At 41.9% G+C, this 72,089-nt stretch overlaps 2 protein-coding genes and 1 pseudogene across 2 annotated transcripts; 2 read left to right on the top strand and 1 right to left on the bottom strand.

Moving 5' to 3' along the window:
- Window positions 1-10,282: 10,282 nt before the first annotated feature.
- Window positions 10,283-11,351, bottom strand: LOC140525257 (farnesyl pyrophosphate synthase pseudogene; annotated as a pseudogene).
- Window positions 11,352-46,340: 34,989 nt separating this feature from the next.
- On the top strand, window positions 46,341-56,177 carry LOC140522630 (5-hydroxytryptamine receptor 3C-like). Its single transcript, XM_072637979.1, has 9 exons — window positions 46,341-46,368; window positions 46,711-46,895; window positions 47,640-47,684; window positions 48,585-48,694; window positions 49,215-49,384; window positions 49,966-50,126; window positions 53,858-54,062; window positions 54,255-54,467; window positions 55,659-56,177. Exons 1-9 carry the CDS (start codon window positions 46,341-46,343, stop codon window positions 55,886-55,888), a joined length of 1,347 nt encoding a protein of 448 aa, XP_072494080.1. The 3' UTR covers window positions 55,889-56,177.
- Window positions 56,178-63,054: 6,877 nt separating this feature from the next.
- Window positions 63,055-71,056, top strand: HTR3C (5-hydroxytryptamine receptor 3C). Its single transcript, XM_072638329.1, has 9 exons — window positions 63,055-63,125; window positions 66,740-66,902; window positions 67,333-67,377; window positions 68,065-68,174; window positions 68,453-68,622; window positions 69,283-69,443; window positions 69,976-70,180; window positions 70,371-70,583; window positions 70,719-71,056. The coding sequence occupies exons 1-9, from the start codon at window positions 63,055-63,057 to the stop codon at window positions 70,922-70,924; spliced, it is 1,344 nt and encodes a 447-aa protein (XP_072494430.1). The 3' UTR covers window positions 70,925-71,056.
- The last annotated feature ends 1,033 nt before the right edge of the window (window positions 71,057-72,089 follow it).

Genomic DNA, 72,089 nt, shown 5'->3' with positions numbered 1-72,089 from the left:
CCCGGACCAAGCTAACAAATCCCTGCTTCAGGTGATGAACTATGGGAAAAGAACCTGTAGAAGCCATCATATGGAGGATCAAACCAGTATCTTGCCCTTCAGTGTACTGTGAGTCATGGGGGTTGTGCAGGTCCAAGGGAGAAAGACTCAGCTCTCTAATGACCCAGAGTTCTTAACCTCAAGGTAGATGGTGAGCCCTAGGGTATTACAGTAGGTCTGAAGAGACTGTGTAGGCCCTTGGAGGAGGGGGGGACCTACCAAAGCTATGTATGACATTAGCAATCCTAAGTTTTTTCTCCTGCAAAAAGGACCTCAACCCCAGGGTAATAGTCAGTCAGAGCAACTGTTTCCAGGTGCCTGGAAGAAGTAGGACTGACAAAGGGAATGGTTTTCTTCACTCCCTGTGGAAGTACTTTTGACTTTTTTGTGTGTCACAGACACCTTTGACAGCTCTATCTGGTGAAGCTTCCATGGACCTCTACCCAGAATCATGTCTTTAAAAGCATAAAATAAAATACATAGGAATTCAATGAAAATAAAATATATTGAAGTACAATTATTGAATTTTTTTTTTAAAGTTCATGGACCTCACATTAAGAACCCCTGAGGCTCATGTACAAGTCCTTTCTGCATTTCTTGTTGCATTTGGCAAACTTTACTCCATGCCTTGGAAGACTAATATTTGTATGGGAGCTGAGAACATTTTGGCAAGAGCTAGAAGGAAGCCAAAGAGCAAAGTACTGATAAGATTTCAAGCGTAAACCTTTTCTGTATGAACTCAGAGCAATGACTTATGTTCACAAACATCCCAGATCTCTATCTCAATTAGACTTATAGTGGGGGGTGGAGCCAAGATGGCAGAGTAGAAAGACATAGATATGGAGGCTCTCCCCATACAGCCCATAAAAAACCTGGAGAAAGGGACTCTTAACAAATTGTGGAGCAGCAGAAGTGGAGAACAACAGAGTGGAGGAGATTTCTAGTCCAGGGTGACCTGAAAGGCCCACAGGAAAAGTCTGTTGCACGGAAGCGGAGCCGACCCCAGCCCAGCCTTGGCCCTGAGGTGAGGCTCACAAACAGCCGTTGGGGGCGGAATCTCCAGTCACAGAATCCCCAGTCCCAGTAGCAGCGGTTCCCAGACCCCTCAACCCACAGGTGCCAAAGGTCAGTGACCAGGTTTTTTCAGCTGGTCAGGAAGGGAGAAGGGTGTTCCCATAGCTCCGGCAGTAGGCAGCAGTCATAGAGGCTGCACAGCAGCCCCCTGTACAGACTGCTCCATTGGTGGAGCGTGAAAACACCTGAGGGCACTGAAGAGCTGAGTCTTACCTCAGCCCTGAATAGAGGCCCTGAGGCATCTGGTCTTTGTCTCATACTGAATGGCGGCCCTGCCCATCCAGCTTATCTGAAAATCAACCCCCAGTGCTGACTTGGTGGAACTGGAGGCCAGGTGGCTGTGGAGAGGTAACTGCTAAGATTTTGGGCACAAAAATCCCTCTCTCCATCCAGACCAGTACATGCTTGATTGTGCCACCTTGGAGGAACTGAGATCTTACAGATTCCCAGAGTATACCCTACTCTTGACAAAGGACCCAAAAGTCAAGTTGGGAAAAATGCCCAAAAAAGGGAAAAAAAATAAGACTACAGAAGGTTACTTTGTTGGTGAACAGATATCTTCTCCCATCCTTTCAGATGAGGAAGAACAATGCTTACCATCAGGGAAAGACATAAAAGTCAAGGATTCTGTATCCCAAACATCCAAAATGAATATTCAATGGGTTCAGGCCATGGAAGAGCTCAAAAAGGATTTTGAAAATCAAGTAAGAGAGGTGGAGGAAAGATTGGGAAGAGAAATGAGAGAGATGCAAGTAAAGCATGAAAAGCAGGTCAACACCTTGCTAAAGGAGACCCCAAAAAAATGTTGAAGAAAATAATACCTTTAAAAATAGGCTATCTCAATTGGCAAAAGAGGTTCAAAAAGCCAAGGAGGAGAAGAATGCTTTAAAAAGCAGAATTAGCCAAATGGAAAAGGAGGTTCAAAAGTTCACTGAAGAAAATAGTTCTTTCAAAATTAGAATGGAACAGATGGAGGCTAATGACTTTATGAGAAACCAAGAAATCATAAATTAGACTTATAGATTTGAGCTGGAAGGGACCTCCTCTCACACCCCCTCCATTTTCCAGCTAGCTAGCTCCAAATGGGCATCCTTTGCCACCTTCTCCAATGCTTAGATGCCTCTGCTCTCACAGACCCCAATGTTCAAATCCAGGAGGAAGAACTAGCAGACTTCCTGCTCCTCACATCCACTTCCAGACCCCCTCTCATGACATGATTGCGCAGAAATCTCTTCCCTTTGAGAATTTACACTGTGGCAGGAGTGCTATCTGCCATGTAGGCTAGGCTAGTTTTTCCTTAAATGGTATGGAAAACTTTGACTCAGGGAACTAGGCCTGGAGGCATTGATGTGACTTGCTGATAGTCTAGATAAATACAAAGCCAGCCTGAGGAGGCAGGAACCACTGTCCTTCAGACTTGGCTATTACATCAACTTGGCCAATCCAGAGGAAGAAGAGCTGTACTTGACTGAATCAATGCTATACCCTTGCTGGTTTTCTTTTCCATGCTATGGCTAAGTAAACCTCTTTTTGTTAACTGATTTTGTTCCAATTCTGAACCTGAAGCAGCAGACCAGCCTGAATTAGGCCTGTCCCACAAAAATTGTAGCTCAGACTGACCTCAGGAAGTTGAGGAGGTCTGGTGCAAAGGAAGGTGATTTGATGGCTGTGTTCTCTCATGGGAAGGACTTGTTCTCTTGGTCAAAATGAGAATAAATAAATGGGAGCATTTAAGGACCCAGTGTAGGCTTGATATCAGAAAAAATTTCCTAGCAATCAGAGAAGTCAGAAAGTGGAATGAGCTGCCTCTGAAGGTGATGGGCTCCCTCTCCTTGAGGGCTTCAAGCAGAGTTAAAGAACCCTTGCTGGGGATTCCTTCATGCCTGGGTCAGACCAGATGCTTCCTTCCAACGCCAGCTCAGTGATTCTCTGTTCCCAGGGTCCTCCATGTTTCTGTCAGTGTTGGTCAAATGCCTTAAGGCATCTCCCAAATTACCCTAGGGGAATTAGCAAATAAACTGTCTGGGGTATTTATTTTAACAGAAATATAAATGTGGTCTGCACTTAGTGTCCTGAAGGTAAAACATGGTATAAACTGGCATATGTTATGTTTAGCGATATTTGTTTTCTTGACCCATCTTTTGTGGTAGGCCTGGGCTCTCTCTACAGACCCCACCATAGTTTTGGAATTGTTGTTTTGTTTTCTTTCTTTCTTTCTTCCTTTCTTTCTTTCTCTCTTTCTTTCTTTCTTTCTTTCTCTCTTTCTTTCTTTCTTTTTTCTTTCTTTCTTTGTTTTTTCTTGCTTGCTTGCTTTTTTCTTTTTTTCTTTCTTTCTTTCTTATTAGTTTTCAACATTCATTTCCACAATATTTTGAGTTCCAAATTTGAGTTCCATCTCTCCCCTCCCCCCACCCCAAGACACCGTGCATTCTAATTACCCCTTCCCCCAGTCTGCCTTCCCTTCTATTACACCTCTCCCTTCCCTTATCCTCATCTCCTCTATTGTCTTGTAGGGCAAGATAGATTTCTATACCCCATTACCTGTATTTCTTATTTCCCAGTTGCATGTAAAAACAATACTTAACATTCGTTTTTAAAACTTTGAGTTCCAACTTCTCTCCCTTCCTCCCTCCCCACACATATCCATCAAAAAGGCAAGCAATTCAATACAGGCTATATATGTGTAGTTATGCAAAAGACTTCCATAAAAGTCATATTGTGAAAGACTGTATTTCCCTCTATCCTACCCTGTCCTCCATTAATTCTATTCTCTCTTTTGACCTTGTCCTTCCCCAAAAGTGTTTACTTCTAATTCCCTCCTCCTCCTCCCATTTGCCTTCCCTTCTATCATCCTTCCCACACCCTACTTATCCCCTCTCCCTTACTTTCATGTAATGTAAGATAGATTTTCATACCAAATTCAGTGTGCATGTTACTCCTTCCTTAAGCCAAATGTGATGAGAGTAAGCTTCACTTTTTCCCTCTCACCTCTCTCCTTTTCACCTCCATTGAAAAAGCTTTTTCTTGCTTCTTTTATGAGAGATAATTTGCCCCATTCCATTTCTTCCTTTCTCTTCCCAATATATTCTTCTCTCATCCCCTAATTTTATTTTTTTAGATATCATCCCTTCCTATTCAACTCACTCTGTGCCCTCTGGCTATATGTATATATATATATATATATATATATATATATATATATATGTGTGTGTGTGTGTGTGTGTGTGTGTGTGTGTGTGTGTGTATGTGTGTGTGTCTGTGTGTTTCTGTGTGTGTCTGTGTCTATGTCTGTGTATAATCCCTGCAACAACTTAAATATTGAGAAAAGTTTCAAGAGTTACAAATATTATCTTTCCATGTAGGAATGTAAATAGTTCAACTTTAGTAAGTCCCTTATGATTTCTCTTTCCTATTTACCTTTTCATACTCCTCTTGATTCTTGAGTTTGAAAGTCAAATTTTCTATTCAGTTCTGATCTTTTCATCAAGAATGCTTGAAAGTCCTCTATTTCATTGAATGACCATTTTTTCCCCTGAAGTGTTATACTCAGTTTTGCTGGGTAGGTGAATCATGGTTTTAATCCTAGTTCCTTTGACTTCTGGAATATCATATTTGAAGCCCTTCAATCCTTTAATGCCAGATCCTGTGTTATCTTGATTGTATTTCCACAATACTTGAATTGTTTCTTTCTAGCTGCTTGCAGTATTTTCTCCTTGACCTTGGAACTCTGGAATTTGGCTACAATGTTCCTAGGAGTTTTTCTTTTGGGAACTCTTTCAGGAATTGATCAGTGAATCCTTTCAATATTTATTTTACCTTCTGGTTCTAGAATATCAGGGCAGTTGTCCTTGATAATTTCATGAAAGATGATATCTAGGCTCTTTTTTTGATTATGGTTTTCAGGTAGTCTCATATTTTTAAAATTGTCTCTCCTGGATCTGTTTTCTAGATCAGTTGTTTTTCCAATGAGATATTTCACATTGTCTTCTATTTTTTCATTCTTTTGGTTTTGTTTTGTAATTTCTTGGTTTCTCATAAAGTCATTAGCTTCCATCTGATCCATTCTAATTTTTAAAGAACAATTTTCTTCATTGAGCTTTTGAACCTCCTTTTCCATTTGGCTAATTCTGCTTTTGAAAGCACTCTTCTCCTCATTGGCTTTTTGGGCCTCTTTTACCATTTGAGTTAGTCTATTTTTTAAAGTATTGTTTTCTTCAGCATTTTTGGGGTCTCCTTTTGCAAGGAGATGACTCACTTTTCATGATTTTCTTCCATCTCTCATTTCCCTTCCCAATTTTTGTTCTACTTCTCTAAATTGATTTTCAAAATCCTTTTTGAGCTCTTCCATGGCCTGAGACTAATTCATATTTTTCTTGGAGACTTTGGATGGAGGAGCTTTGACTTTTTTTTCTTCTGTTTGCATGCTTTGGTCTTCATTGTCACCAAAGTAAAATTTTATAATCTGATTCTTTTTCCAGTTTTTGCTCATTTCCCCAGCATTTTACTTGACTTTTGAGCTCTTTGTCAAGGTAGTTCTCTGCTTCCAGTGCAGGTGGGTGGGTGTACTGTCAGCCATTTGATCCCCTCACAATCTGTGGGCCTAGAGCTCCAGAAACAGTGGCTGCAGCTGCCCCTGTTGCTGCTGTGGCTGCTGTGGGTTCCTCCACCTCCTTCCCCCTCAGTTACCCTGGGTCTGGGGCCAGACCACTCCACTCTCCTGCACTGGTCACACAGGCTTTTTCCACTGACCTTCTAATTTATCTTCAGTCTTTTGGGGTCATGAAGTCTGGAAATCACCATAGGTGTGAGAGATCTAGTCCCCTCAAGATGTGCTCAGGTCCCCTCTGTGCACACCTGGCCCACACTGGACTGTGCTCTGCTTCCAGCTTGGCACAATAGATACTTCCCAGCAACCTTTCAGACTGTCTTTAGCTGGAAATTTGCTTCACTCTTTCATTCTGTGAGTTCTGCAGCTCTAGAAATTGTTTAGAGCCATTTTTTACAGGTATTTGACTGGGCTTGGTGGGAGCACTCTAGAAAGTCTATGCTGTTGCCCTGCCGTCTTAGTTCCTCCCCTCAGTTTTGGAATTTTCCAAGAGCCATGCTGAAGAAACTGCTTGGGGCTTTGTATATGGTATTTCAGTGGCTAGTGAGAATTATGTCACATGGACTTGGTTGGGAGGAGGCTTGACCCTCTCTAGAAGCTCTGAGATCTTTTTAGAATTAGAGAAAAGGACAAATGTGCTAAATGCACCTCAGTCATCTTGGGTAAGGTTGGGGTGGGGGGAGACAGCCCCAATTTAATAAACTTTAAAGGAGAAATAGCTTCCTCAATGACTCCTATAAACTATAACTCTCTTCTCTTGGACTCATGAAGAGTGGACAACTGGCCTTTCCAACTGGGCCCTAACTGGGAGAGAAGTGGCCCATGGCAGTACTCAGTTCAGCCTAGGGGGGAACATTGAGGCCACAGGACAGGGAGCATTGCTATGTCTGGTCACAGGAGAACAGCATGATGGCCCTTGGAGAACAGGGCAGTGGAATTGTCAGTGGTGCAGGTCCTAATCACAGAGAGGTTGTGGAATGGACCCTAGCAACAGCAGACAGTAGTTCAAGCCCCATGGGTATGGGCACCAGCATGGGCAATGGAAAAGACAAGCTCACCATAATAACTTTTGCTTTCTGTAATCCAGAAATGATTGACTCAGTCAAAGGGTTGGGGGTGGAAGGGGTAGGGAAAGATACTAGGTCATGCCCTAAGCAATTTGTATAAAAGGAAGAAGGTGCCTCAGAATTGAGCTTGTCTGTGTTTGAGAGGTTAGGGGGAGGCATGGAGCAAAGAGAAGGCAGAACTGTGACTGAGAAGGGGAATTTGGAAGCAGGCCATTGACTTGAAGGCTGTTCTCAGAGAGGAAAGTCTCCCCAGGCTGAGGGAAATCCTAAAAAAGGGGCACTTCTTTCCCCAACTTCCCCAGCTGATCCCTGTCCACAGATCCTATAATATATTCTGCTGGGGGTTTTTTTAAACTCAAATGTTTCCTGTAAACTGAATTTTGCCTCAGCCACCAAGAAATCAGCACTATCTAGAGAGAGATATTGATGTATGATTAGGAAGAGTACATGGAACCATTGGTTACAACAAATGGAGAAGTTTTGAATGCTGTCAATAAGGTCATTTACCTTGGTAGTGTACTACTTTCCAGGGATGTACACGTTGACAATGATGTTGATGCACACATTGCCAGAGCTAGCTCAGTGTTTGGGAAGCTTCAAAGAAAAGTTTGGGGGAGAAGAGGTATTAGACTGACTACCAAACTGAAGGTCTACAGAGCCATTGTGCTGACCTCATTGTTATATGCTTATGAAACATGGACAATATACCAGTGCCATGCCAGGAAACTGAATCACTTCCATTTGAACTTTCTTAGGAAGATTCTGAGGATCACCTGGCAGGATAAGGTACCAGACACTGAAGTCCTTGCTCGAGCTGAACTGCCAAGTATTCAGATTATACTTCAGAGAACACAACTCTGATGGACTGGCCACATTGTTCAAATGCAAAATGTACACTTGCCAAAAAGACTATTTCATGGAGAACTTGCATCGGGCAGGCGATCACATAGTGATCAGAAGAAGTGATACAAGGACACTCTTAAGGTCTCTCTCAAGAACTTTGGATTTGACTGTGCTACATGGGAGACACTGGCACAGGACTGATCAGTATGGTGTGCCCACATCAGAAAGGGTGCTTTGAGCAAAGTAGGATTGAAACAGCACAAAGGAAATGTAGGATGTGCAAATTTGAGATATCCACCTCAAATATTCACATGGACCATCTGTGCCCAACCTATGGTAGAGCATTCTGAGCTCGTATTGGTCTGATCAGCCACAGTTGGACACACTGAAATTCTACTTCATCATGGTGATGTGATTTTGGTCCTCTTTGAAGACGAAGGACAACAACCAACCAACCAACCAGCAGGTTTATTTAACTGGGAACTTAGATCAATGGGGTCTGAACCCAGAACTTTCTAGCTAAAGAAAACTCTCTCCAAAGCCAGAGAAGGGAACCAAGTGCATCTTAGGGACCATTCCATTGTTCCCAGAGGCCTAGAACAAACTCCTTATTACACAGAAGAACTTTTGTAGAAGCAGTTTTTGTAATATAAAAGAACTGGAATCCCATATACACACACACACACACACATATACATACACGCATTTGTATATATGTGCATATGTGTATGTATACGTAAATTTATGTGTGCACATACATATAGATACACAACAGGTGTGTGTGTATATATATATACACACACACATATATACTATTTCTAATTATTTTGATACTACAAAAACTGCTACTATAAAATTCTTCTGTTTCACTCTGTTACATATATGGGTCAGTGGGTAAATCACTGGATATAAAGTTAATATAAGCTTAATGGTGGGTGAGGGGAAGAGTTAAAGATCTTCCCCACCCATTAATAAGCCTCAGACACCTTTTGTTAATTTCTAATGAGACTGTGGGTCGTGAGGGTCATGCTCTTTAGCCTTGAAAAGAGTATAGATACTCTGAGGTGAGGTTTTGCTTTGGGGCTTATTTTTTGGACGAAGGTTGGTGTGCCAGATGAGACTCTGGGTAGCTGCTAAGGAGTCTCCTGACTTGGAAAACCCAAATGTTGGTGCTTCTCTCTCTGGTAATGATGTATGTATTGTCTCTGGTCAGATAGCAGGAAGCCCTGTCTGTTGGTCTTTCCTGTTTGTAATTTCTGTTTGTTTTTTTCTCTGAAGTTCAGGGTGCTGACTTTTTCCCCTGAACTAAGTGAATGATTTATGTGCTTGATTAAAGTTGACTGTTGACCCCCTCAAAAATGCTTTTCCTTTTAGAAAAGCAAATCTAAGAACCTGTACAGCAGGCCCTCCTATGTATGCCAGGATCCTTGCTGTTACGCTAGATCCAGAGTCAGGAAGACCTGAGTTCAGATCCAGCCTCAGATACTCACTAACTGTGTGATCCTGAGCAAGTCACTCAACTTCTGTTTGCCTTAATCCACTGAAGATGGAAATGGCAAAATATTCTAGTATCTTTACCAAGGAAACCTCTTGGACAGCATTAGCATTCTATGGTCAACAGGGACAATGGACATAAATGAACGACTGAAAAACAGCATATATATGTGTATATTTTTTACATATATACATGTATTTATATATGTATGTATGTATGTAAATATATAGATAGATATCCATTCATTGGGGAATGCCTAAGCAAAGTTGTACCTGAATGTACTATTGTTATGCAATAAGAAACAAGGAATGTGATGAATACCAAGAAGCTTGGGAAGATTTATATGAGTGGATACAAAGCTAAGCCAACAGAGTCAGGAAAATAATATACAAAATGACTACAGTGTGTGTGGAAAGAACAAGAATAAAACAATCAAAACTAAACGCTGTGAAATTTTAATGACAACTTGGCCCAAAAGAAGACCACAGGGCCACAGATTTGTAACTGGAAGGGACCTCAGAGGCCCCGAATCCAACTCTTTTATTTTACAGAAAAGGAAATTGAGGCCCAAAGAAATAAAATACTAATAGGTAGTAGAGGCAGAAACACTATTTGACCACAGCTCCTCTGATTCCAGAGCTGGCACTTTCATTATGTCACCTACCTCCACTTTATTGGATGATCAAATATTTGCTGACTGAAGAGGTTTTTCAGTTTTTTAGGTCTCATTGTTTTATATGAGTTAAACTCGTCTAAGAAATGATGAAAATCAGAAGCAATGTCTTTGCTTTCATTCATTTCCTATTTTTCAGGGGCAATAATTTTTATAAACAGTCTAGGTTGTAGCTGTCAATTGAATCCCAATCCTCTTGATGAAATTACAAAATGTAATTCTTATATGATGCTTACAGGTAACCCTGGCAATAAGCCCTAAGGACTCAACCTTTCCCACCTTTGAAACAAACCTGGTAAAAGCATTTAGTTTGAGAGAATGAGTGGTTCATTTGGAGCAGACCTTGCTACTTACTAATAGTTAAGCTGGAGAGTTGAGATAGCCAGCTCTTCTTTTTTTAAGAGCCATAATTTATCAAGAATACATCTTCTCCCAACTCCACATATGGTGTCCTGCCCTCCCAGCCCTCATGCGCATCTCATTGGTCACTTCTGGAGTTTGTAGATCTTCTTTGCCATTTCCAAGAAGATAGATGGAGTGAGAGGAGATGACTGCTTCTCAATAAGCCCCATCAGTCTACCATAACTTTCCTCTTCAAACTTGGTGAAATGAGCAGGCAATTCAAGTTTCTCATACAGTTCCTTCACTTTAGCAAACTTCTCTGGGTCTTTCTGTCCATAATTTTTCTTCAACGTCTTTTTTTGCTCAGATAATGCCAGCTGGAGGCATTTCACTACCACCTTGCTACATTTGTGGTCCTGGATGTTGGTACTGATCTTACCAGTCACACTGCGGTCACCAAAAAGGTCAATTTAACCATCCTGAATTTTAAAAAAATTCCCTCATCTCCAAAAGGATGCTCTTGGCATTGGTGTGTTTTTTCTCCCCATCTATACCTGCCATGAACATAGCTCTTAAATTATGGCTCTTAAAAAACATGAACATAGCAGTGGCAAATGGTAAGTAGTAAGACTAGAAAGATCTCTGCTTAGTGAATCTGGTAAATTCAACCTTGCCCTGAGGGACTGTGATAAAATAAGGGTTTGGCCAATCTCAGCACTAACTATAGTAAGTGCTCTGTGGGAAGAGTTCGATGTGGTTCAGGTAACAGGGCTGCCCATGGCAGTAATGTTTCAGCAGGCAGTAGATATAGGCTTTCAACAACATGGCATCATTGATGGCATCCAAGCCCATGCCAGGCTTCTTAGACCAGCATGCTGTCGCCTGAGGGTAAGAGAAGCATCCATGATGTCATCTGTTACTAGGAAGAAAGCCTGGAGCAGTTCCACACACCAACCCACTGCTAATGCTCTCTGCAGACTGTCAGCATCCTGCTTTCGGGGTTCTACCAGTTCCTGGAATACCATGAGCACAGACAAGCCTCGGTTGTATTTTCCTCCAAGGGTACTGTACACTAGGACCTCCTTGAGCCTGGCTATGGCGTCTTCCACCTCAGGATGTCCCATCTCATCTTTGGTCAGGATCTGTCCAATCTGGGAGAAATGCTTCTCTTGGGCAAAAACTGATTTCTGATCTCCATTCATTCTGGTACCTGGATGCAACCACAACCTTCTCTGGGGGGATGGGGAGATAGCTCACTTTTTAATCAATCAAAAAGTATTAATTAAGCCTCTACTGTGCGTCAGACACTAGAATGGGGCCTGGAGGTTGTGTTTGTCCTTCGTTCTCGAAGAGGGACATGACATCAAGATAATGACATGACTTGCAGTTGACTTTGATTTGAGTGAGGCAAGGCTATGCAAGATCTCCAGCCTCACTTTCTCCATCAGAGCCATCTGGGTCCAGTGACCTGATATTCATCAGGAGTACTGGAGATAGCCCAGGGTGCAATGTTTTCCTAGTCATTTTAGGCTAACATCTTATCACATTCTCATTTTGAGTGAGATACATCCATTCAATAAATTGGCCTCTTTAAGTATGTGTTCATCCTTCATTGCTGAAGAAGACCATGCCATCAGAGAAATGGTGACATGACTTGCACTTGACTTTGTTTTGAGTGAGGGAGGGCTGTGCAGGTCACCAGCCTCACCTCTCCCCCAGAACCATCTGAATCCAGTGACCAAATATTCATCAGGATGACTGGAGATGACCCAGGATGAGGCAATTGGGGTTAAGTGACTTGCCCAAGGTCACCCAGCTAGTGAGTGTCAAGTGTCTGAAGTGAGATTTGAACTCAGGTCCTCCTGACTCCTGCACTGGTGCTCTATCCATTGCACCACCTAGCTTCCCTGGCCTCTAAGTAGTTCCTTAAAGGATGGCCCCTTAAAAAAGAAATCAAACTGGGAGGGGAAGACCCTCAGGGTTCCTGGGTAAAACAGAAACAGTTACTATTTAGTATTTACTTTCACTCTGTGCTAGGTGGGTGGGGACCAGCTGTCCAGTCTATGAACTCTAGAGTGAATTGGTTTTAAGACTTGGTCTTTGAGCAAGAAATCTAGTCCGTAAATCCAAAGGAAAAAAGGCAGTTTTTGGCCATGGAAGTGTACCTTCCCCAGTGGAGGGGGGGGAGGGAGGAGAAGGAGGGAAGGAGCTGCTACTGACTCACAGGTTTTGTTTGTCTTTCGTTCTTGAAGAGCACCATGACCTCAGGTTGATGACATGACTTGCAGTTGACTTTTATTTGCGTGAGGGAGAGCTGTGCAAGGTCACCAGCCTTGCTTTCTCCTCCAGAGCCAGACGGACCTAGAGACACAAATACAAAGAATGAAAAGAACCCCTCTCACAATGAGTATATTTCCTAAGGGAAGAAATTGCCCTAATGCCACATGATATCATTCAAGTCATGATCAATGGATCTTCCCTAATTTTCCCATTTGCATGCTGCTTTGTACTTTAAATGCTTTATTTATTCATTTTTTATATAATAAGTCATATGGGGTGTACCCAAAGCAATGCTCCCTGGCACATTTGTAGTGAAAAAAAATTTCAGTCATTTCTCTTGGCGAAGATACTGGAGTGGTTTGCCATTTCCTTCTGCAGCTTATTTGACAGATGAGGAAACTGAGGCAAATAGGGTTAAGTTACTTGACCAAGGTCACACATCCAGTAAGTGTTTGAGGTCAAATTTGAACTCAGGTCATCCTGCCTCCAAGCCCTGTGCTCTATCCACTTCATCACCTACCTGCCCCATATTTCTAGTACAGACCTCCTTTCCTGACCTGAGACAAAGAGAAAAAGAGTAAGTCAAGAAATGTAAACTCCTTGATGGGGATTGATCAATCCCCATCCCTTTAATTCAATGTCTTCTCATGTGTCCTAATTTTGTGTCTCTTTTGTTCTAATCATTCGCCACACAGACAGCTGATTCTGAAACAACTCTTATGTCAATACTGATTGTTCCCTGTGTGTTCATGCAGACTCACTTCAGGCTTTGGTGGAATCTTATAGAGATATATAGAGAATCTGATTTCTTCAGTCTGGGAACTCCCTATACAGATGCAGATACGATAGTTTATGAGCTATAATTTAGCAGATGAATGTCTTAAAACAGTGCCTGAGCTCCGAGAAGCAAAATCATCATGCAGCCAGCTGCTCTATTAAATGTTAGAAGGTGGATTCCAAACCACATGTTCCTGACCCCAGGTCCAGTAACCACATGCCTCTCTGTTGCAGTGACATTTGGACAGTACTTGTGATTTCATTTCTGTAGGAAACTCCCAGTGAGAAAATCTCTGCTTTCAAAGTCTAGAACCATAGTCCTATACCTTCCCAACACTCTAATCTAAAACCACAGTCATACCTTCCAGACTTTCCAGTTCTAGAACCACAGTCCTATATCTGCCAAACTTTTCAATGCTAGAACCATAGTTCTGTACCTTTTCAAATCCAGATGCCCCTCCCTAGTCATCATTCTCCTACATGAGTTGTTTCCCCCATTAAAATGTAAGCTCTTTGAGGACAGGGACTCTTTTTGCTTTTGTGTTTGTATCCCCAGTGCTTAGCACCATGTTTAACCCTGTCAGCATTTGATAAATACTTTTCATTGATTCATTCATTTCAGTTGACACCTGCTCTGCAGTCTCTGCACTTGGAGAGTTCCTTGGGGCCCAGGGAGGTGATATGTCTTGTCCAGAGTCACACAGCCAGTGTGACTTGAGCTCAGATCTTCCTTACTTAGAGACCTGCTCTCTATTCATTCTACCATGCTACTAATATTAAAAGCAAATAATGATAATGATATGATTTTAAAGGAAGTATAGATCTATATAGAAATTTTATAACAGTGTATTAAAAATGCCTATATTACAATAACAATAACAAATAACTGCTGTGATAAAAGTAGCATGTTACATCATCCTCCCATGGATCCGTGATGGTTTCAGTTTAGATATTGTGGAAGCAATCTCAGCATGCCCAGTCCATCCTGTGCACCTCACATTCTAGTCTTCCCATAAATTCATCACAAAGAGGCCACCGATGGTGGTATCAGAGGAATTTCTCACATTCTTTTTATAGTGAGAGGTACCACTGAAGTACTCTGACTATCCATAGGCCATTCATCACCTTCACCATATGACCAATTAATCCTTTTTCCCCCACTCATACATTTCAGGAGGTGTCATGAGCCAGGGAAGTCAAGCCACCACCACCACTGCTGCCACCACCTTTCTTCTCTCCCAACAGAGATAATCCAGGTCCTTGAACACAAGACCCTTTGGAATAGCAATACTCTTCACACCACCAGCCCTCTTTCTAGCCCAGTCCCAAAGTCATTACTGAGAGGAACAATCACTATAGAGAGAAGTCTGCTAGAGATAGCTCCAACCAGCTAGGGAGAGCAGATTGTTAAATGTTCAATGTGAGCCTTTACACCACGGAAATCAGCAAATACTACAAATCAGGGCTTGATTTATTGTTTTGTGTAGATCATCTAGAGTTAAGAAAGTGATGAAGAATATATTAATAATGCAGATTAAATTGTAATGTGTGTCCTTAATTTTTGAAGAACTGGTTGCTAAACATTTCCCAGCACTCCCTGGTCACACCTTGCTCACCAGCACTACCTGCCACAGATAGGCTAGGAAACACAAGAGTCCTGGAGCGGCAACATCTCCTAACCCCACCTCTTGTGCTCCCCTCCCCCGTTCGCCCAGTCCTGCTTCCAGTCCCTACAACCATCATTCCAGGAAGCATCTCTTCTGGACATGTGATCTGGCAAGACTTCTAAAGACCCTGAAAAGATAGTTCTATCTAAGAAAGTTATTAGCATCAGCCAGTGTATCAACATTAGAAAAGGATAGGATTTCCTGAGTGGAAATGGCATTAAAGAAGAGACCTTATTTCTTGTACAAACTGATTAATATGAAAATATTTTATAGAATTCTGCATGTATAACTTACATTTGATTGCTTTCAGGGATGGGGGAGGAGAGAGAGGGATGGATAGAATCTGGAATGTAAAACCTTAAATAAAAATTTTTTTTTAATTTAATTGCTAATGGACAAAAAGGAGAGATCAAAGGATTAACTAGATATACCAGATATATCACATGTATATAAAAGATTAATGTTCAATAAATCTATGAAAATTAAAAACAAAATTTAAAAGGTAGTAACAAAATTGCCCTGTTTGTCCCCCTTCTGAACTTCTTTTAATGAAATAGGCATAAATATGCATTTTTTAAAAATTAATTTATTTCTTTTTAGTTTTCAATATTCACATCCACACGATTTTGAGTTCCAAATTTTCTCCCCTTCTCTCCCCTCCACTTGCCCCAACACATCATGCATTCCAATTACCCCTTCCCCTAATCTGCCCTCCCTTCTATCACACCCCTCCCTTTTCTCATCCTCTTTCCCTCTAATAAATATGCATTTTTAATAAATTATGGTTAATATATTTTAAACTAAACTACTTTTCATCATCTGCATTTTTCTTTTAAATTTTTTAAAATTCTGACTTAACACTCAAAATAAACATTTCCACTTACAAAGTGAAACAGAAAAAGAAAAGTACATATTTGATATGAGGAAAAAGGAATAAGTGTTTATTAAGTACCTACTATGTGCTAAGCACTTTATAAATATTTTCTCATTTGATCCTCACAACATCCCTGTGGCAGCTAGGTGGAACAATTGGTAGACCACTGGACCTAGAGTTGGGAAGGCCTGAGTTCAAATTTGACCTGAGATGTGACCTTACTATTGGTGTGACCTTGGGCAAGTTACTTCCTCTCTGCTTGTCTCAGTTTCCTCCTCTGTAAGATGGGCATAATAATGCCTCTCAGGGTTGTTGTGAGATTAAAAACTCTTCATGTTTAAAATGTTGTATTGTTGCTTTTTTTCCCCTTTTGCATCTCTGTCACAACCCACTAACTCATTCCTCTCATCCTACCCCACCTCCATGTCAAGTGTCATCAAAACAAATCAACACCTTGATCCCATTTGAAAATATATGTCCTTTTCTGTTCCTCCAGTCCAGCAGGTTTTAAACTTTTTCTGTAATATGATCACTTTGGTGGTCTGGAGAATATGAATGGACCCCTCCTCAGAATCATATTTTTAGATGATTAAAATAAAATACAGTGATTGCCAAGGAAAGCAGTTATATTGAAATAGATGTAATTTTTTTTTGTCCCATCCAAGTACATGGAACTCAAGGTCGTTGGACCCCATGCAAAGAACCTACTCTAGTTCATCCCCTCTCTGACCAGAGGAAGGAGATATGCTTTAGAATCTTCAGTCTTCTCAGGTCATGACTAGTTGTGGTATAGACAGGATTCTGACATCTGACATGTTTTCCTTTACATTATTATGAACATTTGACAATTGTTCTCTTGTTCCCATTTGTTTCACTCTGCATCAGTTCATATAAATCTTCTGAATTTTCTCAGAATCTTTCACAGTTATAATTTCTTGTGGCATAAAAATATTCCATTATGTGCCTGCACCACAATTTGTTCAGTCATTCCCCAAGCAATGGGCACCCACTTTGCTTCCAGTTCTTTGCTACAGAAAAAAAGCAACAATTTTCTTTCTTAGCAACCATATAGCCCTAATGGTTTATACTGAGCCTGCAATTCTTGAAATGGCTCAGATCCAGGTCATTTTTCAGATGAATCCAGTGTGCTGTAGCCTCCCCATCTTGTACTTGTGAAGTTGAGCTTTTAAAGACTTGATGTTTGTCCATATTAAATTTAGTCTTTTTAAATTTGGCCCATTGTTCAAACTCAGAGGTTCTTAACCTGGGACTTTTTCAACATTTCAATAACTGTATTTCAGAATAATTTTCTTATTTCATCATCATGTGAATCTTATTATATGTATTCAACAATGTATTCTGAGAAGGGGCTCCCAAAGCCTCCTCCAACCACCCAGAGGATCTGTGTCACATTCATATGGGTAAACAAAGGATAAGGACCTCTGTTCTAACTTTACAAGATCTATTTGAGTCCTATCTTTCCATGTTTGCTATCTCTCTGAACTGAATGTCCATCATCTGCAGATTTTATCCTCATACCATCCATTTCTCTATCTGAAAATGGACAGAGAGAAGTGAGTGGGGGGGGGGGGCAGGAAGAAATCTTTACCATTCATTCATTCAACAAGTATTTATTAAGTGTCCAGATACTGTGCTAGACACTAACTATTCAAAGACAAAAGATGAAATAGTTACATTCCACTGCGTGGTACATAGTAGGCACTTAACATATACTTATTGATTAATTCTATTGGTGGGAAGCATTGACACAAATAATATTATACCCAAAATACAAACAAAACAATTTTGGGGGGACTGGGAGTAGAGAACAAGCATCTGGGGAGAATAGCATGGGTTTTCTATAAGAAGTGGCATTGAAGGAAATGAGGGAATTTATAAGATAGAGATGAACAGGGAGTGCATTCCAGGCATCAGAGATAGCCTGAGGGAAAGGCATGGAGGGAGGAGAGGAAAGTGAAACAACAAGAATTCTAGGTTGGCTGCATCAAGGAGTGTGTGAAGGAAAGTAATTAGAGTAATGATCCTAGAGTCAGACTGGGAAGGGCTTTACAAGCAAAACAGAAAAGTTTATATTTTATCATAGAAGCAAAAGTAAGCCACTGAGTCTTCTTTTGGGGGGAGGGATAATTTTTATATTTTATTTTTTCCAATTACATGTAAAATTTTTAACATTCATTGTTTTTAAATTTTGAGTTCCAAATTCTCTCCCTCTTTTCTTCCCTTTCCCCTTCCTTGAGAAGGCAAACTATGTAGATTATACATACATACAAAACATCTTTCTATATTAGTCATGTTAAGAAAGAATTACAGACAAAAAAACCCAAGAAAAATAAAGTTTTAAAAATTAGTATGCTTCAGTCTGTATTCAGACTCCACTAGTTTTTTCTCTGGCGGTGGATAGCATATTTCATTATAAGTCCTTCAGAATTGTCTTGGAACATTGTATTGCTAAGAATAGCTAAGTCATTTGTGGTTGATCCTCATACAATATTGCTGTTCCTCTGTACAGTCTTCTCCTGGTTCTGCTCACTTCACTGCATCAGTTCATGTAAGTCTTCCCAGGTTTTTCTGAAACTATTTTGCTCATCATTTCTTATAGCACAATAGTATTCTATCAGAACCACAAGTCTCAACTTTTTCATTCATTTCCCAATTGATGCGCATCCTCTCAATTTTCAATTTTTTGCCACCACAAATAAAATATTAAATATTTTTTTATATATAGATCATTTTCCTTTTGCTTTGATCTCTTTGGGATACAAACCTAGTAGTGGTATTGTTAGATCAAAGGGTATGTACAGTTTGATTGCCCTTTAGTCATAGTTCCAAACTGCTCTCCATAATGGTTGGATCAATTCACAACTACACCATAATGCATTAGTGTCCCAATTTTTTCCACATTCCCTCCAACATGTGTCACTTTCCTTTCCTGTCATATTAGCCAATCTGATAATTATGAAGTAGTACCTCAGAGTTGTTTTAATTTGCATTTCTCTCATCAATAGTGATTTAGAGTATTTTTCATATTACTATTGATAGTTTCAATTTCTTCTTCTGAAAACTACCTGTTCATATCCTTTGACCACTTAACAGTTGGGAAACAACTCATATTCTTATCAATTTGACTAATTTCTCTACATGTTTGAGAAATGAGGTCTTTATCAGAGAAACTTGGTGTAGGGGGGTGGAGCCAAGATGGCGGAGTAGAAAGATTCACATACACATAGCTCCGAACCCACAACCCATAGAACATCTGTAAAAAGGAACTCACGGTGAATTCTGGAGCAGTAGAGGCCACAGAACAGTGGAGCGAAGGAGATTTCTGTTCCAGAGGGACCTGCAAACCTCTCGCAAAAGGTCCGTCGCGCTGCGGACGAGGAGCCCAGCCCAGCCCTGCCGCGGCCCCGGCACCGAGAGGAGCGGATCCGAGCGGGCTTCAGAGACGGGATCTCCAGTGGCCGCATGGGTCCCTCCACCCACAGGTAACGGGGGTCGGTGAGAGGGTCTCTTTGGCGGGTTGAGAGGGGAGTGGGGTGCCCCCATAACTCAGGCCCCCTGGGGAGGCAGCAGCTGAGGCAGTGGCAGACCAGGGCTCCCCAAGCAGGCAGGAGCCTGGATCCATTGTTGAAGGTCTCTGCATAAACTCCCTGAGGGAACTGAGCCCATGAGGCAGCCCTGCCCCCACCTGAGCACCTGAACTTAATCTCATACTGAATAGCAGCCCCGCTCCCGCGGAAGCCCTGAGGCTGGGAAGCAGCATTTGAATCTCAGACCCCAAGCGCTGGCTGGGAGGATCAGGAGGATCAGGAGGCAGGGTGGGTGTGAGGAGAATATTCAGAGGTCAAGTCACTGGCTGGGAAAATGCCCAGAAAAGGGAAAAGAAATAAGACTATAGAAGGTTACTTTCTTGGTGAACAGGCATTTCCTACCTTCCTTTCTGATGAGGAAGAACTATGCTTACCATCAGGCAAAGACACAGAAGTCAAGGCTTCTGTATCCCAGCCCACTCAATGGGCTCAGGCCATGGAAGAGCTCAAACAGGATTTTGAAAATCAAGTTAGAGAGGTGGAGGAAAAGCTGGGAAGAGAAATGAGAGACATGCAGTCAAAGCATGAACAGCAGGTCAGCACCCTGCTAAAGGAGACCCAAAAAAATGCTGAAGAAAATAATACTTTGAAAAATAGGCTAACTCAATTGGCAAAAGAGGTTCAAAAAGCCAAGGAGGAGAAGAATGCTTTCAAAAGCAGAATTAGCCAAATGGAAAAGGAGATTCAAAAGCTCACTGAAGAAAATAGTTCTTTCAAAATTAGAATGGAACAGATGGAGGCTAATGACTTTATGAGAAAGCAAGAAATCACAAAACAAAACCAAAAGAATGAAAAAATGGAAGATAGTGTGAAATATCTCATTGGAAAAACAACTGACCTGGAAAATAGATCCAGGAGAGACAATTTAAAATTTATGGGACTACCTGAAAGCCATGATCAAAAAAAGAGCATAGACATCATCTTTCAGGAAATTATCAAGGAAAACTGCCCTGAGATTCTAGAACCAGAGGGCAAAATAAATATTCAAGGAATCCACAGAACACCGCCTGAAAGAGATCCAAAAAGAGAAACTCCTAGGAACATTGTGGCCAAATTCCAGAGTTCCCAGGTCAAGGAGAAAATATTGTAAGCAGCTAGAAAGAAACAATTCAAGTATTGTGGAAATACAATCAGGATAACACAAGATCTAGCAGCTTCTACATTAAGGGATCGAAGGGTGTGGAATAGGATATTCCAGAAGTCAAAGGAACTAGGACTAAAACCAAGAATCACCTACCCAGCAAAACTGAGTATAATACTTCAGGGGAAAAATTTGTCTTTCAATGAAATAGAGGACTTTCAAGCATTCTTGATGAAAAGACCAGAGCTGAAAAGAAAATTTGACTTTCAAACACAAGAATGAAGAGAAACATGAAAAGGTAAACAGCAAAGAGAAGTCATAAGGGACTTACTAAAGTTGAACTGTTCACATTCCTACATGGAAAGACAATATTTGTAACTCTTGAAACTTTTTTAGTATCTGGGTACTGGGTGGGATTACATACACACACAGGCACACACGCACACACATATAGAGACAGAGTGCACAGAGTGAATTGAAGAGGATGGGATCATATCTTAAAAAAATGAAATCAAGCAGTGAGAGAGAAATATATTGGGAGGAGAAAGGGAGAAATGGAATGGGGCAAATTATCTCTCATAAAAGAGGCAAGCAAAAGACTTATTAGTGGAGGGATAACGAGGGGAGGTGAGAGAAAAACATGAAGTTTGCTCTCATCACATTCCACTAAAGGAAAGAATAAAATGCACACTCATTTTGGTATGAAAAACTATCTCACAATACAGGAAAGTGGGGGATTAGGGGATAAGCAGGGTGGGGGGGATGATGGAAGGGAGGGCATGGGGAGGAGGGTGCAATTTGAGGTTGACACTCATGGGGAGGGACAGGATCAAAAGAGAATAGAAGTAATGGGGGGACAGGATAGGATGGAGGGAAATATAGTTAGTCTTATACAACACAACTATTATGGAAGTCATTTGCAAAACTACACAGATTTGGCCTATATTGAATTGCTTGCCTTCCAAAGGGAAGGGATGGGGAGGGAGGGAGGTAAAGAAGTTGGAACTCAGAGTGTTAGGAACAACTGTAGAGTAATGTTCTTGCCACTAGGAAATAAGAAATACAGGTAAAGGGGTATAGAAAATTATCTGGCCCTACAGGACAAAAGAGAAGACGGAGACAAGGGCAGAGAGGGATGATAGAAGAGAGAGCAGATTGGTCATAGGGGCAATTAGAATGCTTGGTGTTTGGGGGGGGAGGGGATAAAAGGGGAGAAAATTTGGAACCCAAAATTTTGTTAAAATGAATGTCAAATAAATAAATAAAAAGAAAAAAAAAAGAAACTTGGTGTAAAATTTTTCTCCCTTCTGCTTTCCTTCTAATCTTGGTTACATTGGTTTTATTTGTGCAAAACCTTTTTAATTTAATGTAAACAAAATTACTCATTTTACTTCCTCCATCTTTTTATTTGGTCATATAATCTTCCTTCTCCATAGATCTAACGGGTAAAATTTTCCATGCTCTCCTAATTTGTTTATGACATCACCCTTTATGTCTAAATCATGTATCTATTTTGACCTTATCTTGGTACATGGTGTGAGATGTTGGTCTAGATCTAGTTTTTGCCATACTGTTCTCCAGTTTCCCCTGCAATTTTTGTCAGATGGTGAGTTCTTATCCCAAAAGCTTAGATCTTTGTGTTTCTCAAACACTAGATAACTATGGTCATTTACTGTATATTGTGTCTATTCAGTCTATTCCATTGATCCACCTCTCTATTTCTTAGCTAGTACTTGATTATTTTGATGATTGCTGCTTTATGATACAGTTTGAAATGTGCTCTAGGCCACCGTCCTTCATGTTTTTTTTTCCATTGATTCCCTTGATATCCTAGAGTTTCTCTTCTTCCAAAATGAATTTTCTTATGCTTTTTTCTAGTAATCAAATACTTTTTGGTAGTTAAATTGGTATGGTATTGAAAAGGTAAATTAATTTAGGTAGAATTGTCATTTTTATTATATTGGCTAGGTCTACCCATGAGCAATGAATATTTCTCCAGTTGTTTAGATCTGATTTCATTTGTATGAAAAGTGTTTTGTAATTGTGTTCATATACTTTCTGAGTTTGTCTTGACAGGTAGACTCCCCAGTATTTTATGCCAATGGCTCTTAAAGAAGGGAGTGGCAATACCTATGGCGAATATCAACTGTGTCTCTTCTCCAAAGGCACTCCTTTTTCTACGTGCACTTGGTCTATTCTAGCTCTCCCACCCATCTTTGTTACTTTGGTACCATTTTTACTTCCTTTTACAGCACATCAGGAACTGTGAGGTTGTAGATACACAGATACAAGGGAATATGGTTTACACCCAAAAGTAACTTACCCCGCAACTTTTCTTCTCTCATTCTAATCTCTAATCTCTCCCCACTGGCTTATTCCTTGATACCAATAAACACAGCCAAGTCTGTGCCAAATTGACCTCATTATCTTCCCCCTTTTAAATTAACCTATTTGTATCCAGAGCACCACTAGACTCTTTTTACCCAGATTCAGCTCGGTCTCATCCTCAGCTCGGTCTCATCCTCAGCTCATTCACAGATGCCCCATGCAGCCAATCTGTTTCCAAACTTTGTTGTTTCTATTGTAATAATTATGAAATGCAAGGTCACTCCAAAATGTTGGGGTGCAAGATGTGTGTATGGAAATTTTGCTCAGGTATGAAAAGGTTCTCCAAGTCAAGTCAAGACATTTATTCTCAGATAACACACCAAGCAGGCTCCTCTTTAAGGGAGGTCACTCCCTAAGAGAGATGGTCCCTATATGGTAGACCTCCCTCTAGCCAGGAGAAGCTAGGGATTCTTATAGAGGAAAATCTGCCATGGATAGGGTGTTGAGGTAATCAAGGACAGGGAGGTGAGCTAACCAGGGGGTAGTAGACAAGAGGACAGTGGCTCAAAGCTTGGAGTATATCTAGGCACATCATTATTCTGTTGTTCATCCATTTGCCCAAGGGGAAGAACCCTTGTTACTTGGTCCTATTTCATTGATCAACCTATTTGGATCTCATGATGTCATTGACTAGTCTAGGGAGGACTGACCTCTGTTTTTCTCATTTTCAGAAAGGCTTCAGCTAATATCCTACTTGTCCCCTTATCTCTACTGACGCAGCTGCCACCCTACTTTATGCCCTCAGCACCTCTCACCTGGATTATTGCAATACCTGCTGGTTGTAGTCATTGCCTTAAGTCTCTGCCCATCCCAGTCTAGCTTCCACTGGCTGCCAAGGTGATTTTCCTAAAGTACAAGTCTAACCAAGTCATTTCCTCCCTCCCCCAATGAATTCCATGGTTTTCTTTTACCTCCAGGATCAAATAAAAAGTCCTTTGACTTTTAAGTTTTTTACACCCTTACTCCTTTCTACCTCTCCATTCTTTATAATCCATCTCTCATCTCACTTCCTTTGCACTGGATAGTCTGCATACACTTGAACTACTTCAATAACCTGCTGGTGGGTCTGCCTGCCTCAGGTTTTTCCCCACTCCAATCCATCTCCATTTAGCCACTGAAGTGGCTTATTTTCCTAAAACTCAGATCTGATCATGTCACTCCCTCCCTACTCAATAAATTCCAGTAGCTCCCTATCACCTTCAGTGTTTGATGTTCAAAGTCTTTGATAACCTAGCTATTCTCCCCACCCCATACCTTTCTGGTCTTCTTACACCTTATTCCCTACACTTACTCTATGACCCAGTGACTCTGGTCAGTGACTGGCTAGGAGCCATCCTTTGGCTCCTAGCATTTTCATTGACTGTACACTATGCCTGGAATGCTCTCCTTCCTCCATGGCTGTCTCCTGGCTTCCCTGACTTCTTTCAAATTCCAGCCAAAGTCCTGCCTTCTAGGAAGTCTTTCCCAAGCTCTCATGATTCTAGTGCCTTCCCTCCATCAGTTACTTCCCATTTATTCTATATATAGCTTGTTCATATATATTTGTTTGCTTGGTGTTCCCCCTATTAGATTTGTGAGCTCCTTGATATCTGGGACTATCTTTTGCCTTTTGGTATCCCTAGCCCTTATCCCAGCACATAGTAGGCGCTTAATAAGTGCTTATTGACTTACTGACAGCTAGGATACTCTGCCCCTTCAACCTCTGCCTCTTAGCTCCCCTGGATTCCTTCAGTACTCAGCTCAGATCCCATTTCTGCAGCAGGTCTTTATCTTTAAAGATGATAAAGCCTTCCCATCTCACCTTCCCTTAATTTTGAAAATCTTTATACCTACTTATCCATACACTCTCCTATATGGGAATCAGTTCTGATTTTTTGTTTTTGTCTATCTTTGTATAGGCTGTAGCACTGGGCTTGGTACGTAGTAAGTTCTTAATAAATGTTTATGACTAAGTAACACACCCTGGAAAAAGTACAAAGTCAGTTCCTGCCCTTAAAAAGTTTATATTGCAAAAGGAGAAACAATCATAAATACATAAATGTATGTAAGATACACTCAACGCAGATGGAAGTTAGCCTTCCAGAGGAAAGCTGTAACATCTGGGGGAGGGAGGGAATATTGATGGACCTTCTGCAGAAGGTGGGGACTTAGCTGTGTTTTGAAGTAAAACAAGGAAATTAAGACACTTAGATGAGAAGGGAGAGTGTCCCAGCAATGGGAGACTACCAGTACAATGACACTGAGAGTACAGATGGAGGATAATGTTAGTATGAAGAATGGAAAGTAGGTGAGTATGATGGGAATAGTGCATAGGAATATGGGAAAGATAGGAAGGACCCCAGGGTTTGAAGAGTTCTAAATGTCAAATAGAAGATTTTCTTTTTTAAAAAAATAGTATATTTTTCCTAATTATATGTAAAGATAATTTCTAACATTCATTTTTACAAAATTTTGAGTTGCAAATTTTTCTCCCTCCCTCCCTCCCCTCCCTTCTCCCTAAAATGGTAGGCAATTTGATATAGGTTTTATATGTGCAATCATGTAAAACATTTCTATATTAGTCATGTTGTGGAAGAAGAAACAGACCAAAAAGAAAAAAAATATCAAAAGAAAGTGAAAATAGTATGCTTTGATCTATATTCAGAGTCCATCAGTGCTTTATCTGAATGTGGATAGCATTTTCCTTCGTGAGTCTTTTGTACTTCTCTTGGATCATTGTGTGGCTGAGAAGAGTCATTCATAGTTAATTATCCCATGATGTTGGTGATATTTTGCAATGTTTTCCTTGTTCTGCTCATTTCACTTAGCATCAGTTTGTACAAGTCTTTCCATGTTTTCCTTTACTCTGTGTGTATGTGTCTCTCTCTGCTTCAAGTGTCTTTCTTGTAAGCAATATATTGTAGGATGCTGGTTTTTGGTCCATTCTGCTATCCACTTCTGTTTTATGGGAGAGTTCCTCCCATTCACATTCACCCTTATGATAACTACCTGTGTATTTCCTTCCATCCTGTTCTTTCTTCTGCTTGTCCTCTCCTTTCACCCTTTCCCATATCACCTGCTTCCTCCTCTGATCTGCTCTCCCTTCTGTCAGTCCCCCCTCCCTTTTTTATTATCCTCCCCCCTACTTCCCTGTTGGGTAAGAGATTTCTATATTCATCTGATTATGTATGTCATTCCTACTTTGAGCCAATACCAATGAGAGTAAGGTTCAAGCATTGTCTGTTGCCCCCCCTTCCCATTTGCCTCTCTGCTGTAATAGATCTTTCTTACCTCTTCATGCGGGATATGTACTCCCATTCTACCTCTCCTTTCTGTATCCATTTTACTCCTCTTTCTCATCCCTTTTTTATGTCATTCCCTCAAATATACCTTATAACCATACCCTCTGCCTATTATTCCTTCTATCTGTCCTGTGAGTGATACAATTTTTGCGAGTTATAAGTATCATCTTCCCATATAAGGATGTAAACAGTTCAGCTTCATTGAATCCCTTCTGTTTTCTTTTCCCTTTTTACCTGTTTGTGCTTCTCTTGGATCTTTATATTGGAGATCAAATTTTTGTTTGATTTTGACCTCCTTATGAAGGCTTGAAATTCTTCCATTTCATTGAATGATTGTTTTTTCCCTTGATGTATTATGCTTAATTTTGCCAGGTAAGTGGTTCTTAGTTGTAGTTCTTCTTTCTTGACCCTCCAGAATATCATGTCCAATGACCTCTGATTCTTTAGTATTTCAGTGCTAAGTCCTGTGTGATTCTGACTCCTCAGTATTTGAATTGTTTCTTTCTGGTTGCTTGCAGCATTTTTTCCTTGGCCTGATAGTTCTGAAATTTGGCTGTAATGTTCGTTGGAGTTTTTATTGTGGAATCTCTTTCCTGAGGGAATAGGTGAATTCTTTCAATGGCTGTTTTGCCCTCTGGTTCCAGGACATCAGATAATTTCTTGGAAGATGCTATCCAGGTTCTCCTTTTGATTATGGCTTTCAGGTCATCCAAAGATTCTGATATTGTCTCTCCTGGATCTATTTTCCAGGTCAGTTGTTTTTTTCATGAGGTATTTTATATTTTCTTACATTTTTTCATTTTTAAAATTTGTTTGATTGATTCATGATGTCTCATTTGCTTCCTTTTGCCCAATTTTAACTTTTAAGATGTGTTTTCCTCAATTGGCTTTTGTGTTTCCTTTTCCATTTGGCCAATTGTACTCTTTGAAGAATTGTTTTCTTCTGTGGATTTTTGTATTTCCTTTTCTATTTGTCCGATTCTACTTTTTATGCAGTTTTCCAAACTGTTGAGTCTTTTTTGTGTAGTTCTCTTGCGTCACTCTCATTTCTTTTACCCATTTTTCTTCTGCCTCTCTTAAATGATTTTAAGCTATTTTTTGAGCTCTTCTGTGAGTTCTTTCTGGACCTGAGACCACTTTTCATTTTCCTTTGGGGATTTTGCCCGTAGATGTTTTGACAATGTTTTCCTCTTCTGAGTTTGTGTCTTGGTCTTGCCTGTCACCATCATAACCTTTTATGGTCAGTTTCTTTTGTTATTGTTGTTGTTCTATGCTCAACCCCTCCCTCTTTTTGTTTTTAGCCTTTTCTCATTTCTTTTGAATGTGTACTCTGCTCCCAGGTTGGAAAGGGCACTGTCTTCAGCTTCTTTTGCTAGTGGCTGCAGGCCCTGGCTGTTTATCTGGTGCAGTACTCATGTTGCCTTGGGGCCCCAGGGGAATCATCATGTCTTCACTGAGTGGGTGGCTGGTGCTGCTGGAGGCTGTAGGAGTCTGGCAGCTTATCTGTTGCTCAGTTGGGATCCTAGTAGTAGTATCTGATGTGTGCTAAGACCTGGTGGAATTTTTCTGTTTCCCTGGAGCTACAATGAAGCATGAGGAGGTCTGGTCCTGGAAGATAACTGCCCACCAAAGCATGTGGAGGTTCAGTTGCTCTGGAGTTGTTGTCCACCTGGGACAATGCTGAAAGCACTCAGAGTTCTGATCACCACAGGACATCAGGTCTATGCAGAAGCACATGGTGATTCTTGGAGCTGGAGTCTGCCAGTTCCACTGGCTATGCTAAAGCATGTGGAGAGGGGGGCTCCTGGTATTGACATTTGCCTGTTCCACCACCCTGACGCTCAGGCTCTACCACTAGTTCACTGAGATGGGACTCTCCCTGTCCTAGACTGCACTCCCCTTTTACCCAAGGGAGGCAGACCTTTCTTGCCAATTCTCCAAGTCTTCTAGGCTAAAAAACCATTCCACCCCATCTTTCTGCTGGCTCTGCTGTTCTAGGATTTATTCTGGGGTTCTGTTTAATGATTGCTTGATTGTTTGGAGCTAAATATGGGAGAGCAACAGTGATTTATTACTTATTCCACCATTGGAGCTAAAGACTTTTAGCCCACCTCTGGAACATTTCCTGTTTGACCCTGTGGGTATTAGGGAGCCACTGAAGTTGACTGAATAGGAAGCATGGGAGTCACAGGGTCAGACTTACATTTTAGGGAAATCACTTTGACAACTCTGTGGATGACAGATTGGAATGGTGAGAGATTGAGCCTGGGAGATCCAATGGACTACTGTAAAAGTCCAGGCAATAGTTGAGCAGGGTCCAAACTGGGTCACTGTTGTATGAGTGGAAAGAAAGGGACATACCTGAGGTGAAAGAAAAGCCAAGCTTTTGCAACAGATTCGATATGAAGAGTAAATGAGAATGAGAGCAGGGCATGATGCTGAGATTGCAAACCTGGGTGGATAGAAGAATGGTGCTGTCCTCAGTAGTAGTAGGGAAGGTCAATAAAACTTGGAGGAAAAGACAATGAGTTCTGTTCTGGACATGTTGAGTTTGAGATGCCTGTGGGGCATCAAGGTCTAAACATCCAGTTAGTAATGTGTGGGATGGGAGTGGGACTCAAGTGTGGGACTCAAGAGAACATTTCGGATAGGAATGTAGATCTATGAATCATGTGATGATAAGTGAATTCGTGGGAGTTGAGGAGATCACCAAGCAAAATAGCAGAGAGAGAAAAAGAGAAGCAGACAGAGCCGAGAGAACTCAGCAAAGGAGACCTGGGAGAAAGGAGAACCAGGAGACAGCAGTGTCCTGAAACCCCCAAGAAGGGAGAATATTCAGGAGAAGAAGATGATCCCTAGCGTCGAAGGCTGCCAAGAGGTCAAGGAGGATGAGGATTGAGAAAAGGCCATTACATTTTGTAATGAAGAAATCCGTAGCAACTTTGGAGAGAGACATTTCGGTTGAATGGTGACATCACAAAGAGAATGAGAGGAGAGGAAGTCAAGGCACTGAATGTAGGTAGCTTTTTCAAGTAATTTAGCTGATGATGAAAGGATGATATTGGAGATAGCTGGAATAATAGGACATAATGAGGATGCCTTTTTTAAAGCACTGGGAGATAGACAAGATGGAAGATAAGAGAAAGAGTGGAGAGATGGGGAGGTGTGGAAAATTTGCTGAGAAGTCTATAGAGGATGGGATCAGTTGTGCATATAGAAAGATTGACCTATAATAGAAGGGCTACTTCTTCAGTGCAGTGAGGAGGTGATAGTAGGGGAAGTTGGAATCTTGTGAGATGAGGAGAAAGGGAGAAGGAAGAATTCTAGGGGAATGGTAACAATTTTTTGGGTGAAGTATCAAGTAAGTTCTGCAGCTGAAAGAGTGGGGACCAAGGGTGCTAGGAGGCTTGAGGAAAAATGAGATGGTCTGGAACAGCTGCTGTTGAGAATGGAATAAGTGATAGATTAGGGAGGAACAGAACATCTGCCTTGCTGGAGGGAGGGTCCAGTAGATATTAGATTACCTACTACTCTTACTACTGGGCCCAGGGAGCATGATTTCATGATTTCCTCCAGTTCTATTCAAGAGCTTGTAACCGGGGGCAAAGGAAGTGGTATCTAAATCTATCTACCCTCTATCTACCTAACGTTTCCATCTCTCTCTCTCTCTCTCTCTCTCTTTCTCTCTAGCTTTCAATCTATCTATCCATCTTCTATTTACTTATCATCTATCTATTCTTTATCAAGCTATCTATCTAGTTGCCTCAGACCCCCCTGCTGATCTGTTATTCTGAATCATCCTTTCCCCCTAACTACATTAGTGATTGACATAGTGGACAGGATAGGATATTTCAAACTGGAGTCACCTTAGAGGCCATCAAGTTCATCTCTCCTGACCCATTTTACATATGAGGAAACTGAGGCTCCAAAAATGTTAAGTGACTTGCCCAAGGTTGAAATAATAATAGATATTAAGAGTGGGTTGGGGAAGGCTTTCTGTAGAAGGTAGGATTTTGGCTGGAACTTGAAGGAAGCCAGGGAAGCCAGGAGACAGAGATGAGGAGGGGGAGCAATATAGGAAGGAGGGACAGTCAGAGAAAATGTCCAGAGCTAAGAAATGGGTGCCTTCTTACTAGAGCAGTGAGGAGTAGATTCATTGTTGCTATGTGCACAAGTACACAGAGGGGAGGAAAGGCTGGAAAGGAGTGTGTGTGTGTGTGTGTGTGTGTGTGTGTGTGTGTATGTGTAGGTGGGCAGTAGTACTAGGCTGTGGAAGGCTTTGAACACCAAAGAAAGGATTTTGTATTGGATCCCAGAGGTGACAGGGAGCCACTGATGCTTCTAGAGGAGGGAGTAACATGACTAGGATCTGTCAGGTCCACCCTCTAGCGCACCCTGGACCAGGGAAGCCCTGATGGTCAGTTGTGGAGAAGGGGCTGATCTTCAGCGGCAGTAAACATGTCTTTACCAGGAGTTCTCTCCCTTCAAAGACACCTATGGGCCCAACCCTTTCCCTTCAATGTGTATTCATTCATTCTGCTTATAGAGGCTGTGTTGGTTGTACTGAGTCAGATGCCATATTTTACTGGCGCTAAATAAACACCAACATGCTAATGCTTTGTGTTCATAAGGGTTCAGGGGCCTTTAACATTGATTAGCTCATCACCCCCAAGTTTCAGGGGGCCAGAGTATGACAAACCTGTCTATTGTCTATTCCAGGGTCTGGCCAGTGCATTCAGTCATGCTGCTGCTGCCCTCTGCTGGACAAAGCAGTACCTTAGCATGTGAAGTGACCAGTTCTGCCCGGTTTGGCGTTTGTCATTCCAACAACCCAGCCCCCTAGACAACCCCTAGACTCCCCTCCAGGGCCTACAGGCTAAGAGCAAGGCCCTACTTGGGAAGATTGCCCCTTCTTGTAAGAAAACTTTCCCTTTCAGGCTTGGTAGGATTTATGACAAGAACACCTAGCTCCATCTAGCACCTCTCTGGGAGTAGGCCAACACCCTTCCATTCTGGTGTTCCAGTATCCTGCCCAATTAAGTCAAACAAATCTCTGGATTCCTGATACAATAGCTGTAGTTATTGTGAGACGATGAATAAAAGTGAGCTGGGTATGGCACCCTTCTGTGTAGATAGAGTCTCCTCCCAGTGGGGATTAGGGGTTGAGAGTCAGAAGACCCTGGTTCAAATAACAGCTTGCCATTGGGCAAGTTCCTTAATTTCTCTGGGTCTCAGTTTCCTCATAAAGTTCCTGTAAGTTTCCTTCCAGCTCTACATCTAAGTCTGTGTTCAGATCCGGGCTCTGCTATTACCACCTGGGAGGTCATTTCACCTAAGCTAAGGCCTGATTCCTCACCTTTAAAATGAGAGAGTTGGATCTCTAAGGTGATCTCTAAGGTCTCTTTCAGCCCTAAATCTGGGTTTCTGTGATCTATGGATCTCCAGCCCAGTAACTTTTCTCAGACTTTCTGAACTTGGGATTTCTCATTAGCAGTGTGACCTTCACCTCTCAGTGACTCAAGTTCCTCATCCACTCAAGTTCCTCATCCATAAATAACTCTGTGACTGTGATCCACTGACTGCTCTGAATGAAGGCCCTGGTCAATTTGGGGAAGTTCACAGAGGCTACTGGGAAATAGGATTAGGGGATGGGGAGTGCACTTGCCCCCTGCTATGTGCATTATATCAAGTTGAAAACAGAAGAGAAGATCCTGAACCACCACTGTAGTGTTTGGACAAAATGCATTCATTCTTAAGGTATATCGAATGTTGATGGCCAGCGAGTACTGCCCCTCCACAGAAGTTCTTCTCTGGAGCTTCCCAGTGGCTAGGAGGGGACCCTGGGGTCCAGAAGATTATGGCAACAGAGCATACAAGAGGAAGTGGGGCACAGTGGCAAGTACATTGAAATTAGGTTCAGGTTCAAATCCTGACCCTACTACTTACCATCTGGGGAATTGTAGGCAAGTTATTGAACTTCTAGGGACCTCTGTTTCCTCATCTGTAAAAGGAGAGCATGGGACATAAGGGTCTCTGAGCTCCTTTCCATCCCTAGAGTAAGAATCTAGGAATTTTGGAAGGTTCTGCTGAGCAGAAAAGGTCTAGAAATGGACTTTGTGTTTGTTGTCTGAAGACTAGCCTAGCTAAGTTCTGAGAGGTACAACTGTATACAGTGAGGTTACGTATCATGTACAATTTGGTGATTTATATACAATGTGTACCTGTATATAATATGGTGATGTTGCATAAGTATAACAATATTGTATATCATATAGGCTATATAGTGACATATACTGTATACATATATATAATATGGTGATATTGTATATTATGTATAATATAGTGGCATAGAAAAGGTATAGATGTACATAATACAGTGATAGTGTATATCACATAGACAATATGGTGATGTATACAATGTATATATATGTATATAATACAGTCATATTGTAAAAATATAGTGATATATATCACATAGGTAACATGGTGATGTATACCTGTATATAATATCATGATATTGTATAAATATAGTGATATTGGCTTAGAGTACTATTTTATAAATGCTCAGGGTTACCTATGATTCTTTGCTATTACAAAAGCAACTGCTACAAACATTCTGGTATTAATAATAAGGTTGATGGCAATGGCAGTAATAGTACATTAGTATATATGGGATCAAGGAATTGTTGCCCCCAGAATTAGAGTGCTAGTTTTGGAGTCAGAAGTTAATGTTGTTGAGTTATATCAGTTGTATTTGACTCTCCATGATCCCATTTGGGGTTTTCTTGGCAAAGATACTTGAGTGGTTTGCTGTTTCCTTCTCCAGTTCATTTTACAGATGAGGAAACTGAGGCAAACAGGGTTAAGTGACTTGCCCAGGGTCACGTGGCTAGTGATCGTCTGAAATCCCATTTGAACTCAGATCTTCCTGTCTTCAGGCCTGGTGCTGTTTTCACAGCCCCACCCAGCTGTCCAGGTTCCCAAGACTTGAATTCAAATTCTGCCTCTCATAATCACTCCCTGTGTACTTTTGTCCAAGTTGCTTCATGTTTCTGAGTCTCAGTTTCTTCATCTGTAAAATGAGAAAAGTTGAACTCTGTGACCTTTAAGGTTACTTCCAGCACTAACTTTGGTTCACTTCCTGTGAACTAAACACAGTACTCCAGATGTGATCTGATAAGGGTGAAGTAAAGAAAGACTTTAAGTCTTACTTTGCAACCTTCCTTACCTTCTAAGGACTATATGTTATTCTCTTAATTCAGACTGAGATGGAATTCAGTTTCTTGGCTACCATATCATACTGTTGGCACAGATCAAGCTTGTAGTCTTCCATGACTCCCAAATCTTTTTCAGATGAATTATGTTATTTTGGTCTCCCTTACTGGATTGTCTTCACTCGTAATAACTAGTTCCTGGCTAAGATTCTGATCCAAATTCACATTTCACAAGCCAATAACCAATGCTCCTACATCAAGGTCACATGTAAGAACAAGGTTAATGATAAGAAACAAACAACCAAACCTCCCCCACCACCACCCTCATACCCCCAACCCCCCACCCCTCCACTCCCACCAAGCCAAACAAACAAAAAAATCTTGTGGGTTAGGCACCACCAAAAGTGGTCTGCTTAATTCCTCTATACTATGTACTCTTCCAAAAAACTGGATGGGCAGGAGTCATTCCCCAATAGATAAATGATCAAAGAATATTAATAGGAGTTTTTAAAAGAAAGAATGCAAGCTATCAACAAGTATATAAAAACAAAAATGCTCCAAATCACTTATAATAAGAAAAATGAAAATTAAGAAAAATTCTAAGTTTCTACTTTACACCTCTCAGAGTGGCAAAGATGTTTGTAAAAGGAAAATGACAATTGCTGGAGAGGCTATGGGAAGACAGCTACACTGATACACTTTTTTTTGTGTGCACATATTTATTCATTTTTAATTTAATTATTTGTTTTCAGTTTTCAACAATCACTTCCTGAAGTCTTAAATTTTCTCTCCCTCCCTGTACTCTCCCTCCCCAAGAAGGCATACATTCTTATTAAACACATTTTCATATTAGTCATGTTGCATAGAAAAATTAAAACAAATGGGAGAAATCATGAGAAAAAAACATAAGACAAGAGAGAATAGTCTGCTTCATTCTGCTTTCCAATTCCAGAGTTCTTTCTTTGGATGTGGATGGCATTTTGCCTCAAGAATCCCTTGGGAATGTTTTAGGTCCTTGCATTGCTGTGAAGGACTAAGTCTATCAGAAACAGACCTAGCCCATTGTGGCTGTTACTGTGTATAATGTTCTCCTGGTTCTGCTCATTTCACTCAGCATCAGTTCATATAAACCTTTCCAGATTTTTCTACAATCTTCCTGTTTATCATTTCTTATAGTACAATAGTATTCCATTACATTCGTAATACCATGACTTGTTCAGCCATTCCCCAAATGATGATCGTTCCCTCGATTTCGTGGCCACTACAAAAAGAGCTGCTATAAATATTTTTGTACATGTGGGACCTTTTCCCATTTTTATGATCTGTTTGGGATACAGCCCGAGAAGCGGTATTGCTGGGTCAAAGGGTATGCACATTTTTTTAGCTCTTTGAGCATAGTTCCAAATTGCTCTCCAGAATGATTGGATTCTCTCACAGTTACATCAACAATGAATTAGTGTTCCAACTCTCCCACATCTTCTCCAGCATTTATCATCTTCCTGTTCTGTCGTATTAGCCAATCTGATAGGTGTGATGTGGTACCTCAGAGTTATTTTGATTTGCATCTCTCCAATCCATAGTGATTTAGAGCATTTTTTCATATGACTCTAGATAGCTTTGATTTCTTCCTCTGAAAACTCCCTGTTCATATCCTTAGATTATTTATCAATTGGGGAATGACTTCTATTCTTGTACATTTGACTCAGTTCTCTCTATATTTTAGAAATGAGGCCTTTATCACAGACACTAGTTGTAAAAATTCTTACCCAGTTTTCTGCTTCCCTCCTAATCTTGGCAGCTTTGGGTTTGCTTGTGCAAAAATTTTTCAATTTGTGTGTGAATTGAGCAGAACCAAGTGGACAATTTACACAATAACAATGGTATTGCCAAGGAAAACAACTGTTAAATACAGATACTGTAATCAGGGCATGATCAGACAGAGCTCCAGAAGATTGATAAGGAAACAGGTTCTTATATATTAGAAGAAAGATAATGGACTAGAAATGCAAAATAAGTCATACATTTTTAGAGACCAATGTGTCAGCAGTTTAGCTATACTAAACTTAATCATTATGAGTGAAAGATGTTCAGATCGGGGCATAGACAAGTAGACCAGTTTTGTTACTATCGTGTTAAATTAATATAGTTTTAAAAACTGTCTATAATAAAAGGTTTTATGTACAATCCTCTTTTTCTGCCTTGGCATATGGAAATGTTCATATTTATTACTATTTGATAGGTTCAAAGTAAGATTTGAACTCCAACATTTCTGACTACCAGTCCCATGCACTATCTAGCTTGTCATGTAGCTACCTGATTGTGGTACCCTCTCTTTTGCCAGAGGGCTCCAGGGAGATGGAGCTCTCATGCCCCAGACTTCTATTCTCATCACAGAGAATGACTGCATCATGGAAAACAAAGACACTAAACCAAAGAAAACCAGGCCTTCTTGATAAACTCAGATGCTCTGCTTTGGGAGAGAATTCTCTTCCTATTAGTCCAGCCACTTAACTATTAAATCACTTTCCTCTTTAAAATGCAAGGATCCTAGAGAAAGCAAAAACAGAAAAAGAAAACTATTGACCAATTTCCCTAATGAATATTGATACACATATTTTAAATAAACTATTAGCAAGGAGATTACTGCAATATATTACAAAGATCATACACTATGACCAGGGAGATTTATATTAAGAATGCAGGGCTGGTTCAATTATTAAGAAAGCTATCAGGATAATTGACTACGTCAATAACCAAAACAACAAAAATCATAGGATTATATCAATAAATGCAGAAAAACCTTTTGACAAAATACAATACTTATTCCTACTAAAAGCAACAGAAACCATAGGAATAAGTGGAGCTTTCCTTAAAATAAGTAATATCTATCCAAAACTATCAGCAACCATTATTTGAAATGGGGATAAGCTAGAAGTGTTCCTGATAAGATCAGGGGTGAAGCAAGGATGCCATTATCAACATTATTATTCAATATTGTACTAGAAATGTTAATTATAGTAATAGGACAAGAAAAAGAAATTGAAGGAATAAGCACTGGTAATGAGGAAACAAAACTATCACTTTTTGCAAATGAAAGAGAACCCTATGATGGTATATTTAGAGAACCTTAGAGTCAATTAAAAAACTAGTTGAAACAATGAACAACTTTAGTAAAGTTGTAGGATATCAAATAAAACCAACCAAATCATCAGCATTTCTATATACTACCAACAAAACCCATCAGGAAAAGATAGAAAGGGAAATTCCATTTAAAATGGCTGCAGACAGTATAAAATATTTGGGAGTCTGTATGCCAAGACACACACAGGAACCCTATGAACATATTTGCAAAAACATTTTTCATACAAATAAGAACAGTCTAAGTAATTGGATAAAATTAATTGCTCATGGGTGGGTTGAGTCAATATAATAAAAATGACAATACTTCCTAAGTACTTATTCAGTGCCATGCCAATTAAATTACCAAGGAATTACTTTATAGAGCCAGAAAGTAATAACAAAATTCATCTGGAGAAGCTAAAGGTCAAGATGATCAAGGGAATCAATTTAAAAAATGTGAAGAAAGGAAATATAGAAGTACAAAATCTCAAATAAATCAGTAATCGCCAAAACAAATTTGGTACTGAATAAGAAATAGAGTGGTAGATTAATGGAATAGATTAGGTATAAAATATACAGAAGGAAATGAGCACAGCATTTGAGTGTTTGATGAACCCAAAGATTCCAGCTATTGAGGCAAGAACTCGCTATTTGACAAAAACTGCTAGGAAAACTGGAAAGCAATCTGGCAGAAACTAGACATAGACCAACATTTCACACTGTGTACCAAGATAAACTCAAAATGGATATGTGATTTAGACATAATCGGTGATATCTTAAGCAAATTAGGAGCATAGAAGCAATTCACCTATCAGATCCTTGGATAGGGGAAGAATTCATAACCAAACAATGGATAAAGGGGATCATGGGAAGTAAAATGGATGATTTTAACTTTATTAAATTTAAAAGGTTTTGCAAGCAAAAAAATATTGCATCCAAAATTAGAAGGAAAGCAAGAAACTGGGGAGGGAAGAATTTACAGCAAGTTTCTTTGATAAAAGCCTCATTTCTCAAATATATAGGGAACTGAACCAAATTTACAAAAATAAGATCCATTCCCCAACTGATAAATGGTCAAAGGCTATGAACAGGCAGTTTTCAGGAGAAGAAATCAAACTCATCAATAGTTATACAAAAAAATACTCTAAATCACTAATAATTAAAAAAATACAAATTAAAACAACTATGAGGTACTATGGGAAGTAAGAAAGTTCTGTCTTCCACATTCCTAGGTGTTAAGGGTAGTGATCTAGCATGGACAGGTTAGATGTCAGAAACTAATGCGCAGACCCAAGCAGGTATGTGAGGAAGGGCCTATCCGAGAGGAGAGTATGGAATCATATGGCCAGGGGATGGTGTTGCTAGAGATCCAAAGTTAGGAAAACAGTATATAAGAAGCCCCATCTTTCTGCACATGTTGTAGTCATCCTCTAACCTTACTGGGGAGGCTACCCATCAATTCAGGGGGAATGGATGTAAAGACTAATAAAGGCTTTCCTGATTTCACAGCAGGTATTGTTTTTTGTTTAAAATGAGCATGTTTCTCACTGTTGGGGGCTTGTTAAATGGGTTCACTTCTAACAGGTACCACCTCACACCCATGAAATTGTCTAAGATAACATAGTGAAAATGACAAATGTTGGAGAGGTTGTGGGGAAATGAGTACACTAATGCACTACTGGTAGAGCTGTGAACCAGACCAACAATTCTAAAGAATTTTTTGAAAGTATTCCAAAGGTCTATAAAATTGGGCATATCTTTGAACCAGAAATCCCACTACTAGCTCTATACCCCAAAGAGATAAAAGGACTCATATATACGGAACTATTTACAGCAGCTTTTTTTGTGGTGGCAAAGAATTGGAAATTGAGGGAATGTCATCAACTGGAGAATGGATAAACAAATTATGGCATATGATTGTGATGGAATATTACTGTGCTATAAGAAATGATGGAAGAGATGATTTCAGAAAAACCCAAGAAGACTTCTAAGAATTGATGCAAAATGAAGTAAGCAGAACCAGAATACAAAGTACACAGTAATAGTAATATTATTATAATAATCAACTCACTATGAGGGAAAAATTTAGAAACTGATCAATACAATGATCTGAGGGAATTAATTCTTGATCCCATATTTTATATTTGATTTTACTCTGTGATTTTACTCTGTATCCATATTCCGCGTGCTATAAAACAAGCCGGGGCCTCTTCTTTGTGCTAAAGTTCAACTTCCCCTTTTCTCTAGTTAGACATCAAAAGTTCTCAAATCAACAAAAAATTCTTACAATTACTGCTAGTTAAATGATCTCACATAACACTACCTTAGCATTTCCTTTGAGGTTTTTGGGGTGTCCCTGAGAAACCAGGACAACATGACTTTGTCCCATCTTTAACAATTAAGATGGTCTTGTCTAATTCCCTAACTCATCAGCAACTCTCCCCTTATCAGTGACCTCAGGATGCAGCTAGGACCTGTAAATTTACAAAGGCATTCCTTAGAGTTAGAGGTGGTCCTCATGACATGTGGAGGCTATGCTAATGATCTTTCATCTCTGTAATGCTGACCAAATAGATGATTTCTGTTCTCTTCTTTGTTCTATACTTATAAAAATGGATTGTGCCCTCAATTCACAGTCTTCTAGTCAGAGGTAGGACCATTTGACCTATGGATTATTATCAGACCACATGCCCCTGTTAATAAATGACATTTTGCTTGGAAAATTATCTCAGTTTTACCTCTTTGTTAAATTTTATTCACAGTAGATCCATGACAATTCCAAAGGACTCATGATAAAAAGTGCTATCTGCATCCAGATAAGGATCTAATAGACTCTGAGTACAGATTGAAGCATATTTTTCCTCTTTATTTTTGGGGTTTTTAATAACATGGCTAATGTAGAAATATGTTTTATGTGACTTCATATCTATAATGAATATCATGTTTCTTCTCTTCTCAATAGGTGGGGGAGGGAGTGGAAGAAGAGAAAGAATTTGAAACTGAAAATAGAAATGAAAAACAAAGTACCCTCTAACTTCATTAAAAAAATATGAAAGGAACCTTCTGCATGAATTAAGACTATTCCTTCCATCCCCCAGGGAAATTGGAGGTGCCCTACTTGCCCTTTAATAACAGAAAGTACTTAAGGAATATGGCCAACTAAGTGGCTCTGACCTAGTCAGGATAAAAGACCTCAGTCATCAAAGCATTTGCCCACCCTGATAACTTCTTGTTTATCAACACTGTGACTAGGATGAAGATCATCAGATTTGATGTTGAAATCCACCTGAACTATTATTATCCCAGTTGGGATCATAGGATCATGGCTCTAGAGTTGGAAGGAACCTCAGAGAGACCATTTGGTCCAACTTCCTTATTTTACACAGGAGGAGACTGAGGCCCAAGGAAGTTAATTCCTAAATCTGGAATTTGAGAGATCTGACGGATGATGCAGTCCAACCTCCTCATTTTATATTTTTAGAAAACTAAGGCTATGTGACTTACCCAAGGTCACACAAGTAACAGGTATCAGAGGTAAATTTAATCTAGATTTGACTCCAGAGCTGAGACTCCTTTCACTTTTCATGCCATCTTGAAGACACTAGCTTTGCCACATGTCAACGACCTTGAGCAAGTCACTTAATTTCTCTGAGTCTTGGTTTGCACATCTGGGAGCAAATATGTAATATGGGGGTCATAATACTTGCCTTGCCTACCTCATGAGGTTGTTGAGATTAGGAAATCATATTTGTGAAAATGTTTTATAAATGACAAGTATCAATACCCATATTAAGTTATACTTAGCCCAGTTCCTGGAACACAGTAGGATCTTAATAAATGTTTAATTATTGACTGACTGAAGTTATGTATTATCATTCACAGAGGGTGATAAGAATCATACAGCTTTTAGATCATCTAGAATTAGTAACTAAATGACTGGTTATCTCAGTGTAAGATCCTGATCCCATTACCCTGGAATTGAATCGTACTGGAGAAACTGAACCATAGTAACATTGATATTCACAATATCATAGAATCCAAAAAACATAAGGACATTGCAGACGTAGGGAAGGATGGGCCGAAGGTCCTCTTTGGAAAATCAAATAAAGGAGTTGGCAGTTGGCTTCACCATGAGGCTGAAAGGAACAAAAATTATCCTTTCATGGAACACTTGGCCTTCCATCTTGCCCTACAAAGTACATCATTAGCAAAGCACATCATTAGACTATCAGGAAGACAAAAGCAGCTTTTGTGCCAACATGTGTTGCAGAAGATGAAGAGGCTGAGAAAGTCCATCAAGAGTTTGGCACTATCTTCTAAACCAAATCAACATCCCTATTTATACTCAGTGACTTTGGTGCAAAGAGAAGATGATGAAAAAAATGTTAGAAAATATGGTTGAAAATTAAGAAATGGCCTCAAGGGGTTTATGATTTGTAAGCTCAGAGTGAAACTCAGAAGCCTCTCACTTTCTTCTTGAAGAGAGTCAGAAGACATTGGATAGGATGAATACTGACCCTCATCACCCCTTCCCCCAAATGATTGATTACATCTTATCAGACAGGAAATATCAGATACCAACATGGTGGTTGTTTTTGTAGAGCATAATTTAAAAATTAATAGCAAATTAAAAGAAAGGATAAGCATGAGAAGACATTGAGTAGAATTATAGCAGTTCTTACCTGACCTATTCCAAAAACATCTACTGTTACCAAAAAAAATGGGAAATGGACAAAGAAAAAAATACACAAAACTATTCCTGTGTGTTATAACTGATACAAAGCAATCATCACAATAAGGATGTCAAAAGATCCCAGAAAACAAACCAGCCATCAAGAAGTACTTGATCTCTTTGCCAAGGACAAAATGGGTTGGGAATGTAAAACTCATTTGTAGAATGTGACAAAAGGGGTTGATGAAAGATTATGAGCAGTTCAGTTCACAAAACAATGTATAGAGTGACTTGCCAGGCAACTGCAAAGTGGATTCCTAGTCAGGTAGGAAGTTAAACTAACTGGACTCTGAGCTCAAATCCTACCCGAAGATTCCAGACTTTCCTGACTTTATAGCCACACTTTATATGTGACTGTCAAGTACATGGAGACCATTATTTGGAGGAAGGGGGAAAGGAATACATATGTGTATAGGACCTACTACGTTCTAGTCACTGTGATAAGCACCTTTTACAAACACTTCATTTGGTCCTCACAGCAACCTTTTAAGGTAGGTGCTATTACTATCCCCATTTTATGGTACAGGAAACTGATGCAAACAAACTGGGGGATGGACTTGAACTCAGATCTTCCTGACTCCAGGCTCAGTGTCGTATTCATTGTACCATCTGTTGACCATGATCTGATAACCATATAACCCTCAGCCAAGCTGCTTTCTGCCTCTGCCAGCTTCCTATTGGCCTCTGAGTTGCAGACCCAGGGTGAGGCATTCTTCTGGTGACACTCTCAAGCCACCAAGTTTACTTGCCAATGAGGAGGCAAGTGTGACCTGACACCAATAGTATTCAAAGTCAGGACTTGAGGTGTGGCTTTTAGTCCTTTATTTCTGCTGGCCCCTGCCCCCGGCAAGTCCCCAGAGCAACTCTGAGAAGGGAAGGATGGAAGAGAGGCAGCATTATAGGAAGGGATTTCTCCTCTGCCTGATACTCTATGTTCTACTTCAAGGTAAGACAGGAGCAGGGGCAGGGGATAGAACATAGCTGGCTTCCCAGAAGCACCCTTCATTTTATTTTTTTTCCCCATCATACCTATCTCTTGACTTTGCTTCTGTCCCAGATGGAAACTCAACTATGCTAGGCCTTGACCCTTCCTGACTGCCTACTTCTGCTTCTATTTTGCCATGTCACCTCTGCTGCCCACCTCTCTAATTCTCTTTCATTCCAGGTAAAACACCTATACCTACAGTATCTAGGTGCCCACTGACATTAAAACTAATGCCATCTCCCCACCTCTGGAGACAAGTGGTGTGGGTTAAGTGATACTGAGACATATGTATTTTTAATTTTATTGCTATATTTTGTTTTCACATCATCTATATTTCCAAATGTAACCATCCCCCTGGGGGGCAGCTAGGTGACCCAGTGGATAGAGCACCAGGTGCAGTCAGGAAGACTCATCTTCCTGAGTTCATATCTGAACTTAGACACTTGCTAGCTGTGTGACCCTGGGCAAGTCACTTAACCCTGTTTGCCTCCGTTCTTCATCTGTAAAATGAGCTGGAGAAGGAAATGGCCAATCACTCCAGTATCTTTGCCAAGAAAACCCACAACTAAAAATGACTGAGCAACAGAACAACCCATTCCTCTCTGCTCTCCCAGAGAGCTATTCTTTATAATAAAGGATAAAAAGGAATCAGCAATATTAATCAATACTCCCCCCAAAAGTATGACAATATATGCAGCACTCCACACCCATAGCTCCCCACCTACGCAAAGAAGTCTATGGGGAAATGAGGGGCCTTCCCGTATCTCTTCTTTGCGACCGAGGTAGGTCATTATAATCATGCAGCATTACGTTTCAATTGATTTGTTGTGGTTATTTCTTCTATTTAGATTGTTATAGTCTTTGGAAATATTTATTTTCTAGATTCTGTGTATTTTACTCTGTATCACTTCACACAGCTTTTTCCATACTTCTTTGTATCTGTCATAGTCATGTTTTCTTGCACAGTAACATTTCTTTCCATTCCTGTGCCACATGTTTCACCATTGCCTGATCAAGGAGTATCTACTGTGTTTCCAGCTCTTGGCTCCTTCAAAGAGGGCTGTTACAAATATGTTGATTTATACATTTATTATTATTATTTCCAAATGTATTTATCATATTTAGTATGCATTTGATGAAAGGCAGTATGGCATAAAGAACAGAGAGCCACCCTCAGACCTTGGAACTAACTCTGTGACCCTGGGCCAGTCACAATCTCTTAGTGTCCTCAGCAACTCCTCATAGAGCAAAACTTGCAGAGCAGGTGTCTATCTGCATGGGTAGAGGGAGTTTCCTCCCCTGGGAGTTTCTTTACTGAGGAAATTACAAGCCCAATCCTATCTCTACCCCCAAGCACTTTGTACTTTACTCAGAATAACCTTGCGTGACTACTGGCTAGTCTCATTGTCCTCACTTTACATATGACAAAACTGAGATATGGGGAATTATAGCAAATGATGGCTAAGATCACACAGTTAACAAGTAGGAAACTTGAGTCCCCAAACCGGGTCTTCCTGGTTCTAAAAGGGACTAGAATCCCATTGTGTTCATTGCTTGTTTTTTTTTGTTTTTTGTTTTTGCCATTTATATTACAAGGGGAGAGATGGATGCAGCAGGAGGAGGGTTAAAGATAATATTAAATGAGAAATGGTAACAGACACCACTAGAAGTCACCTCCCCACCCCACCCCACCAAGGTATTCTGCCTCTGGTCCAAGAAGAGGGTAGATCTGTAATGTATCTAATGGGATCCATCTACATAGTAGAATGTAAACACCTTGAAGGCAGGGATTGTTTCATTTTATGTCCATAAGTCCAGTACCCAACACGGTGCCTGGCAAGAGTAGGCACTTAATGGGGTTCATTGAGTTGGACATAGAATAATTTGTCAGTGAGGACTCCAGATGTTGATGCCGATGACTCAAGGGCCCCAGTTGTTGGTGATGGTGACTTCCATGGATCCTTGGGAAAATGAGTCTGGGAACCCTATGGAGTAAAGCTTTTCCTTTGGTGCTTTCTCTCTTCACTACCTTTAGAGATGACTGCATGAAAGACTAGATAATATACTCATTAAATTCATACATAAAATGGCACTAGAAGGGACAGCTATGTTAGATAATACAACTGGGCTCCCAAAATCATGATAGGTTAGAAGATTAGAAATTAGAAAAAGTTAATTAGAAAGTAATTAGAAAAAAAACCCATTTAATTGGGATAAATATCAAATACGACTCCTGGACTCAAAATACCAACTTCACAGTGTAGAACATGGGAGCTGCAGCAAGAAAACAATTCATGTGAAGAAGAGCCAGGGGCATCTCTTGGGATATAGGAGCAACATGCGTCAATAGCATGTCACAAATGGCAGAAAGCTAATGCATGCCAAGGCTACATGAAGAGGGGCTTGGAGTCCAGAACATGGGAGGTGACAGTTTGGCTAGCTCACCTCCACAAGTGTCGGGATCATTTTACAAAGAGCAAAGCCATGACAATGCAGTCTGAGGAGGGCAGCAGGATAAGAGAAGGGCCTGGAGACCATGCCATTCAAGGGACAGTTAAAGGAAGTAGAGAATTAACTTGAAGGATAAAGAATGCTGGGTCTGGAGTTAGCAGAGCTGGGTTCAAATGCCAACTGTGCCCATCCTGAGCAAATTTTTGTTGAGTCATTCTTCAGTCCCATTTTCTTGGGTTTTCCTGGCAAAGATACTGGAGGAGTTGGCCATTTCCTTATCCAGCTCATCTTACAGATCAGGAAACTGAAACAAACAGGGTGAAGTGAATTCCTCAGGATTACATAGCTGGTAAGTGTCTGAGGTTGGATTTGAACTCAGGTCTTCTTGACTCCAGGCCTGCCCCTCTACCCATTGTGTCACCTAACTACCCCTTGAGCAAATTTACCTCTTCTCTGGGACTCAGTTTTCTCATCTGTAAAATGAGGGAGTTGGATTGTATGACTACTTTTCCAAGTCTTATTCTACAATTCTCTGAAGATTTAAGGAAGGACATGCTGGCTGGGCTCTAGTATTTGAAAAGGCTATCATATGGAAGGGGGATTAGATTTGTTTTCTTTGGTCCCAGAGATTAGAAATTGGAGGAAATGACTAAGGAGGGCAAAGCAGAAAATTTACACTTATCAGCAGGTGAAAAAATCCTAATAATCAGAGCTCTTCTGCAGTGGAATGGGCAACTTCAAAGGAAGGGGGCCCTGCCCAAGTAAAGTGGGTCTTTGGATATAAGCAAGATAGTCATTTGTTAACCAAGATAAAGTGGCACAGTGCCTAGAGTGCTGGTCCTGGGGCCAAGAGGACCTGAGTTCAAATCCATTCTCAGACAGAGCTGTGTCACCCTGGGCAAGTCACTTAATAACCTCTGACTGCCTCCTTTCCCCATCTGTAAAATGGGGACAATAACAGCACTTACCTCACAAGTTATTGTGAGGATCAAATGAGATCGATCATATTTGTAAAGCAGTTTGCAGAGCTTCAAATGCTATGAAAATGCTGGTTATTATCATTATTCTGGGTCTAGAGCCAAGAGGGACCATAGAGGCCAAAAGTTAAGCTCTCTCTTTTCACAAAGTAGGAAATGAAGGCAGGTAGAGGTGAAGTGACTTGCCCAGGGTCACACATCCAGTGTGTATTAGAGAGAGGATTAGAACCCAGGTCTCCATGATTCTGAGGCTGGTTCTCTATCCATGACACCACATGGAGTAGGATATATTGCTCTAGACTTGGAATGAGGAAGACACAGGTTTGAATGTCACTTCAGACATTTTCTAATCATGTGACCATGGGCAAATCACTTCACCTTTCTATCCCTCAAGCAACTGCTCTGTACCAGTAGGAAGGGTTCTCAGTTCCAAATGAAGACACAAGCCTGATCTAAAAAAGCAAAAACTGTCAAGCAATTTCTCCTTCAGTAATGTCCAAAAGGATGGCCTTTGAGGCCCCTTCTCCTTCTGAGATGGGAGCTAAGTGGGAGCACAGGTAACATCCTCAATAACAAATAACAAATAATACCCTGAATTGTAACAACAACAGTAATAGTATCTAGGTGCTTTAGCTGCCCAGGTATTCTCATCCTTGTTTCTTTGCATTGCTGTACAAGATGATAGACCTGTATAGTGAGGGGAAATGAAGGCCAATTCCTCCTTGACCTGGATGGAAGGTCTGTGGCAAGACAGAACATCCTAGAGATGGCCTGCAAGGCTGGGAAGGTTGAGGGTGGGACAGCTAAGGGATCGTCACTGGCCCAGGGCTGACTTTTCAGGTAGGTTTTGCATTAGTGGCAGGAACCCTACAGGAAGTGAGGTCTGAGAACTGACCACAACAGCTTCCTCCATTTGCCTATGAGAGAGTCTCTTATGCCATTGTCTGATGGCACTGAGAATCTGGTCATTGTGAATCAGGGGTCACCTGGAGATTGGGGAGAGTTTATACAGGTCCCCCAATATGTCCTTTCAGTATTCCCTCTGAAAAGGTCACCATAACCCTGGGTCACCATAACCCAGGGCCTGCCTCCATCTCATGTAGGAAACTATAGGAATGGCATTCTCTGTCTTCCAGGTTCCCCATCCTACATTGGGAGCAGTGATGCCTACACCATCAACTGCACAGGCTTTGACCTATATGGGGTGGATCCTGCTGCCTTCAAGTCAGTGTTCGATAGAAAAGCCTTCCGTCCTGTTATCAACAACAGCGTTCCCACCCAGGTCAACATCTCCTTCACCCTGTCTGCCATTCTGGATGTGGTGAGTCCTGACCCCTGCCATACCTCCCTGGGCCCCAAATACAGAGGGAGAATAACAGAATGAGTGTTGGCTTTGATGTCAAAGGACTGGTTCCAGTTTCCTGGACCTCCTGTTACCTGTGTGGTGGTGGAAAAGTCACTTTCCCATGTAGGTCTACTCAAAGATGATCTTTCTGCAATGAATTCAATTTCTCCCAAGTTGGATTCCATCAGGAATTTACCACCAGCAACCTAGACCCAATGGTTTCCATGGGGCAGCAGATAAAACACTGGGCTTGGAGTGAGCTGACAGCTGAATTCAAATCCTGCCACTGACACTTACTAGCTCTATGACAATCAGCAAGTCCCTTGAAATCTCTGAGACTCAGTTTCCTCACCTGTAAAATGGGAATTGTTAAGATATACACATGAGTGAAGCACTCTTATGTAGGCCTCTCTGGCCCCAGTTTTCCCACCTGTCAAAAGGGTGAAACACTTTGCAGAGAATATCATACATAAAATACTTTTCAAACCTTCAGACATTACAGATATGCCAAGCATTATTATTTTTACCTCTGCCCCAAAACCTACCCTCATCTCTTTGGCTTACTTACCCACTTGGACTCATCTTTGTTCCCTTCCTTATGGCTGAAAGATATATTTGTCACATGGGATAGATAGCCCGGGAACTTAAGAGCAGGAAAGGAGGCTGGTGTGGGGCTGGTCAGCCTGGGCTACTCAAGCTTCATGGGAACCTCTTCCTTAGGATGCCCAGATTCAGCTCCTGACGTCCTTTCTCTGGGTGAATATGGTAAGACCAATGCTCCCACTGAGTTCTGCTTCTTCTGCTCCTTGGATCACATTTCCTATGGCTGGTGGGGCCCAGGGAATTAGACAAGGCCACTCCACACTGAGTCAGTTGTCTGTACTTAGCCAGACTTCTCTCTGTCCAGTTTGTCTCCCCTATCAGTTCTCTGGGGGCAGGGATGGCTTCTGTTTTTGCTTTGTGCTTAGCATGGTACCTGGTACTGAATGTGGGCTTGATCAAGGTTTGTTGATTGGGCAAACAAAGTTTCTTGGGCAGCCAACCAGTCAAGAAGGCAGAGATGGAAGAAAGGCCCAGAGAGGGTGGGTGGTCAAGACCAAGGGGCCCAAAGGCAGGAGGTGAGTAGAGGTTCTCACCTTGAGGGCACTAGAAACCCAACTCAAGGTCTCCCTGGAATTGAAGCCACTAAGGAGACAGATGGAACCTGAGATCAGGGGTTAAGAGGACATGATGTATGACTTAAAGAGGGAATAACATGCTCACTCAATTTGGTATGAAAATCTATTTTACACTACAGGAAAGTAGGGAAGAAGGGGACAAGTGGGGTGGGGGGGATGATAGAAGGAAGGGCAAATGGGGAAAGGGAGTAACTGGAATAAACACTTTTGGGAAGGGACAAGGTCAAATGAGAGAATAGAATAAAGGAGGGGACAGGGTAGGATGGAAGGAAATATAGTTAGTCTTACACCACATGACTATTATGGAAGTCTTCAGCAAAACAACACATATATAGCCTGTACTGAATTGCTTGCCTTCTCAGTGGGGATGGATGGGGAGGGAGGAAGGGAGAGAAGTTAGAATTCAAAGTATTAGAAATGAATGTTGAGAATTATTATTGCATATAACTGGTCATCTTTACCCATCCTCCACTGCTCTGGACTTTAGATTTGGGACAATGCATTCATTAGCTGGAATCCAGAAGAGTGTGGAGGCCTAAAAAAGATCAGCGTGGCTGCCAAGAACCTCTGGCTCCCCGACATCTTCATCATAGAGTTGTGGGTATTAGGCCAAGAAGAGAAGGGGACCCTCCCCGCCCCAGGGAAGGACAGTGTCCTGAAGAGAACACACTGACAGGGGGTAGCCTTCCAGGCCTAGGATAGTGGGATGGAAGAGAGGTTGGGGAGTGGGGGAGAACTGAGGAGCACAGAATGGCCAGAGATGATGTCTTGGCAAAAGTAGAAAGGGAGAAGGAACTAGAAGGGAAGTATACAGAGTGATAGGAAGAACGGTGGCTTTGAGTCAGAGGACTTGGGTTCAAATGTCACCTCCGATGCTTGGAACAAGTCACTTCATCTTCCTGAGCCTCAGTTTCCTCATCTGTAAAGTTGAAGGGGTAGGACTAGATAGTCTCTGAGGTTCCTTCCAGTTATAGAGATATGATCCTCAGTTACTTCCCCTCTGAGTCTCGGTTTCCTCATCTGTAAAAGAAGGGGGTTGGGCTAGTTAGCCTCTGAGGTCCCATACAGCTCTAGCTCTAGGATCTGTGGCCCCACCTCCCACACCTCTCCTATGCAGCATGGATGTGGACCAGACTCCACCCAGTCTCTCTGCATATGTGCGAAGCAATGGCCGGATCCGATATGATAAACCCATGAAGGTGACAAGCATCTGTAACCTGGACATCTTCTACTTCCCCTTTGACCTACAGAACTGCACCCTAACCTTCAGCTCTTTCCTGTATACAGGTAAGTGTAATGGAATTTCCATAAGCGCTTTAGGGCTTAGCATAGTCTTTGGTATATAATAAGATTTAATAAATATTTGTTGACTGACTGGTCAAATCTAATGAGATGGTGTGTATGTGTATGTGAAGAGCTTTGAAAACCTTAAACATAGCTATATATGTTAGTTATGATCATTAATTATTATTATTTTTACTTTCGGTTGACCCTCTCCAAATCATAAGGAATAGTAAAGACCCGGAAAAAGGTCTGGAGAGATGATGTTGAAAGCTACAGGGGAGTTGTGGAAATTAGAAAAGAGGAAGAAGACTCGAAATGGTGCAAGTAGGTGGGTGAGCCAGGAGTAGTTCTGGAAACAAAATTGCAGAGTGGGAGCCAGTATCTGTGCATCCCTGTTTGTCCTCTGGAGACTTCACAGTGAAGCACAGGGGACTCTGCTGACTCCCAAATACATACTGATATGCCATAGAGAATGGCACTTTCAGGGGCAAAGAGCGTGTGCTATGTAGAAAAAGGCATTTGAAAGCACTCCTCATTGTCCAATGAGGATCAACTCTGCTGACTCAGTTGGGTCTCCTCTGCAGTGGATAACCTGTTGCTGGGCATGGAAAGGGAAGTGTGGGAGATTGCGGACAATTCACGTAATATCATTCGGACTCAAGGGGAGTGGGAACTCCTGGGCATCAACAAAGCAACCCCAAAGTTGGCAGTGGGTTCCAGTCTTTACGACCAGATCATGTTCTATGTGAGTTCATATATCCTTGTTTTTATCTTTCTCCCCAAGCAATGCCATTGTGACTCATTCAAGAGGCACCCAGTAGTGGGCTGGAGTCCCTCTTGGCAGGTCCTGTGATTAAGCATGCTCTCCTTTCCATATGTACTGGAAGAGAACTGTCAGATGGACAGAAAGTGTAGGGAAGGGCCTAAAAGCACCACAAATGTCAAGAATGGAGTTGGCCATCTAGATGCCCCAAGTCACAGGTCCTGGGTTCAAATCCAGGCTTTCTTCCTATATAAGCTGAGGTGAGTCACTTAAGCCCTGTGGTCTCAATTTCTTCATCTGTAAAATGACTCAATGGCTTTTGAAATCCTTTCTAAATCTATAAAACTAGAAAATTATCACCAGATTAGATGAGCAATAAAAAGTCTTGTCTGCCCCCAGACACCTGAAAAAGTTGTTTTCCTGGAATGGCAGGAGAAAATCTGGAGAAGACACAAAGCCTGAAGATGAAAATGCCCTTTGTTTTTGAAAGAATTGTAATTTTTATCTTGTGAAGAGGATGAGGAGGATTGTTGTTAAGAGACCGTGTTATCCTAAGTGCACTAAATGCTGTGGGGCAAAGCACAGTCTTCCTTCCTTCCTTACTAGTAAAGTCCAGAATAATTGTTGGGTTAGACAACAAAGTTAGGAGTTGTCACCAGAAGCCAACAGTGAAAATGTACATTACCTAAGTAAGCTATAAGAGTTCTCCCTATGGGCACATTACTGTAGGTTAGAGGTTCAATTCAAGAAGTTGGCACATGAAGTCCTGAAGGGCTTACTCCCATATTTAATTTTATCATCCTGAGATGTAGGGTAATCCGGGGATTAATTAATAAAACTTCAGCATATCTCTCAATGAAATGAGCTTAAAATCCCTACCCCAGTTCATAAAATCAACTGGAGAAACCTTTCCTAATAGTGTTTTTCATATCTCTCTAAATAGCAGATTCTGTAATGCCAACAGGCAGCATGTCACAGTGGGAAGAAGGCTGGCCTAGGAGCCAGGAAGTCCCAGGTTCTAGTATTCCCTCCTACACGTAGTGGCTGTATGATCCTAGGCAAGTCATGTAACTTCTCAGTGTTCTGTCCAGCAAATCTCTAAGCTTCTAAGCTGAAGAAAAGGTATGATCCTGCATTGATTAGAGGGGAGTTTCTTCATCTTGAAATTTCCTGTGCCAAAAAAAAATCACAGGTCCAATTCCTATCCTTATCTTATTAATAATGTAATTAAATATGAAACAAAGACATGGTTCATTATTTTTAATCATATAATAATTTAGAGTAATTATTTTAACTGTACAAATACATTGATTGTTAGAGGGAGTTTCATCATCTTGGAGTTTCCTATGTCAATAACATCACAGGTTCAATTCCTATCCCTATCCTATTAATAATGTTATCAATTATAAAACAAAAACAGACAATTATTTATAGTAATATAATACTGTATAATAATTATTTTAACTGTGCAAATGATCAGAGCTAGAGTCATCTCAAACCATCCCTGAAGCAGCAGATAACTTCACTTCTGAGAACATAGTCCCACACCATCTAATATGTTAGGATAGCAAAGTCTCTACAAGAATCCCCCTCATCTTCTTTACATGTAAAGGCTCCAGTACTTCAAACAGCGTCTTCATCTTCTTTGTTTGTGTCTTGTTCAGCTTTTCTCCAGCCTTCACTCTTCAGAATCTCCCTTTGTACTAAATCTCCATAAAATCTTTTTTTATAATGTTTCTTCCTAAGAGTTAAGACAGTTCTAACAAGGAAAGAAGTTCATCCTCACCGTATTTTCTACAACCTCCTTGAAGATCAAAGTTAAAACTTGAACTTTTCTTGATTCCATAGGGAGAAGCCCCTCATAGAATGTCAGTTATAGCTACAACTCTTTGCTTCTTAAACAGAAAATGGTAGTTTCTAAAGCTGCTGTAGAGGAGGCTTCTGGTATAGGGATTACATAAGTAAGTAAAGTATGTAACAAGTAAATAGAAATGTTTGAAAGGACAGCACTAGCACCTGGGGGGTGGGGGTGGGTTCAGGATAGTTCCCGAGAAGGCAGTGGTCTTTGTGCTGAGCCTTGAGGGAGTCTGGGGATATCAATGAGGCAGATGTGAGGAGGGGGAGGACAGCTGGCACAAAGGCAGAGATCCTGGAGATAGAATAGCATAACCCAGGAACAACGGATAGCCCAGTCTGGGTACAATAGGGAATGAGGAAAGCCAGGAAAGGGCAGTAAGTCAATAGGAAGTGAGTGGAGGTCAGATGGGAGCTTGGGTTTCAGTCTCGAGGCACTACGGAGTCACTGCAGTTGACCAAGCAGATGCAGGGCATGTTTCAATCTAGACTTTACATTATCTTCCATTTTTTTTTATCTTTTGGTTTTGTTTTTTAACTTCTTGGTTTATCTCATAGTTATTAGCTTCCCTGAACTCCACTCTCTTTTAAAGAACTATTTTCTTCAGTGAGCTTTTGAACCTTCTTTTCCATTTGGTTAATTCTGCTTTTTAAAGCCTCCTTCTCCTCATTGGCTTTTGGGACCTCTTTTTCCAATTGAGTTGGCCTATTTTTAATGGTGTTATTTTCCTCAGCATTTTTGGGGTCTCCTTTAGCAAGCTGCTGACTTGCTTTTCAAGCTCTTCTAAGGCTTGAACTCATTTCATATTCATTTTGGAGGTACTGGAGGCAGAAGCCTTAACTTCCTCTGACAGTATGCCTTGTTCTACTTCATCCAAAAGGATGGAAGGAGACACCTGTTCACCAAGAAAGTAACTTTCTATGGTTTTATTTTTATTCCCTTTTTGGGGCATTTTCCCAGCCAGTTACTTGACTTCTGAATCCTTTGGCAAGAGGATGGTCCTAGAGCTCCTCCTCCCCCTAGTAATGTGCTCAAGGCTGAGGTTCAGATCAGCCGCTCAATTCCCCCAGAGGCTTTAAGCTGAACTTCCTGGACAATGGACCCAGGCTGCTTCCACAGCCACCTTAGCTGCCTGCTGTTGCTGCTGCCATTGCCTCTGCCACCACCTGGGGTCAGTGCTGGGGGACCCCAATCCCCTCTCGCCCAGCTGGGAAAGCCCTCCCACACTGACCTTTGGAGCTTTCTTTGTTGCTTGTGGGTTGAGGGATCTGGGACCCTCCCTGCTGAGAATTCTGCCCCAGGTCCTGTTCCTCCCAGTACCAGCTCTGCTCAGTGACTGGTGAGATAGACCTTTCCTCTTGGCCTTCCAGGTTACCTTTGGCTGGAAACCTCTTTTACTCTGTTGTTCTGTGGCTTCTGCTACTCTAGAATTTGTTGAGAGTCCTTTTTACAGGTATTTTGTGGGCTATGGGGGCAGAGCTAGAGTATGTGCATCTTTCTACTCCACCATCTTGCTCTGCCCCCTCAATCTAGACTTTAAGGTTATCACTGGTGTCTGTGTGAGGACGACGCTGGAGAGAGAAAGATCAAAAAGCAAGCAATGGCAAAAGTAGAGGATAAATATGCTTCACACCACGGTAGAGGTCAGTCAGTCAGTCTATAAAGACTTATTAAGTACCTGCTGTGTGCCAGGCAGACCTTTGGTGGTAAATCTGAGATGAGAGGGTCTAGCTTAGTCAGAGAGGAAGGAATCTTTCTATACTACCAAGTTTTGATGAAGGCTATCCCTAGCTGCTCCCTGCATTGAGTTCAGACACCCTTCCTCCTCTGTTTCCTCCTTCTCTCTCCCCTTTTCCAGGTGACTATCCGACGACGGCCCAGACTCTATGTCATAAATCTTCTGCTGCCCAGTGGATTTCTGATAGCAATCGATGCTCTAAGCTTCTTCCTGCCAATTGAGAGTGGCAACCGAGCCCCCTTCAAGATGACCTTGCTGCTGGGATACACTGTCTTCCTGCTCATGATGAATGATTTATTGCCACCCAGTGGCACCCCACTCATCAGTATGGTTCCCTCCACTGTGGGAAGGAAGAAGAGAGGGAAGGGGAGAAGTAGGGGGGGGGTCTGAGGGGCAAGGGATGCTGGGAAAGGGTATTATCATAGGATTGGGGTTGGGATTGGGGAAAGGTCACAGGAGGAGGTTGGAGGTCACTCTGGCCCTTCCTCACTGAGCCCCCTCCCCATATGACCCTCAGGTGTGTACTTTGCTCTGTGCCTGTCCCTGATGGTGGTCAGTCTGCTGGAGGCTATCTTCCTCACCTACCTTCTTAATCTGGTTACTACGCATCCCCCACCCATGCCTCACTGGCTCCATTCACTGGTATTGTGCTACCTCAGGGCAACAACCTGCGCCAAGAGATCCCAGAAAGAAACCAGGGGCACTGGCCCCAACTTCATCCATGTGCCTGGTAACTGACAGCAATACAACCACACTCTAAATAGTTCCACTTCTCAGTTTCTAATTATGACATCCTTTCCAACCCATGACTGAGCCCCTGTCCTCAGGTGACAGGAAACTAAGAACAATGAACCCATTCAAACAAAGGTAAACAAAAGAAGTTTAAATGTAAAGCCCTAGGCTTGGGTTCAAAAAAATCAAATGAACAAGTAGAGGATTAGGGAGCCACAGCAAGATAATAAATCACATGAAAAAAGATCTGGAAGTCTTAGGTGAGCACATGTTTCATATGAATCAACACTTTGGCAAGATTGTCCAAGAAGTGGATCTCATCTGATGCTGTATTAATTCAAGCATAGCATTGCAAACAAAAGAGATGATTGTCCAGCTGACTTCATTCCAGTCAAAGCTTATCAGGGATGTTTTGGTCAATTCTGGGTCCCAACGTTAGGAAAAACATTGATAAACACAAGAGTGCTCAGAGATGCAACCAGGGTGGTGAAGGGGCACAAAATCCTGGTTCTGGGAGGATCAATTAATAAAAGTGACTGGAATTTACATGGCCCTTTAAATTTCGCAAAACATATCTGAACTTCACAGACAATCCTTGGAAGTAGGTACTACAGGTAACATTCTCATTTTACAGATGAGGAAAGTAAGGCTCAGAGAGTTCTCTCTCTCTCTCTCTCTCTCTCTCTCTCTCTCTCTCTCTCTCTCTCACATTATTGTCACAGGCAGGATTTGAATCCAGGGTCCAGTACTCTGTCTTCTACATCATGCTATCTCTCACTTAGTGGGGACATGATACCCATCTCAAATTTTTGATGGCTCATCATGGAGAAGGTGGAACAGAATTGTTCTGTTTGACTCTAGAAGGAAGAAGCAGAATGACTGGAATTTGCAGATTTCAGCTTGATATAAGAAAAAAAATTCCAAAGCAATAGACTGTACAAAATTGTAAGAGATTTCCTCAGGTGGTAGTGAGTTCCTTTCTGTGGAAGCCTTCCAACAGCATGTAGAAAACTACTTGGGGATGCTCTTCAGGCAGGGCTTGGACTAAATGATTTCTGAGGTTCACACACACACACACACACACACACACACACTCACACACACACACACACACACTCACACACACACACACACACACACATATACGTGCACATACACAAACACTAAAATTCTATGATTTTCTCCATAGGGCTGATGGAGCCTGTGGTTATGGCAGCATGGGTACCAGGCTGTAGCGAGGCCAGACTAAATGGAGACCCAGGATCATCAAGGGTGCCTTTGGAAGAGCAGGACCAGGGGCAGCCAACGGTAAAGTTGTGGAGGACATTCTGCCATATTCTGGACTCGCTGCTCTTCTGGGTTTATTTGCTGTTCATGAGTTCCTCTCTCATCACAGTCATTGTTCTCTGGAGCTCCTAGAAGTATGGTGACCCCCCTCCAACTTCTGCTTACACTAGCTTTCAGTGAACAATAAATCATCCCCTATTCCCTTGTTCCAATGGTCATTCCTGTCCATGGCTCAGTTCACCCCGAGTCCTCAGCCCAGTCCTAGGCAGTTTCCTGACTCCTTGAAAGCCGATGTCCTTGCTCCTACCCTCCTATAGCTTCCTCTGCACCTTCTGTCCAGACCCAACCTTTTTATCCCTTGAGGATCTGCCCAGGGGAGCCATCCATCATTGAGCTGTCCTAATAAATCATTTTGCAGAGAGCACTGGTTCCTCAGAGTATTTGTCACAAGCATACAGAATACCAGGGATGAGCATTTTGATGAGCTGAGACTGTTGGAACAAGAGTCTTGCCGACTTGTGGCAAATGTCTGCTGTCCCAGACTAATGAGAATCTTTTTTTTTAATTTTTCACATTGTTTCCCAGACTTTTCTTGGGAAAACAACTGTTTTGTTCTCATTTTAAATTCCTATAAAGTATTTACAAGTATACACAACTTTTTGATAAATTTCAAATGCGATCTTTGTACACTTACTTTCCCGCTCTTGTCTATCTACAAAGGCAGCTTTGTACCTATAATCATGAAATGTCAATGATCAAAGGGACTTTAGAGATCATCTAATCCATCCCATTCATTGTACAAAAAAGTAAACCCAGGCCCAGAGAGAGGAAATGACTTACTCAAGGTCATAAGGCAGTAAGAGGTACAGTTGGAATTGGATCTAGGACTTTTGATTCCTAATCCCGTGTCTTTCCCATTATAGTAGCCTTTCTTCTGATTATTCATTTTCCACATGATTTCATAGGAAAGGGATTTTTTAAAAAAGGCAAAGGGTGGATTTTAAAAAACAGATCATTATTTATTACATAGAACCTGGAGTAAACTCCCACATGTTGGTCCCATGGAAAAGGAACCTCATTCCAAGGGCTCTGGATGGAGACAGACATAGCTCATGAGCCCCTGCCCACTGAGGCCAATCATCCAGAAGATGTTTGTTCAAAAAACTTTCCATTTTTTTAATTAAAAATTCACTTAAATTCTTTTTAAAAATCAAATAGCATAGTGAGTGGTGACTAAAAACATTATTCCCCTATTCACCGTGAGGCATGTACTCTCCAGGTGACCACACCATGAATGAGGGAGGGAACATGTGTGGAGAATATACTTGACTGAGGAAATGTGAACATCAGGGACACCTAACCAGGAACATGCAGAGAGGGCATGACATGCGGGGCCAGGAAAAATGGGAGAGAAAACCCCGAGAACACATGTGGACAGGGACCATTCATTGGCGGGCCGACTTTGATCTTGGAAGTGCAGAGTTCCTGCTGGCCTCTCTCTCTGCTGTGCACATTGTCTCTTCAGCTCATTGTCTCTGAGGAATGTGTCTTCTATAAATATAAATGTGCTCGATAATTATCTTCTGATCTCCTGAACCTGGTGAGCTTTCATTTGCCAGTTTTTTCCAGTCCAGCTATTGCTGTCTCTAGAACCACCTACTCAGCCCTCCCTCACTCAAAACGGTCAAGTGCAAGTCATGCCATTATTTCTCTGATGGCACGGTCTTCTTTGGCAATGAAGGACGAGCACACACATACACACCATCTACTAGGGTGCAGAAGCTACCTCCCTACCAGGAAGAGATACTCTCTTTTATCACATGGGCTATGAGCTACCACTCTCAGGCAAGCCATTAAAAAAGGTAAATTCAATTATGAAGGAGGCTCATGTACAAAATGGATCAAGGACCCCAGACTGGAGGCTAGCTGCCTTTCCTTTGGTTTTAGCACTTCCCCTCACCTCCCCTTTCCTGCTGGCACTTTCCAACACTGACTGGAGATTCCTGAGTAACAAAGAAGATACGTTAGGGAAAAAACTAATGAGAAATCCATGTTCTTTTCTCTTCTCTCTGAAACAGCTAGTTTATTCAAATCAAGTGAATAAAGGCATGTCATAAATCAGAACACTTCTGTATACTTATACATTTTAGAAATAATTGGATTTTGTTGCTGAAAGAAATTCTGTGCTATTTGGACTTGGCACATTTCTCCTGCTGGCTATGGTACTGTAGGTTCCTCTCCAGTTCCCCTCCTGGGTACTACCCCTACTCATACACATACACATGTTGGTTCTCCAGAGAGCCAACCACCCCCAAACATAAGGTACTCAGGGTCCTTATTCCTAAAACTATGTAGCTGATGACCTCCCCCTGCCCCACCCCTCTGTGTTTTTTATAGTCATTCAATAGATATAATTTTGTTACTGTTGTTCAGTTGTTTCAGTCTTGTCTAACTCTTTGTGATCCCATTTGGTGTTTTCTTGGCAGAGATCCTGGAGTGGGCTGCCATTTCTTTCTCCAGATCATTTGACAGATGAGGAAACTGAGGCAAAAAGGGTTAAGTCACACAGCTAGTAAGTGTCTCAGGCCAGGTTCCAGGCTCAGCATTCTGTCCACTGCATCACCTAGCTCCTGATATATTTAATTAACTCAAAGCAAAGGCATTTATAGAGATAACATCATAGGAGCAAAATATTACTCTGTAAACCTAGGATGTGCTCTCTTACAATGACTTTCAGTGAGAAAAGTAGCTTCCGCAAAGAATGTGCAGTACTTGGGAAAACATATGTAGACAACACACGTAGCCCATGTGACTCCCACCTCAGGGACAGCAGAGCTGTGATGGCCTCTCTTTGCTTCAGCTTGGCTGAGCAGGCCATTCAACTAAGCTACCTGGGCCTTCTCTCCACATCTCAACTCCAAACTACCAGGGTGAATTCTCTCTTCAGTTCCTACCTGGCTTTCTCTTCTCCTGCCAGAGGTCACACCCCTCAAGGCTACTGCCTGTCTTGACTCTCTCCTGGGCCCTGTTCCCCCCACACACACACATTCCATGATTTTATCAACTAGACCAAGGACAGGGAATTGATCAGGGGCTTCCTGATGAGCTCTCATCACTACTCTGTGATTTAATGGAAGCAGCCAAGTTCTTTGGACATCCTCCATTAAAATGCCTGCACCTTTGGGGACTTGGGGAGGGGAAGAGTGCAGAACGGCAATATTCTTTTGGATAGCATTTTAGGGGGAATTGTAGTTTTCTGTGAATAAAATGCTTATTGAGGTGGGTAGGATCAAGAAGGAGACCAAGGACTGGAAGGAGAGATGCCCACTTTGATTAGACCACATCCATAGAAGTGTATTTCATTTTAGGTGCTACATCTTAGAAGGAACATTCATTAAACACGTTCAGAGGAGAAAAATCAGAGAGGTAAAGGAAGTCTAACATACATCTGGACACAAATTAGGAAGGTACATTTCAGAAAAGGGAAGATTCCAGAGAAACCTCAGGGAGACATCTTCAAACATTTGAAGGAGATGGGGAAGTGGGATGGATGTGCTTCATTTGACCCCAGAAAGCAGAAACAAAAATAAAGAGTGGATGTGGCGAATTTAGGTTTGATATTGGAGAAAAAGCCCCCAAAGAACTTTCTAATAATTAGAACTGCTCTGAGGATTTAGAGTCAGACCTGAGTTTGAATCCTAGCTCTCCCAATTACTGCTTGTAAATCTGGACAAAACACTCAACCTCTCTGGTCCTCAGTCCTCATCTGTGATTTTCCCTTCCTCCCTTCCTTCCCCCCTGCCCCCAAAAAGAATAAACAAATGAGACCTGGTTCTCTGACCAGTCTCTGTGAGTATAGAACCTCTGATGCTCTGAAAAATCTGGGATCTCAACCATGGAAGTACTTTTGGTCCACAGATGCTCACTAGCCATTTTGCTAAACATCAACAGAAGCTAGCTTTCACGGCAAGAAAGCACAGTATTCAAACATTTTGGTTTAATTTACACTTCCACTGTGAAGGATGGTGGCCATTTGATGGCTTAAGTAAAATCCTGTCTCCTAATTATAAGAAGGGGGAAGGGCAGTATGGTATAGCATTGGATATTTAGAAGGGAGAAAATCTAGGAATCAGAGTGGGGAGGGCTTTTTAGACAAGGTCAGTGATGTAATTTTAACATCAGGGTATGCTACAGACCATCTGACCAGAAAGAGGAAATTGGTTTAGGAAATGGATCACAAGTCTGGTACTAAGGCATTATATTAATAGTAATGGTCAGGGGATTTCAATTGTCTGGACATCTGCTGGAGTAATCTCACGAGTCTCTCTTTTTCTCTCTCTCTCTCTTTCTTCTTCTTCTTCTTCTTCTTCTTCTTCTTCTTCTTCTTCTTCTTCTTCTTCTTCTTCTTCTTCTTCTTCTTCTTTCCCTCTCTCCCTCCCTTCCCCCCTCTCCTCTCTTTCATCTTCTGCTGCTTCTTTATTTCTTTCTCATCTGTCTCTCATTAAATATACAGATCACTCAAAGCTGAGAGGAATCATTCACATATCATATAACATTGTTTCAATCAGAGGTGTGCTGCTAAATGTTTAACAAGTTCTCAAAAAAAATGTACATGCATGCATTTTTAAGTTTCATCTGCATCACTTTTATGTATCACTTTCTTAAATCTAGACAATCAACAGTAAGAAAAAATAAATCAAGCATAATTTTGTAGCATTTGCCTATTTATGTAACACTCATACTAAAAATTCAACAATTGACCTTCGAGAACTGGTTCAAGCTGGCTCCAGCACACCTCTAGTTAGAATCTAAAAAGATCTAGAGAGGCAAGAGTATTGTGCCAAATATAAGATTTAATTCGATAGATTCACATTTAAAGTTTTATATTTGGGTTCAAAAAGTCAATTCACACAAATAAGATGGGAAGGCATAGTTAGATGACATTTTGCCTGAAACAAGATCTGGGGAGTTTCAGTGGATTTGCAAACTCAGTATGAGTCAGCAGGATGATATGGCAACTGAAAATGCTAATGGGATTTTGGGCTGCCTGGAGAGGCAGAGCTTACAGTAGTGAGAATGTGTTGTTGTTCAGTCCTGTCTGACTCTCCATGACCCCATTTGGGGTTTTCTTGGGAAAGATACTGGAGTGGTTGACTCTTTCCTTCTCCACCTCATTTTACAGATGAGGAAAATGAGGCAAACAGAATGACTTGGCCAGGATCACTCAGCTAATAAGTGTCTGAGGACAAATTTGAACTCAGGTCCTCCTGACTGCAGGCCCTGCAATCTATCCTCTGCACCACCTAGCCAAGGATATGCTAGTGCTGCTGTGTTTTACCCTAGTCAAACCACATATAGAATATTGTGTTTAATTCTGGGTACCCTGGTTTTATGATAAGCTGTAATACACATTGCTAGGCTGTAGAGCAACCAGAATGGCAAAGAACCTTGAATACAATGCATAACAATCAATCAACAAGCATTAATTAAGTGCCTACTGTATGCTAGGCAGGGCAGCTAGGTGGTATAGTGGATAGATCCCTGGGCCTGGAGTCAGGAAGACTCATCTACCTGAGTTCAAATCTAGGCTCAGACATTTACTAGCTGGGTGACCCTGAGCAAGTCACTTCACCCTGTTTGCCTCAGTTTCCTCATCTGTAAAGTGAGCTGGAAATGGCAAATTACTCCGATACCTTTGCCAAGAAAACCCCAGATGGGGCCATAAAGAGTCAGACATGACTGAAAAATGATTGAACAATGATGTAAAGATGAAGGAGGAGTGCATTTTGGGCACTGGGGGCTGGGCAGGACAGAGGTATAGGCAGGAGATGAAGCACCTGCACGGAAAGAAGACTGACTCACATACTGAAGAGTGTGGCTAAAAGAATAATGTCCAATGAGACAGGAAAGATAGGATGGGTGGGGGCAAATTGTGAGTCTTTAAAAAGCCCCAAGAGAGGAGTAGACACGTGATCCCAGAGGCAATAGGAAACCGCTGAAGTGCTCAGTTTTGGTTGTTGTTTTTTTAACTGACATGGCTAGTTTTGAACTTATGGAAAATCACGCTGGCAGCTGTGTGGAAGAGGGACTGCAATAGGGGAGGGAGCATGCTGGGAAGGCTGCTGCACCAGCCAAAAGGTGGGAGATAATCAGGCAATGAGAACCAACTAGGGAACCCTTTGAGGGTTTGGGGTTAACTGGTTGGCCACTAAAATGTCTTTCAAAGCTAAGATCCTGTGATCCTATGTGTGCCAGACCATGTCATACAGAATGGACACATAAGCACAGGATTTGAACTCAGGTCTTCCTAACTCTAGATATACTGCTCCACTGCACTCCGTAGCTGCATAAAGACAGGATCAGAAATGCTGAAGGTCAGAAGTCACAGGGTTGGGCAGGAAATAAGCCTGACTTAGGGGCAAAAGAAGTACCAGAGAAAGGAGGGGGCTACTGCTTAGGGGGATGGGATGGCGAGGGACAGTGCCAAGAGAAAACAGAGCTGCCCAATGTTATTTTGCTTCTGCTTTCTTGGCCAAGGAGGGGAAGGAATAAAACCAAATCCTAATTAAGGAGTAGATGCCCAAGACAGTGAAGGAGACAGAAAGTGAACACTGGGCAGCCACTGAGCCATTCACGTGACCTGGCCCAGGTGAGCCTTGTCCTCATGGCCTCAAAGCACTGGGGAGTATGATTTCTGAGCCACCATCTGAGTCACTATCAGAGAATGAGGACAGCAGGAGAGACACTGCAAGACTGCAGAAGGGCACAGAGACATTTAAATACTGATGCAGTTTCTATTCATGCTAAAAATCCTATCAATCAACAAAAGTAATTTCTTGCAATGATTCCTATACACTATACCTGTATATGTCTAGAGTCAAGCCAATCCATGTAGTGACCTCCCTTGGGACCATGGGGCTGTCTGCCAGGGGAACTTTAAACAGTTCTTCCTTTGCATTCCTTGCTTTTTCCCCCCAAGAACAGTGGCTCAGGACTACAATAAATGAGACATTTTCCTTGGTCCAGTGATCAGTCAGGGCTGCCAGACAGAGGCCTTGCTGGCCCGGTATTGGCCCAAACTCCCCTCCATCTTGGAGCAGAGCCAGACTTATAGTCCAAGCTGGGGACAAGGTTAGACCTTCTTTCCATGACCTTCTCCAGCCACTAAGGCCATTCACCAGGGAGTGGTCACCTGAAACCAGCAATATTCAAAACTGGAACTCAAGGTGTGGCCTCTGTTCCTTTAAGCCCTGGGCTTGAGCTCTGGCTGAATCCTCAGATAAGCCAAGTCACAAAAGATGGAAAGAGGCTGGCCTCACCAGGAGGGATGGCTCCTGTGTCTCATTCTCAGCCTTTTGCTTCAAGGTAAGTTGGGGTCAAGTATATGACACAGGAAAGGGACCTCCAGTCTAGTCCCCTCATTTTACAGCCCAAGAAACTGAGGCCAGGGAGGTCAAGCTCATAGGATCACAAGACCAGGTGAGGGACCCAAGGTTCAAAGAGATCAAGTACTTACTCAAAGTCACACAGATGGTAAACATCAAAGGTAGGATTTGAACGCAGGGCCTCCAACTCAAGTGCCCATGCTCTTGCTGTTATAGATAGGAGGAACCATTGGGGAACATTTGGGAAACTCCCTCAGCCCCAAGGCCAAGGAGCATTCTAAGTACTGGCATGATATTTTTTCCACAGAAACATTCTGAACTGAAGGCTGGGCCTCAATTTCCCTCCTGTAAAAAGAATAAAACTTGAAATGATAATGATAATAGGGGCTTCTCTGAAGCTTTAAGAATTTTAAAGCACTTTTCTCACAATCACCTTGGGAGAGAGGGAGGAAAAAATATAATCATGCCCATTTTTACAAATGAGGAAACTAAGGCTTGGTTGTCACTTTAATCTGTAGTGGGCTCCTTTTGGGCAGAAACCTTCCAGCAAAGGCTGGATGGGCTTTGGAATCGGAGATCCAGAGGCAGAAAGGACCTGGGAGGCCCCTCACCTGCCTCCTTCATTTTACAGACAAAGAAACTGAGGTTCAGACAGGATCAGACTCTTGCCTAAGTTCATACCACAAGCAGGTGCCGGAAGCATCATTCGAACCCCGTTCCTTGCCCTTGGCAACATGCATCCTTCCCACACCACCATGCCCTCTTGGCCACAGAAGTAATGTGTGGGAAGGGCTGAGATACAGGCCTCCTATTCTTTTTCTCTAGGTCTGCTGGCTTCCCATGCCACAGAGCATCTACCCAGGAGCTAGAGGCAGCTACATAGTCTAATGAAGGGGAAGGTCAGGAAAAGCCTCTTGTACAAGGTGGCAGGGAGACAACTAGAGCACTGGCCCTAGAGTCTGGAAGATGTGAGTTCAAATCCTATTTCAGACACTTACTAGCTGCGGGACCCTGAGGATCACTTTACTTTAGTGTACCTCAATTTCCTCATCTGTAAACTGTGAATAATATAAGTCCCCAGGACCTAGGGTCATCACATAGATCAAATGAGATTATATTTGTAAAGTACTTTGCCCACTTTAAAATGTGTATATAAAGGTGAGCTATTTCTCTTTTCTTTTTTTACATTAATTTTTTATAAAATTTTGGAATTCCAAATTTTCTCCCTCCCTTTGCCTCTCCCTAAGAGGGTAAGCAATTTGATATAGGCCATATATGTTCAATGTAAGACCCAGAGCTGCTGCTCTTATAATCATCCTCTGACCTCTCCCCTGTCTTGCCCATACACACCAGCTCACTCCATCCTCTTCTCATTTTGACTCCTCGCCCCTTGCATCCTTTTGTCTGCATACACCTAGAGTTCCCTCCAGGAACAGCCAGTTACGATAATCTGAACTTGTCCCAAAGGCCCTTACAGACTAATTCTAAGCATGCATCAGTCAACACTCATTCACTGAGCACCTATAATGTGCCAGGCACTCTATGGGGTACAAAGAAAAACAAAAGACAGTCCCTACCCTCAAGGAGCTCCCAATTTAATGGGGGAGACAAACTGTATGGATACAGAAGATCTAGAAAGCATAGATGGGAGGTGATCTCAGGGGGACAGAGCCTGCACTGGACAGGCCAGGAAAGGCCTCCTGCAGAAGGTGGAGGAAATCAGGGAAGGCCAGAGGCAGAGGTGGGCAAAGAAATCATTTCAGAGCTAGAGGTCAGCTGGAGGAGAGGGAAACTTGGGAGATGGAAGGTCATGTGTGAGGAACACAAGAAGGCAAGAAGAATGTTGGGAGCATAAAGTATAAGAAGCCTGGAAAGGTTGTGATGAGCTTTAAAAGCCGTCCAGGATTTTATGTTTGATTCTAGTGCTAATAGGGAACTGTTATTATGTAGGGCAGTGTCATGATCAGACTCATGCTTTAGGAAGATCATTGAATGGAGGATGCATTGGGGTATAGAGAGATTGGAGTCAGGGAGACAAGTTAGAGGGCTTTTGCAAGAATCCAGGCAAGAAGTAAGAAGACCTGAACCAGGCATTAAATATATTGCTAAGGGGAAAATAACAAAATGTGGCAATAGATCATACAGATGGGATAAGAGGAATCTAGGAAAACACCTCGATTGTTAGCCTGGATGATTGGAAAAATAGACCGCAACTGTGATGGGCTGTTTAGAAGAGGAGCGAGTTTGGGGTGGGGGCTACATTGCCAAGTTCTGATTCAGACTGGTTATATTTGAGATGTCTATAGCATATCCAATTTGAAACATCCAAAAGGTCGTTGGAGATGCAAGACTAGAGGTCAGGAGAGAGGTTGAGGTTAGGGATGCTGATGTGAAAATTGAAACCCTCCCCAGGTCCTCAAAGAGGTCAAGGAGTCTGGGAAATCAAGGGTGAGTGGGACAAAAAGTACTGAAAAATATTTGTGCAACTGAATTAGGGATACTACTTAACATACCCCATACCTCATGGCCTTCTATGATGTGACTGCTTCATATATCTTTCCTTTCTAGGATGTAGAAGACTTGGAAATCAAGGCAAACTTATCTTTGACTTGGAGGGAAGGTTCAGGGCAGAACAGAGCAATAGAGGGATGATAGACAAGGTTTGGGAGGCTGAGGAGAAGGGAAGGAAGGAAGGAAGGAAAGGTAGAATTTAAGGGCTGTCACTGGCTTCGGGCTGAGTTTGCATGTAGGTGAGTTTTACATACAGGGGAAGTAAGGTATGAGCACAGACCACAGCACCTTCCACCATTTGACTACTAGCCAATCCCATGTTCTTTGATCCAGGTAGGAAGGGGTCAGGTACCCATTCAAACACACTGAGATATTCTGGCTCTGGATTCATTTGCATCCCCATGGACACTCCCTGTTCCAGGACAGAAATGACTGGAGACTGAGCACTACTATTTAATTATCTTACCATCTCCCAAGAGTTACCATCAGTGTCCTCCAGTACGCATATTTCTCCATGGTGATTGGCACCTCTGCTCCCACTTCCCATAGTCTCCATGAGTTGCTCCCACAATTCTAATGACTCAACCACTATGAACACAGAATCAGGTCTAGATGACTCACCTGGAGTCCTGGAATGAATCCTCGAATGTTCCTGAGGGTAGCACCTAACACCACCACTTAACTCATGGTAAGATGCTGGCCTCTTCCAATACAAACACCTCTTTTACATAGTCATATCACAAACCAGACGCTGACCTTCCATCTTTTGGAACACTCAGCCTCTACAATTCATTGCAGACATCCACACGCTGGTTTCCTAGCACACCTACTTCATCAATTACCAGCATCAGGATAATGTTCTAACACCTTAATAGTCCAAGGAGCAATCCGTGATTATGGACAATCGTGTGTCTCTGTTGTCTTCCATATGCCTTTCCAGGTGGCTGTTCCCATAGTCCAATAAAAGATTTCAGAGCATTGAATCTCTCATGATGGGGGTTCATGGGCTTGAATGGGAGGGGCCCAAGTGCTCTCTTGTAAAGAGCAACATCTTTTGTCTTACAGGTTCTCCTACCTTCACACAAAGCAATAATACTTTCACCATCAACTGCTCAGGGTTTGATGTCCATGGACTGAACCAAACTGCTTTTCAGTCAGTGTTTGACAGAAAGGCCTTCCGACCATTTGTCAACTTCAGTGACCCCACCAGGGTCAACATCTCCTTCACCTTATCTGCCATTTTGGAGGTGGTAAGTACTAAGCCCTATAACCCTGCATGGCCCAGAACACAGCACCCAAACTTGACTTCCCTCTTGCCCCCTCATCCAAAATTAGTCTGATCCAACGCTGAGCATTGACCTAATAGGTCCCCCTCTATTGGAGGGATTTTCCTGAAACTTAGGGAAGAGATAACATAAAGTAACATTTCTGCAGTATGAAATTTTTCTCTATTTGAACATGTCAGAAATCCCCCACCAGTCACCATACCTTGTGGCCAGCCTACTCTTTCTAACCCTTCATCTCTTTCCTCTGACTTATTGTTTGGACCTACATTTTTTTTCTCCTGGTTAATCATTGAAAATCAGAATTATCCCAAAGATAACCTGGGCTGGGCATAGGGAAGGATGGCTAGGCCTGATTACTGACCCAACCATCCTGGATGGGAATCTCTTTTGTCAGAATGCACAGATTCAGCTCCTTACATCATTCATCTGGCTTGAGTTGGTAAGATCCCCTGTCTTCCCATAGCCCCTTCTCTTCTCAATTTCTTTTGCTTTTTCTAATCAAATCACAGTTTCCATAGTTATTCGTGCCCTGAAAATTTGACAAATCTTCTCAGATCTGAGGCCACAAGGTTTCTGGGCAGCAGTGATGGAAACTTTAGAGGGAGGGCAGTATCATCAAAAGGGCAGAAACCCCCAAAGTGAGAATAATCTCTTAGCTCTGGGGCATCAAGCTAAGATGAAGCTCACATGTAATATATACTACATGGAGGATCTCTAGGATAAAGACCTTTGAGGGATCAGTGGAAGGTAGATAAGATAACATTAGAGAAAGGGGAGTCATCAGGAACAGGAGGGAGTGAGAGGGAGGGAGCAGAGGCTTAATGAAAAGAATACTCAGCTAGGAGGCAGCAGCCTAGGCTTCTAGACCTGACTGTGCACCCTTGGGCAGACCGATTAACCTTCCCCAAGTTCTTCCTCTCTAAACATGAAGGAATTAGACTAGACGGTTCCTAAAGTCCTGTTGGACTAAAGGGACCTGATTTCTAAGGTCCTGTCCTTCCCTTAAGATTCTGTGATTCTCATTGTAAACGTAAAGAGGAAAGGAAAAGGAAGCAGTTATTTCCCAGACTAACCCTGGGCTCCAGTCACTCTTCAATGCCTGTTTCTACATTGCCTGGGATTCTAGTTCTGGGACAACCCATTTATCAGCTGGAACCCAGAAGAGTGTGGCGGAATCACGGACCTCACTATAGCAGCTGATAACCTCTGGCTTCCAGACATCTTCATCATAGAATTGTGAGTAACGGGGCTGGGGAAAACAAGAAGGAAGATATCCCCAGGCAAAGACAGACAAGGGTAGGGAAAAACCAATATGTAGGGCCAAGGATGAAACTCTACACATACACAAGAGGGTAACTTCTGATGAGTTCACTTCCACAAAACCTAGCCTAGAATAGTTGAGTGTTGGGGAGATAAGGGAGAGTCACTGGCAGAGATGTGGACCAAGGGAGTGGGATTAGTTGGCATCAGAGGAATCGGAGAAGAAAGTTCCATTGGTGACTTTATTCATACAGCATGGATGTTGATCAAACTCCATCAGATCTTGATGCCTATGTGAATAGTAAAGGTCACATCAAGTATAAGAAACCAATGAAGGTGACCAGCATCTGTAGCTTGGACATCTTCTACTTCCCCTTCGACCAGCAGAACTGCACTCTGACCTTCAGCTCTTTCCTCTACACAGGTGAGCTAGAGTTGGAGTGGTCATCTGAAGCAAGGTGACCAATGGAAGAATTCAGAGGAAATGAATGAATGAACGAATGAATGAATGAATGAAAAAGCATGTGTTAAACACTACCAATCTAAAAAGCACTTTGCTCAGTGCTAAAGATACAGATATAAGAGCAAAGACAGTTTTTGTCCCCAAAGATTTTATATTCTTACAAGGGGAGACCATCCGTATGGGAAGTGGTAGACAGTAAGGAGTATTTTTGGACAGATTCAGTGACAAATGTTACCTACCTCTTGATTGAAAAGTGATAGACTCCCAGTTCAGATTGAGACCAAATATTTTAGACATGGCCAGTGTGAGGATTTCTTTAGCTATGCTATTCATATTTATTATACAGGTTGTTTTTCTTGTTTTCTTTGTATGCTTATGAGAGGGGAGGTAGGAGGAAGAGAATGTGGTTAGCTAACTACTAAGTTAAGTTAATTGAAAAATCAAAATGTAATTTTAAAAGATCCCAATGACAAAACCCCCAACAAAGGTTGAGTGGATTGGGTGGGTGGGTGGAGGGGTTTAGATGGAGGGAGAGTAAAGAAGGCAAAGGGTTTGTCCAGTTTCCTGCTTGAGAGAAAAGTGGTGATGTGAGAGACTGAATGGGTTGGCTCTCCTCTGCAGTGAACGACATATTGTTGGGCCTGGATAAGGAAGTGTGGGAGATAGCAGACACTTCACGCCATCTCATGCAGACCCAAGGGGAGTGGCAGTTACTGGGCATCAACAAAGCAGCCCCCAAGTCGGCAGTGGGATCCACCCTTTATGACAAGATCATGTTCTATGTAAGCCTGGAGTGTATGACTTTGGGACCTTACAAACACCCAATCCCACCCTTGCCAGACATCTTCACCAAACTCCCACCTCTTGAATTGATCAATCCACAAGTATATATTAAGCATCGACTATGTGCCTGGCCCTGTGCTAAGTACTGGGATACAAAGACAAAAGTGAAACATTCCTTGCTCTCCAGGACCTCATAGTCTCACCAGCCCCTCAAGTTCCAGAAGCCTTCTGTCAGAAGATCAGAATTTCTTATTGCTTCCTGACTAGGACCAGCTTCTCCTGCCATCAAAGATATCTCAACACTGCCCTACCCTAGGGCTCCAAACTCTTCCGTTCCCCAGGTCCACTGTGTGGAACCTGAACCCCTTGGGCGCACATAGGCAGCTTCTGGGCACTGGCTATATGCTGTGTCCCATTCAATTAGGGGCAATGTTCTCATTGGATTCTGGTCAAAGAGGAGGGCTGTCTAGGGAACAATCATTGTTCTTCACATCAAGAGCAGTTTCCTCTTACTTCCCCATTTTTTTCCAGGTAACCATCCGACGACGGCCCAGACTCTATGTCATAAATCTTCTGGTGCCTAGTGGATTTCTGATAGCAATCGATGCTCTAAGCTTCTTCCTGCCACCTGAGAGTGACCACCGGGCCCCTTTCAAGATGACCTTGCTGCTGGGATACACTGTCTTCCTGAACATGATGAATGATTTATTGCCACCCAGTGGCACCCCACTCATCAGTATGGTTCCCTCCACTGTGGGAAGGAAGAAGAGAGGGAAGCAGAGAAGTAGAGGGGTTCTGAGGGACAAGGGATGCTGGGAAAGGGTATTATCATAGGATTGGGGTTGGGATAGGGGAAAGGTCACAGGAGGAGGTTGGAGGTCACTCTGGCCCTTCCTCACTGAGCCCCCTCCCCATATGACCCTCAGGTGTGTACTTTGCTCTGTGCCTGTCCCTGATGGTGGTCAGTCTGCTGGAGGCTATCTTCCTCACCTACCTTCTGAATCTGGTTACTACGCAGCCCCCACCCATGCCTCACTGGCTCCATTCACTGCTACTGTGCTACCTCAGGGTAACAGCCTGTGCCAAGAGGTCTCAAAGAGAGAATGGGGGTCCTGACCCCAACCCCATCCACCTACCTGGTAAGTGCCATCAGCACCACCCTTGCCTCTCTTGTTCCAAACTCCTAATCCCTCTACTTTCCCATTCCCAGTGATGATCCTTCCCAAAGATGGTGTCCAGTCCAATGTTAGGCTAAGTTCTCATCTTTCCTCCAGGCCTGAAGGAGCCAGAGGTGAAGGCAGGCCCAGCTAAGGCTTGGCTGAATGGGGCCCCCCACTCCACGTGGGCACAGCTGGAACATCAGCAGAAAGTTGACATTTGGGTGAAATTCAGCCTTGTTGTAGACACTCTGCTCTTCTGCATCTACTTGACATTCATGACTTCCTCTCTCATCACAGTCATTGTCCTCTGGATCAACTAGAAATATGCTCCCAACACCAGCACATGCCCTGTTTTTGGACTGCCAGAATTCATCCTCTTACCGAGCTCCAGCGATTTCCCCCATCCCTGCTGCCTCAGGGAACACAGTCCAGCCAGCTTCAGCTCCACTGCATCTCCCTCCAACCAAGTGTCCTTCTTCTGGTCTCCTGCACTTTCCTTCAGCCCGGTGATTCAGCTCAGACCCAAGCCTCAGCTGCACTGTAACTGAATTGACCTAATTAATCCTTTTTCAGGAAGCATTTGTTTCTTGGGATATTACATTACCAGTAAAGACAATTCTTGGATCCAGTCAAAGCTCAATTATTCCAGACAGATAACAATCAACTAGGCTTTAAAAAAAAAAGACTCCTAGCATCTATTTGTGAGTTAAAAATAGGATTTTAATTGTAAAAATGGATTTTAAATAAATCACCCCCATAATATTGATCAATATTGTTTCTTATATCAAAGCAAGGAAAAGAAATGGAATTCCATGTTATTGGTTTTTAGAACAATTTCTAAAAATTATTTCTTCAATTTGAATCAATCTGTGGCATAATTGATGTGGTTATTCCCTCCCTGAAACAGATTATGGCCCATCAATTTCTCCTTATCCGGCATAATTCTTGTCAATGTCCTTCCATAAATCCTTCATGGAGAATCTCTCTAACAAGGTGGAGACCTTCTCCCTCCCAAAATGTGTGATCCCTGTGGGACCATTGAGTTATCTATCTCCAAAGGGGAGCTCTCCAGTTATATATTTTCCCAATCAGTGAAGATTAACTATCTATTATCATGAAAAGGTCTTGAAACATGTTTTTTTCTTATCAAAGTAGGATCTTCAAAAAGGTGGCAAAAGATGGAAAAATTTAATATCAAGCAGAAAAAATAGACACACTGACACATTATTAGTGGAACTGCACATTGGGCCAACCATTTCTGGAATACCACTGGGAATTAGGCAACTAAATTGTTTGTGCCTCTTGATAGAGCTACTGCCAAAAAGAAAAGAAATACACATGCCAAAATATTCATAACAATAAGTGATTTGTGATTTTTTCTAGCTACGTTTCCTCACCTATAAATTGGGGACAATAGCACCTACCTCCCAGGGGTTTTGTGAAGATAAAATGAAACACTATTTGTAAGGTACCTGGATCATGGTA

This window comes from Notamacropus eugenii, chromosome 2 (genome assembly GCF_028372415.1).
Source record: "Notamacropus eugenii isolate mMacEug1 chromosome 2, mMacEug1.pri_v2, whole genome shotgun sequence".
NCBI lineage: Eukaryota > Metazoa > Chordata > Mammalia > Diprotodontia > Macropodidae > Notamacropus > Notamacropus eugenii.
Note: the sequence above shows the minus strand (reverse complement) of the source record. Positions and strands in the feature narration are given on the sequence as shown.

Coding starts and splice junctions, on each gene's coding strand:
- HTR3C (XM_072638329.1), top strand. CDS start 63,055: ATGGAAAGAGGCTGGCCTCACCAGGAGGGATGGCTCCTGTGTCTCATT. Junction 68,623..69,282: donor CAGCTCTTTCCTCTACACAG/GTGAGCTAGAGT, acceptor TCTCCTCTGCAG/TGAACGACATATTGTTGGGC. Junction 70,584..70,718: donor CAACCCCATCCACCTACCTG/GTAAGTGCCATC, acceptor TCTTTCCTCCAG/GCCTGAAGGAGCCAGAGGTG.
- LOC140522630 (XM_072637979.1), top strand. CDS start 46,341: ATGGCCTGCAAGGCTGGGAAGGTTGAGG. Junction 47,685..48,584: donor CCTTTCTCTGGGTGAATATG/GTAAGACCAATG, acceptor TCTGGACTTTAG/ATTTGGGACAATGCATTCAT. Junction 50,127..53,857: donor ACGACCAGATCATGTTCTAT/GTGAGTTCATAT, acceptor CCCCTTTTCCAG/GTGACTATCCGACGACGGCC.